Source organism: Telopea speciosissima, chromosome 1 (assembly GCF_018873765.1).
Source record: "Telopea speciosissima isolate NSW1024214 ecotype Mountain lineage chromosome 1, Tspe_v1, whole genome shotgun sequence".
Lineage (NCBI taxonomy): Eukaryota > Viridiplantae > Streptophyta > Magnoliopsida > Proteales > Proteaceae > Telopea > Telopea speciosissima.
Window position 1 is genome coordinate 41,128,223 of NC_057916.1, and position 72,089 is coordinate 41,200,311.

The following is a 72,089-nucleotide window of genomic DNA, read 5'->3' on the forward strand; positions in this document are numbered from 1 at the left end:
CGTGTCCACGTGCACTCTTGCGCGTAAGGGATTCCTGATCATCTAGTGGTACACTCCCACTAGTTGGTATACTCCCACTAGGTTGACGATCAGTCTCACTATCTCTGGCGATTACAGGATGAGTTAATTCCCCACCCTCGCCGAGAGTAGGTGAGATGCTAACGTCGTGCTCTAACTCAAAGAGGTTGAGATCCCTACTCGCGTCACTAATGCTAAGAAAATCTGTCTCAATGAAGTTAACATCGCGAGACTCTAACTCGGTCATTCCTCCATCAGGGTGCTCACCGTACATCACGTAGCCCTTTGAGCTATCGGAATATCTTGTAAAGATGTGTTTCCTAGCTCTGGGGCCTAGCTTCCCAAACTTGTGGGAGGCGTTGTGAATATAACTAGCACTTCCCCATGGTCGCATATGCCCGAAAGTGGGCTTTGCACCTGTCCACAATTCATAGGGGGGTGGAAGGAACTGACTATGAAGGCACTCTGTTAAGGATGTAGGCTGCAGTCAAGAGAGCGTCCCCCCAGAAGGATATTGGGAGGTTGGCCTGCGCCATCATCAACCTAACCATGTCTAAAAGGGTCCTATTTCTCCTTTCCGCTACACCATTTTGCTGCGGAGTGTGAGGAATAGTCAATTTCCTGTATGTCCCCTTTTCCTCACATAATTCCTTAAACTGATCAGAGAGATACACGCATCCCCGGTCAGTGCACAGAGTCTTTAAACTACTGCTTAACTGATTCTCAACCTCTGCTCCAAAGCGCTTGAAGCAATCTAATGCTTCGTAGCGATGAGCGATCAAATACACATAACCGTATCACGAATAATCATCAATGAATGTGAGAAAATATGAGGGCCCATGGCATGCCTTTACATTCATAGGTCCGCATATGTCTGAGTGGACTAGCTCTAAGGGACAAGTCGCACGAACTGCCTTACCAAAAGGCTTCCGATGAGCTTTATCTGCTAGACAGGGCTCACAAGTTGGTAAGGTGACTTTAGCGAGTGGTCCTAATAGGCCTTCTCGAGTTAGCCTAGTCATCCTATCCCTCCCTATGTGTCCTAGTCTAGCATGCCAAGTAGTGGATTCAGAACACGTATTCACATCAATCAGAAAGACAGAATTAGAAGGTGAAGAATCAATAAGATATAATTTAATAAAACCATCATAAATCAAACCATGTCCAACAACGTCATTATCCAGAATAAAAGTAAAAACCTATGAGTTAATGGTAAATGAATATCCTAAAGTTAACATAGCTGTAACTGAAAGTAGATTATGATGGATGCTAGGTGCATAAAGCACATCATGGAGTAGGATGGTGCACCTAGTGCACAGTTGGAGTTGATAGACTCCAACACCTTGACGTCCTCACTTGTTCCATTCCCCATAAAGATGCTCTGCGAACCAGACGAAATCCTTCTATAATCTACAAATGCTGCTCGATCTCTGGCTATGTGTCTTGTCGCTCCTGTATCCACAATCCAATCAGTCTGTGTGTTAGCAACAAAGACATGTATACACACAAAGATACGTAGAGAGCTAGGATGATATGGTACCTTCTTCGGCTCAGTGCAGTCACGAGCGAAGTGTCCCTTTTTTTGGTAGTTATAGCAAGTCATCTTATTGATATCCCTTTTACCACCACGTTTACCCCTTTTACGCTTGGCGACCCTTCCTTCCTGTGGTGCATCATTCTTAGCCCCACCCTGACCTCCTGGTTTTCCTTGTCTAGCGCGCTTCTTGTTATTGCGCTAGCCACCTTGGGCGACTAGGGCAGTAGCATGGTTCGCCTCTTGGCACTCCGCTTCAAGTTCCACATGTTGAGCAATATCAGAAAAGGTCTTGATATTGTCATTATGTGTAAGAACAATTTTCATCTGGTTCCAGGAGTCTGGGAGTGTTTGAATAACGTTTTGAATTTGCTGCTCATCTGTTAGGGTATTCCCAGCTTCTTTTAGTTTCCTAATCATTTCTTTGACCACCCTAAGGTGTTCAGTAATGATGTGCTTGGGATCCTTCCTATACATTTCAAATTTCAAGTTGAGGCCCCTCAACCTGGTGGTGGATGTACCACCAAAAGCTGTTTTCAACGCATCCCACATGGATTTCGCTGTGGTGTATGTCTCAAATTCACCAAGTAAATCTTCATGCATGCTGCTCAACAAAATGTAACCGCACTACGATCCTTTTTAAACCAGGTATCATAAGCCTCAAGGTCCCTACGAGCCTGGGCCGTATTGCCCTCAGGGGGCTTTTGCATCTCAGTGGTGATAAAGTCCAGATATTCTTGCTCATTGAGCAGGAAACAAATCTTCTTAGCCCATAGGTCATAGTTGGGGCCTTCTAATTTTCCACCTTTGTTCAAGTCAGCAATCACACTTTTGGAGGCCATTGTTCTGCAAACAACAATAGCGCGACATTAATTACACATCCATTAACAAATTCACTCCCAAAAAATCCTATCGAAATTATGGGTTCCAAGTACCATAGAGTGAGACCAAAAATTCTTCCATGGCTCATAATCAAATCTCACATTAGTGGTGGTGGGACCTATAATTTTGATTGATTTTGAGTGAATCAAACATAAAAGGAGGAATGGACATCTCCAATCCACAAATTGTACCATACATACGTGTGCACATGGGTCCTACAATGGAACCCGATTAGCATTTAAAGTGGCATGTCGAGGTAGTGTAAGCATGTGATATGCAGTGCAGGGCGCTAACCCTTTACAAGGCTTCTCAAAATTATAATTACATTGTCCTAAAAATGACAACTTGCAAATCCTACTACATCAATCTACTGAATAGGGAGCGCCGCACTTTACATCACACACGAATACTACCTCTAACGCACATACATAGAAACATGTCCACTTATATAAAATACCAATTATGATCTCCAACCCAAAACATGCATAATCATACATAGGCCGGTGGGTGGAGATCAACCACGCATCCCAACAAGTGGAGCGAGTCATAGTCAATAACCGCCACGGGAGGGTAAAATTGTCAATTCATAAATTGCTTAACTAATTTAAAGCAAAATAAAATCACATGGGCAATAAACATTCATACATGCTAAAAACACATTAAAGCAATGATAAAAAATAAAAAATAAAAAAACAAATCAAATGAAGGCAAAACAGTAATTTCAGAGGCTGCAACTTAAATGACTCAAATGGCATATGAAAAAAAAATAGCATAAGCATTGGGCCCATCACATATAACCCCAAACAAAGGTCTAATCTTAATATAAAAGGGAATATGGTGAATATGGGTGAAGAGGAGCATCCTTTCACCCATCTTCATCCTCAAGAACCCTAATAATAAAAATTAACTTCATTAACCAAAGATTGCAGCGGCAGCATTAAAGGTAGCAGCAATGAAGCCACACACATACCCCAGCGATAGTAACAACAGCCATCTAAGCATGTAAAGGGAACTGTTGCAGGCATGCTGCCCACACCTAGGAGCGTAGTAAAGGCAAAGAAATGATGGCAGCATGGGCTCGTGGGCTATGCACATAAGAGGCAGCAAGGACCCATGGCCCTGTGTGCCAGAAATAGAAGCAGCCACAAGGCCGCGAGCAAAACCGCAACCATCATGGACTCAGCCAAGCCAAAAAGAAAAAAAATAATAAAACAATCAACCACTAGTTGCTAAAACAATAAAGTAAACTTAGTGGATGCAGCAAAAAGAAACTAAACTCATCCTAATCATGCGCACACACCTATTTCAACGTATAGTGCCAAGCACTATAATTCTTTGGCTGCACACGATGCAACAGTCACGGATAGAGGCCACGGCAAATGCAAAAATCGTGGCCAGAAGGAAGAGTGGGTGCGATCAAGCGCGGCAAAGCCATGAGCAAGCACAGCGAGGCACAGACAGGTCTATCTGGTTCAAGCGGCAGCAGTCATGACAATAATCATGCGCACCAAGCATAGATGAAAAAAAAATGCAGTGCAACAGATGCAGGGATGCCGACCAGAATCGACACGAAGCACGGCGCAACCAAGAACAAAGGGGCTCTGATACCAATATTAAATTAATAGGGAGGGGATATCGATCATTATCTTCGTAGTGTGATATCCACAATGCAGCGGAAGAGGATCGAAACATTCTTGATGACAGCCGAACGAACAGTGGAAGAGAGCGACTTCCTCACGGCGGTGCACTCGATAGGTGATTGACACAAATCAATCGCCCACACTCCAAAATCCTAGGCAATGATGGGAGCCTCTTGGGAACACAATCACACTTTAGTGGAAGAAAGAGAGTGAGAGCCGAGAGAGGGGAGAGATGTGTGAATTAAGAAGGGGAAGGGGCTGCGACAAAATACATCTCACGCAGCCTCTTACCCATATATATAAAATATTGGGGGGACCACCATGTGGCCCCCTTCCTTAACCCTAACCCTAATGGATCATCTTGACCCACAACTGCCCCAAGTGGGCGCAGGTATGGGGTCGGGTCCAAACCGAATTTGGTTACAAGAGCAAACAAAGATGACACAGAGATTTAACGTGGTTCACACACCAATAGGATGTACTACGTCCACGGGTGAAGCTGAAGATGATTCACTATGCAAATGAAAGAAGATTGCATTGGAGATCTCTCAAGAACAACAAATCAGCAGTAAGAACTCTCTCCCAGAAACCCTTACTTGAAAATCGTCAAATCTCAGTTGTTTCACTTACTTACACAATAAAAGTACAAAAACATATAAATACTCTTTTCGAGTCAACCAAAAATGTAATACCCATGCCCAAAATATAAGAGTAATTTGGATTTTTCACTTTGTGTGCAAAATCTGTACCAATGGACCAATGAAGGGTGGAATTTTGGTTGTTAGCATGCACACTAGAGGTAAAACCTTGCTAGTATTTTATTAGTGTTACTGCAGGGTATGTTTGTTTATTTATTTATTTTCCCTTCTTGGTGCATGATTATATGTTTCTAGTATCCAAATATATTTATTTACAAGTTTATTAACATCTAAGAGAGGTTAGCCTAATGGTTAGGACCCTATATGGAATTAAGAAGGTTTAAGGATCAATTCTTGAGGGAAGCAATTGCAAGGAATTTTATTTGTTTTTCTTTGGATAGCTTGGTGGACACAATATTGACTTTTGACTTAGATACTATGGATCGATATTGAAAGGAAAAGAGAGATTCCCTTGTGAAGGTGTACTTGAGAAGTTGAGATAGATTAATGGAAGGGAGAGAATTAAGAAACTTAAAGTTTAATGAATTAATAAACTGTAAAATAAATTAAGAGATTAAAACTTAAAATTTAATTAAAAGGAAGCTGAAACTTATTTCAAAAAAATAAATAAAAAGAAGTAAAGAAGAAATAAAGAAGGATTGAAGAAGAAGAAATAAAGAAGAAATGAAGAAGAAGAAATAAGGAGAAAAAGAAAGGAGAGAAAGTTTTACGTAAGAGCAAGAGAGAAGGCTTCATTGGACTTATCTTTTTTCAAAAGGTATACATTTTAATGTTCTCATACTCTATTTCATGATCATTTGAATATAGGAGATTGATTCTTGAGATTGTATTGTTACAGTGTACAGTTTTGGACAGATTCTGTCCGCTGTTAGAAAAAAAATTGTATTTCTTAATCGGTGAGGATTTTGGATCCCAATTTCTATGGGATTATGGATGACATACAAATGAAATATTTTTTCAAATTTGAGGCCGATCCAATTTCGTTTGGTATCCCATCTAAATGAGAACTTGAGACTAGTCTGCTGTCTTGGCAGAATTTGAACCTGAACTTGGGAATAATGAAAGCCCAACTAATATTTGGAATTTACACTTGAAATTTGATGTGAATCATTATTATTTAGTCTAGTCTAATAAAAAAAATTAGGATTAAAATAAGTTTGGGATATGATATTTATGTATCTTTTAAATATGTTGCGCAGATTCTGGCTGAATCTGTGCACTAAGATTGAAACAAATGATTTAAATATGAAATATGAGACTTTGGAGATGGTTTTTGGTGGAGATCTTGGTATTATGGTAAATTGTTCCCCTATAAATTTTGAGAATCTCTAGATGTGTACAAGTGGGGTAAATATTTTATTTTGAGGGTTGTCCGTGTTTACAAGTTGGGTACAGCTTTGTAAAGGTACATAAACCTATTGATTTTACTATTTATGATCTATGTAGGGGATATTAGATCATTATTTTTGTGATTTGAAGTGCAGTGAGAATTGACTTAAAACTTGCAAAGGTGAGTGAGACCCCGCAGAACCTATATATTATTTTCATATATAAATCTCTTTTCTTTGATTTGCCATTTTATGAAATTTCATGATTTGAAACAATTTGACTATTTGTGCATAATTGTCTTGAAGTCTATTTTGAAGTATTATGCATGTTTTGAAATATAATTTGATTTCTATGAAAAGAATGCATGATTTTTACTCTATTAAAAGCATGATGAGACTTGTCATTTTATAAGATATGATTTAAATATAATATTATTGAACTGCAACCCTTCCAACAGGGAGTTATGTGTTGGGGTGGATTGTTGAGAACAAGAGTGAGGCAAGAGCGTGACGTTTAAGGACATGGTCCGGTTCTGTGAGCCAAGAGCTCGAAGCTCACAATTTCATTATGTTTAGGTATGTGGACCGGGGGGTGAGGCAAGAACGTGATGTTTAAGGAACGTGGTTTTCCCTCCATAGGAGCCCATTACCGGTTCTGTGAGCCAAGAGCCTGAGTCCCATCCTATTGATTATATTGGTGATATGTTGATTTTTAGCAGTGCCATTTTATGAACCTACTGAGTCTATTAATTGGAACTGGATTTATGAACTTTTGAACTCATGGCATGTTTTACTGAAATTTGTGATATTTTTAGATTTATATAACATATGTTTTGAGATTCTATTATATTTCTAGATATGTATTTGTTTATTGATATTTATGTTCTGTTTTTCCTTACTCATTAAGCTTTCCCCAAGCTTACCCCTTTATTTAACCACATAGAGAACTAGAGTCAGGAGTCATGCTCATGTGATGAGTGCACTGGAGTTGTTGAAGGAAATGATACTCAGATTGGGGATGATTAGAACTTTTATTGATTCATTTACTTTCTTTTATTTGGAACGGTTGTAATGATTTTGGATTTGGATTTAACCTTGATACATGGTTTATTTTAATATTTGGATGGATGGATGTAATAGGGATTTATTCTTACTTTTAGTTGTGGTGCCACCAACACCTTAGTTTTAAATATTCGAATTCATATTAATCGAATGTTGAATTTAATTATTTAAGTCTTCCGCTGTGTTATATGATGGTATTATTGAGGATTTATTTGGAGATTATGACTAATGGTTCACTTTTGGTTCATCTATCTAAAACCATTTCGATCTTGTGGATTTGTGTGACGACCCTTACCCCTAGGCCGGTTTGGGGGGCATTACAAAAAATGTTGGAGTAGGTCAACCTTCAGAATAGGTACAAGAGTAGGTGGTAGTTTCTTTCGTTCTTCAATTTTGTGAATGGCCTAGAGCAAAAATAATTCTCAGTGGTGTTTTAACTGAAGGTCATTTTTATGCCTCTGATTTTTAGGTTGTGCTCAATAGACTTTTGAAGAATTTTTCGTGGCTGCCCCAAATCGGCATTGATTGATTTACAAAAAAAAAGTGTACCCAATGCATGAGGCTCCACCACTGTGGGGTCTAGGGAGGGCCATAGTGTACGCAGCCTTGCCCCCGCTTTGCGGAGAGGTTGTTTCCAAAGACTCAAACCCGTGACTACTTGGTCACAATGAAGTATACTCTTACCCAAATATATATATATATACCACGTATAAAAGAAACAAATTACTTATGTTTGAAAAGTAGGTTCCAATATAATCGATACTCCTCTTATATAAAAGAATATTTTCTAGAAACCAATTGGTTGAAACACTAATATTTGATACTACTAATTAATATTTGTTTTAATTGAATTTTATATATAATTGATTATAAGAATGTATTTTTATTCTTTACATCCATCCATACACACAACCTCACTAAAAGTGTTTATCATTCTTACCATACGCAAATAGCCAAATCTTTGAATTTTTTAAGGCTTAAAATAATGTCAAAAGAAGTTCTTAAATTGATCATGTATACCCTTGCATAATATGTTGGTTTATTTTTTTTGGTGAAATGCTTAATATGTTGCTTGTTTTGTAGGGATGTAAATGGATATTCGTAAATCCGTATTCGATCCGCGTTCGTATCCATTTAGGAGAATCCAAATCCGTCCGAAACTAATCGGATACAAATATGATAATCCCCCTATCCGACCGCTAATTATCCGATTCGTTTAGCAGTCCGACGGTAATAAAATATCTGAAATATAACTCTGTGTTTGTCTATCCTTTTAAGTTACCTTATTGGATTTTGTTATCTTATTTTTATAAATTTATAAGTTAAGATAATGTGATTCTTTTTTTAGATTTGCTATTGGTTTATATATATTGTTTTATGCAATGTGATACATGGAATTACATATCTATTAAAAATTCAAAAGTAAAAAATGTAAGAGAATAAAAGACTAAGAAGAGTAGAAGAAAAGATAGTTACTGAACTCTCAAGTTTCAACCCTAACACTCATCATAAAAACGGTAAATATGTCAACGGATAGTCGAAAAATCATATTCGATCCGTATTCATATCCATTTAGGAGAACCTGTATTAAAAAAATCACTATCCGGAAATTATCCGAATCCATCCGAAAACCGATAGGATATTATCCGAATCCATCCAAATATAATCGGATACGAATATGATAATGCCACTATCCGACTGAATTCGATCCGTTTACATCCCTATTGTTTTGTAACTTACAATCTAATTGAATTTTATAAAAATATACACCTAAATTTATTTATCAAAAACCTCCCACACCAAATGATCGCATCTAATACATTAATAAATTGATATTTTTTTTCATGGGAGAGGGTTGGCATGCTGCCCGCTTTCTACAAGTTAGCGGTTGCGCCCAATGGGGAGGGTGGGATAGAGAGGGCATGGGGGTCATATTTCCAAAGGGGGGAGAGAGAGAGACAAACACACCAGCCTTGACCCTTTTTCATTGAAAGGTCAAAAGAATATAGTTTTATCCCTTTCATACACACATATCACTGAACAATTTATAATTCGTGCAAATAGTCAAGTTCTTCAATTTTTGCAAAGCATAAAATAATTTCAAATGAAGTTCTTAAATTAGTCTTATAAACCTTTGTTAGATTTTTTTTTTTTGAAGAAATGTTTTCTGTGGGAGAATGTCCTGCCCACACCCAAACACAGAGACGGCAAAATGACTACATTGCACCCCATGAAAAGCAAATATGCCCACCCAATTGATGCTCTCGCTCGCACGGGCCACACTCCCCCACTAAGGACTCTTGCCTTTTTTATTTTTTTGTGAAATGCTTAACATGTTGATTGTTTTGAAACAAACCCATCTCATTGAATTTTATAGAAGGGAAAAGAAACGCCACCAGTTGTGTGTTGTGACGGGTACTTGCATCCAGACACAGTCGGGTGCAAAATGACAACCTTGCCCCATTGAAAGGCAGGGGTGTGTTGGTCATTTTGCATCCGACTATATCTAGATGCAGGTGCACGCCACAATACACAATCAGGTAGCATTCTTTCCCCCTTTATAAAAAGGGTAAATTATGAAACACCCCCTGAAATCGAAACGAATCTCAAGTCATCCTCTTATATATTGGAAAATACTCATCTGTCCCCCTCTACAGTGACGGTGTTATCTTAAGTCAAACCAAAAGGTGAAAATGTCACATTTACACTTTTAGATTTAAACCAATAAACCCTTTTAGATTTAAACCAATAAAACAAAAATAATTGAAAGTGTTAGACTAATACTAGAAATTACAGATGGAAACCTTACCTAAAATGAGATGAGATCTAAAGCAAAAGAAACCTGAAGTGAAGGAAGCGTTGGAGACGGAGGTGGAATGGAGCTAAGCTCAATTAACCACTGGGTCAGACCGATCATCATACTATAAATCGTAGCTGCCAAATGAGAGAAGATCAAATAAGAATTGGAGAGAAGAATCACCCATTGCAGAAATTATTAGGAGATACGATGACCACTCACATTTGCTCAACAACTCAGGAATAGCGTGATTACGAATGCGAAAAGGGGCGAAACCCTAGCTCTTTTAGGGTTTTGATGGGTTAGAAGTGAAGGGGTTCTCGATGCACGAAAGAAAGAGAGAGGGGATCAGTTTGTGTCTTTTTATTTTAACTTTTTCTTTATCCGTGAAGAGAAGGTTTTAAAATCCTGCGTAATCTATATGGTATTTGCAGTCCGCAATCCTAGCGAACCTTCTACTCGGTATGTTGGAAGTTGTAAAACAGAATTCATTGCATTGAATTGATATCTCTCAAGGTGAGAGTATAAATATGAGTACATCAAGCAAATATCGACTATGTATTTACATGGAATGTAATCACATAAAATATAGAAAGTTGACAGAGATCCTCTGAGCTGCCTTCCAAGAGATGATTCCATATCACATGGGAAAGATACGATTTGGCTTGCCATGTTTAGTGTGATTGCATATCTCAAGATTTTATGCACAAGCAATCTTGAGAGAGAAAGACTCATATACCCTTGATACACCCCCTCAAGGTGGAGAATCCGGTACCCGGATCTTCAACTTATCTCGAATGAATTGAAACCGCACAATACCGAGCCGTTTAGTAAATATGTCTGCAAGCTGGTCCTTGGTTGAAATAAATTGCAGCTGGAGTTGACATTCGGCTACACGGTCCCGCACGAAGTGAAAATCAATCTCCACATGCTTCGTGCGAGCGTGGAAGACCGGGTTAGCCGAGAGATACGTGGCACCTATGTTGTCGCATCATAATATAGGTGGACCGGATAGAGGAAAACCCAGCTCGCAAAAGAGAGATTCCACCCAAATCAACTCCACAGAAGCATCTGCAAGAGATTTATACTCGGCCTCAGTGGACGAGCGGGCCACAGTGCGCTGCTTGTGTGATGTCCAAGAAATTAAATTAGGCCCAAGAAAAATAGCATATCCGCTCGTGGACTTACGATCAACACTGTCCCCAGCCCAATCTACATCTGAAAAATGCTTGTAGCGATCTAGCTGCGGATCGATCAAACAGTAGGTCATGGGAATTTGTGCTTTTCAAATATCTCAAAATGCGTTTCACAAGCTGTCAGTGCCCAATCGTTGGAGAATGCATGAATTAGCACGCCCGATTGACAGCAAAAGAGACATCGGGCCGTGTCAGAGTGACATATTGTAAGGCCCCCACAATCGATCTATAATCTGTAGGATTGGGCATTACATCACCCCCTGAATCAGAATACTTTGTAGTGGCCATTGGAGTCGACACAGGTTTACAGTCACTCATTCCAGCCCTATGCAACAGATCTGAAATGTATCTTGATTGACATAATAGTAAACCATTCGAATGGGGCAGCACTTCAATGCCCAAGAAAAAATGCAAAGGTCCTAAATCCTTGATCGAAAATTCCTGAGAAAGCCTTTGGAGAAGGGTGGTTACCTCTACAGTGTCGTTGTTGGTAACCAAAATATCATCCACATATATAAGAATGTAACAAATGTGACGTCCACTGCGGCGAATAAAAAGAGAGGTGTCCATTTTGGATCCCACAAATCCAAGTTGCAGCAAAAATTCAGACAACCTTTGGAACCACGCCCTTGGCGCCTGCTTGAGTCCATAACGCGACCACTCAAGTTTACAAACATAGTTGGGACGGTTGGAGTCCACAAAGCCTGGAGGTTGTGACATATAGACCTCCTTTTCAAGCCGATCATGGAGGAAGGCATTGTGGACATCCAACTGCCTAATGGACCAGCCTTGAGACACTGCAATAGAAATCACACTGCGAATAGTAGTGAGCTTAACAACAGGGCTGAATGTCTCTCCATAGTCAAGACCCTGTTGTTGATAAAATCCCTCAGCAACCAGACGAGCTTTGTAGCGCTCAAGGCTTCCATCTGCTTTCCTTTTTATTCTGAACACCCCCTTGCACCCTATTAAGTTTTGATTAGGCGCAGGGGGAACCAATCTCCATGTTCCATTCCTGATTAGGGCATTAAATTCTTCAGACATTGCAGCACGCCACTCCGCAACCTTAGATGCATGTGTAAAAGAAGTAGGCTCAATAGAAACATTAGATGCATGAGTAACCGTCAAAGCACTAGATCGAGATGTAATCGGCTGGGTGGTAGCATAGATGTCCTGTAAAGGATGGTACCTAGCAGGTGGTGAAGGTGGTGAGGGAGAGGGGGATAGGTTCGGTTGGGGTAAGGGAGAGGGGGAGGCGTGAGGTGGCTGTGGAGTGTGGGGTGGGGATTGTGGGGGCTGCGGTGAGGGTTGTGTTGTTGGATGTGGTGAGGATGATGGTGAGGGCATGCCATTAGTCGCATTTGGAATCACTCGAACAGGGGCAACACCCCACAGTGGAGAGGAGGATGAAGCCGTGGGTAGTGGGGCACCAAGAACAGACCTAGAGAAAGGGAAAACACTTTCATCAAAATGAACATGACGAGCTATAAAGAATCGACCTGTCGCTGGATCAAAGCAACAATACGCATGATGAGATGGACTGTATCCAAGAAAGACACAAGGAGAGGAACATAAATCCATTTTATGACGATTGTAAGGACGGAGATATGGGAAGCACAGACACCCAAACACCCGTAAGAAATTATAATCCAGAATTTTATGAAAAACAAGCTGAAAAGGAGACACACCATTGGAAACCGGGGAAGGCATGCGATTAATTAAAAAAACTATTGTTTCAAACACATAATGCCAATAAATACGAGGAACACTACTTTGGGCAAGGAGTGTGATCCCGGTCTCAACTATGTGACGATGCCTACACTCCACACTCCCTTGTTGTTCATGGGTGTGAGGAGCAGACAGGCGATGGGAAATTCCCAACTGGAGAAAGAAGGATGGGAGAGTGCGAAACTCCCCACCCCAGTCAATTTGGATCGATTTTATTTTTCTAACAAACAACCTTTCAACAAGTGCTTTAAATTGCAGAAAAGTGGAGAAGACATCAGATTTATGCAAGAGAGGATAAAACCAAAAATACTCTGTATTATCATCCAGAAAAATAATGTAATAACGATGACCATTACAAGAAGCAGTAGGGGATGGTCCCCAAACATCACTAAATATAAGATCAAGAGGGAATAAACTACGGCTGCCAGTCAGAGGGAGAGACAGGCGACTGGCTTTACCCATCTAACAAGCACTACAAATAGTACTAGAACTAGAAGAAGAACAATGTAAATTATTTAAACTGATCATAGAGTGAAGCAAATGGTCATGAGGATGTCCAAGACGTCAATGTCAAAGATCAATGGAGCTAGAGACAACAGTGTGTGCAGACGGAGTAGAAGAAGGCAAACCCAACTCATATAGACCGCCTTTATTCAGACCCGACAATAGTATTGACTTGGTGACCTGGTCCTTCACAAGAAAATGAAACGGGTGAAATTCGAAATAAACATGATTGTCTCTAGCAAATTGATGAACAGAAAGCAAACGTTTGGAAATACTAGGAACATGTAAGATATTATTCAAAAACAAATGATGATTGGAAGAAGTAGAAATAGAAGGATGTCCAAGATGCTTAATTGGCAAACCCTTACCATTGCCGACATGTAGTTGGTCGGACCCATTGTAATCTTCATATTGGGAAAGGGAATGAAGGTCTGGTGTAACATGGTGAGTGGCACCCGAATCTGGATACCAAGGTAAGGAATGAGATGGCGGTGGTGTGGGTAGCAATGGCAGATTGGGATGATATGTGGGATATGTATAATGGGCTGTAGGATAGGGGCCATTCGGTGGATAGGGTTGTGAAGGGTTAGGTGGGTATCCTTGGGGCCGATAAAAACACCGATCTGTACTGTGATTGGTACGACGATAAATTGTGCACCAGAAAAGGCCATAATTCTGTCCTCCACAACCTCTACCACCACGGCCTCGGTCAAAACGACCACCTCCACCACCGCGGGTAGGAGAGACAGCACTAGAATCACCAGTGGAAGGAGTACGCTGAGCAGTATTTGCAGATGGAGACGGTGGAGCAGCATTAGGTGTCTCTGTGATTGTAAGTTTGCTAAAAAATGACCCATTCAAAAACTCATGGCTGAGAAGCATCGGATGGAGATCATCATATTCAATTGGATCCGTGTGAGTGAGAAGAGAGGACACCATGGGTCGAAACTCCTGTTTGAGTCCACAAAAAATATGCAAATTAAATTGTGTAGGCCGAAGAGGCTGCCCAGAAGCAGCGAGTTCAGCCGAAATTGCCTTCGCACATTGAAGAAATTGGGAAATTGTCTCATCGGGCTTTTGCTCCAAATCTTGAAGTGCCATGGACAAAGACATAAGGCGACTTTCGGATGGTGCCGAGAAAGCAGTGCACAGCGTGGTCCAGATCTCACGACTGGTGCGCTTGCCCAGTACAAGAGAGAAGACCTCTTCAGAGAGAGAGGCAAGCAACAAACTACGAACCATTGAATCTTGTCGACGCCATCGAGCAACAGCTACAGGTTCAGTTGGGCAAGGTGCGGTGCCATCAACATGGCCAAAATGTCCAAGACCATCGAGAAAGGGCTCAACTTGGGTTTGCCAATACCAAAAATTCTTTGATGTCAATTTGAGAGATATGTAATGGTGTGCATTGGGAAAGGACGGTAAACTAGGCAACTCAGTGGTGGAAGTGAGAACACCAGTAACCGTGGAGGATAGGGACCCTTCGGGCATGGTGAAGAAGAAGGAGAATAAGAAAAAAAAAAAAAAAAAAAAAGGTTAAAGTCTCGCTGGAGATATGGTTCTGATTACCATGTTGGAAGTTGTAAAACGGAATTCATTGCATTGAATTGATATCTCTCAAGGTGAGAGTATAAATATGAGTACATCAAGCAAATATTCACTATGAATTACATAAAATATAGAAAGTTGACAGAGATCCACTGAGCTACCTTCCAAGAGATGATTCCATATCACATGTGAAAGATATGATTTGGCTTGCCATGTTTAGTGTGATTGCATATCTCAAGATTTTAGGCACAAGCAATCTTGAGAGAGAAAGACTCATATACCCTTGATAGGTACCAGCAACACAACCGCAGTCCTCAGCTGGATGGCTACCAAGAAATTGAATACCACCGACGCCGTCGCACTCTTCGTTGGTCACACGATCGGCATCGGCCACTGCTCTTCCTTCACCAACCGCCTCTACCCTACCCAAGACCCCACCATGGACGAGACATTCACCACCGACCTCAAGAGCACCTGCCCAGAATCCGCCACTAACGACGCCACCACCGTCTTGGACGAGATGTTCTTCTCTCCGGCGAATATCTGCTTCAGATTGGAGATGCAGGTTTGTTAGAATGAGAGTGGTATGAAGAAGGAAGAGGATCAAGGTCGATTTGGTAGTTTTAGATTTTAAGGGTAAAATAGTAACTACACAATGGTCAAGGGTAGTTTAGGATTTTAAAACAATTTAACCAACTGACTGCATAAGTTAACAGCCTAAAACTAACTGTAGGGACTAATCTATAATATAGGGCTCTAAACAGGGGTTGTTTTGAGTATTTTCCAATAAGAGGGGGTGAGTTGAGATTCGTTCCAGTTTCAGAGGGTGTTTCATAATTTACCCATAGCTACGTAACCATATCAAAAACCTCCCACACCAAATGAGTTCATGAAATACTTTAAATCCTTAATTGATATTTTTTTTATTGAAAGTAGCTAGACAGTAACATCAAACAAGAAAATAAGTACGAGCCATCCTCAAAGCAACTATAGAACGTGTACCCAGACCAAATTTCTTGTATTCCCTCTTAACTAGAGTTAATTATATATCCAAGGTTGATCTTTCTCTATCCTTGGAAAATAATCTTCTTCAATTCCTTAAAATTGTATAGTGCGACAGTTTAGGATGGAGATGTCGACACTTGGTAACTCGGACATCCAACGGTACCCTACTCAAACATCATCTTCAACCCCTTTCCCTCAATCCCTTGGCCTTCATCCCATCAAACTCTGACCTTGCCACTTATAATGAACACTGTTAACTAAAATCTGTATTCCACCGTGACCATTAAATAGCTTCTAGGGGACCTAATGTATTGAAATTTGTGAAGTTTCAGGGCAAATGCCTCCAAATTTGGGGTGCATATTTTGTTATTGGGTAGATTAGGATGGGCAAAGAGGTAAAAAGAATTAAAGATGGAATGGGATATCTTTGTATTGACCATGTAGTTCATGTCTGAACCTGAGATCAATAATTCACATGATGGCAGATTATGTATTTGGTAAGCCCATCACAACACAGATGTTTACACCCTAAATTACCGAATGACTGATGAAATAAGACCGATCATATTCAAACCCTTAAGGGTCGATCAGCAAAGCAGGTCTTTCACGAAAGACAGAATGTGGGAAGGGTCAAAACAGTTATAACCGCGACGCACCTACAACTTCACTACTTCCAAAGGAGTGGTAACCACTCCAAGAGAACGTGGGCCACAAGTGACTCAGAAACCGCTTAAGCAACTGCAGCTTGAGGGCACGTAATGGAGACTCCGTCTTAACAAATATAAAAAAACGAAAAACTGCAGAAGAGGAAGGGATCTCTCAATCAAATAGCAAAACGTGTAACTTATCTTTTAATTTTCGTTCTGTATTTACATTTTCCTAGTGTAACTCTCTTCTTCCCCCTGATCCTTGTGATCGTTCTCTCTCTTCCTCTCTCAATCAAGATCTTCTGTAATTTCTTGTGAAGTGATACTTCCTTTGTATGTATCTACATCAGGGATCAATAGAAGTTCTCGATTTCTGTCTATTCTGTGATTCTCTTTTATTTCATGCTCAACATTGCAATTTGGTCTTTGCTTTAAAGTCCTTGGAGCAATCGAGGCAAGAGGGTAACTTGCATAGTTTGATAAAAGTCAGATGTGCAAACTTCTCTGATATTGAGTCTTGAAGACTGGCATGCCCGCACTCACCGTCAATACCATTTGATTACGGTAGACGGACCCCACGGTTGACTGATTGTTTGAGTAATCCAGAAAAAGGCCAAACAACAGCATATGCCATTACTCTCATATGGCAATGTTTGCTGTAGAGTGTTTCTCAGGTAGAGCATATGTACTAATCCACTACATTCCCTTCTGATGCACAAATTGATGAAACAGTCACTTTAAAATTGATGTCAAGCATCTGGATATCGTAATTTCAAGTATCTGGAAGGGAGAGAGATGGAAACTGGGATAGCAGCATGGTAATACCTCTAAACTACTGAGAAAGCCAGTAGATGTTCAGGAGAATAGCATAACAGAGTAATTATCAGTGCAAGGGTGTCCTGGGTTTTCAAAACCCAAAACAGATTTGTTGAATGTGTAAAGAAAAATTACAGATACATTTCAATTAAGATTCATGTGGCAGACCAAGAGACATGGAGAGGGAGATAGAGCAAGAGAGTTCCTGGAAAACATTAAAGTTGCAAGGGATGAGAACTGTTTGACTTTTGATGGATCTTTTTAACAGGCTTGCATTATATTTCACATTCAACCATCGCTCTTTAATGTTAAGGGAAAATTATAATTTTTACAGGAGAGCTGCTCCTCATTGTGTAAAAATAAAATCAACACAGATTTACTTTCAGGTGAAAATCATTTACAATCCAGCTGGCATGCGCCGTATTTGTATATGTACATTTTCTTCATTCAATTTACATGGTTTTAGCATACAACCTGATCAATAAAACTGTCCATTTTTAAGAAATCATTACACAACAGCTTCCATGTCTCAATAAATCTAAGCCTGCTCATATGCACAAGCTAACAACTGAGATCCTCAGCATTCAGACCTGTTCAATCAGTAGATATGTCATTTTCTGCAACCTTCGCACCACGTCTTGTTCGTCTGAGAACACTTACCCGGAGAAGATGTAAGTTTCGGAAACCAACTTTTGCTGTCCTTTTCCTGAAAGCTTTAGCCTCAATGTGCTTCTCAAATCCAAGTTTAGGCTTGTTATGGGTAGCTTTGATGCTTCCATCTACCTCCCCTCTTCTGGATTTCTTGAATGACTGCTCATTTAGTTTACTGGTAACACAAAGGTGGCCAAAATGGTACATAGGGTCAGTTTGGCAAAACAATGAAGAAACTATGCCCCTCATGTTGGAAGGCTGAACAAGCTGAATAAACTCTTGTATTTCATGGTAGCATGAGTGATCAGAGTATGGTAATGAGTAGATGTACTGATGAAACCTTCGGGCATAGCATGGCTTTTCATTCAGCTGACTTCCATTTGCATGAGCACCAACATCTTCAATCACCTTTTTTCCAACATTATAGCAAAATGGAAGAGAAGCAAGAGTATCTTCATTCTCTTCAATGGGTCTCACCACCCACGGAAGACCAGAGGGCATGATTCCAATTGTCGGGCGAATTGTATTTAAGCCCTCGAGAGTGTCAATGCTAAAACTGTAACGAGGAACAGCTCTTACTCTAGTAAGAGAAGTATTGGTAGTGAAGATATCATGGAATCCGAGAAGATGCATTGTTCGCAAGCGTTCTGGCCACACCCAAATCTTAAAAGAATGCCAAAAAGAATTGAAGATAAATAATTGAGTTGAAAGCCAACAAAACAAAAGCTTTTCATTTAATTAATAAATATTTTTCCAGTCATCAAGATTATTTGTAGTAAGCCATGATTGATATTAAATTGTGATCTTATAGTAAATAACCAAAAAGGAGTACAATATTCCCATTAAGTGTGACAATAAAAAATGATCATGTAATATTTAGTTCAAGTTCTTAAACTGCGGTTGTTTACTTACCAATAAAAAACTAAATGAAAAATTAATGATTACAAGCTTGAGCAACTCATCAGAAACTCGGAAGGAAAAATATCCAATGAAATGAAAGAATTAGAAATAAATTAAAAGTGCTTATAGTCTTTTCTTTTTTTGTAATTAAAGACACCATTAGAAGTTGCTACAAAGGCTTTTAGCTTTAAAGGATGTTTCATTAATCAAGTATGACATGTCATAAAGGGGCAATGCTATAAGTTCTAGGAATAGCTATTATTTAGAGGAATATGGAAACGTATAACTAACGCAGTGCTAACCTCGAACCAGTGAAATCCAATGGCAGATCAGCTTGCGACAGGATCTTAGGTGTAGGGAACACAGATATGAATGAAATATTGGTTGAATGGTCTATCTGTCAAGGAGAACAAGTCAACAAGTCTCTAAACTCTATGTTGACTAATGGCCAGATTAGAATATACGGGATAGTATCAAAATAGCAAGTCACCAAAAGAGAGACCAGAATTAGTAACTAGCCGAAAATAACAAGTAGGAACCAGATATGAAGAAATCAAAGGGTTACCAAAACAGTAAGTTGCCGAAAATAGAAAGTCAGATATAGTAACTATAGAAAAAAACAACTAGTATGAAAAATCGCAAGTGAAACCAAAATAGAAAGTGGGGAAAGAATTAATAACAAAAGAAACAAAGAAGAGAGTGTAGAAAATAGAAACTAGGACAGGTATGTTGCTGCTGCATGACACCAATGAGAGCTATGATTTGCCTCTACTAGGAGAATCGATGGATTGTTGTGGTGGCTTTTCCTGTACTAAAGTATGAGCTCAAACTTTAATGGAAGGAGAAGAAGATAGAAGATAGATGATATATGATAGAAGAAGGATACAAACTAGACCTCCCAACTAAAACTTGACTAATATCTCACCAGTCCAACTTGGCATCCCAACAAGGACTTCACTGCATCTCACAGCAAAGGAATTCTGAATCTCACAGAAATCAGCAAGCATAAGCTTAACAAATTATTCAAATCATTGATAGTGGGTATGATTCCCTACTCTTTATTTATAACTTCATAGAAATAAGAAAAATAAAAAATCCTATGCATGGTAGGGAGAATCCCTTACAACTAAAGTCTTCTTCAAAATATAAACTATTCTTGAACTATAACAAGATAGAAACTAACTACTTAATTAGGTATAAAACCTAAATCCGTAATATTTGGGCTTAAAGGTCATTACAATGGTAAACCCAAAAATATTAAGCCCATGGCCCTTATAGCCCATTAGACACTCAAAATTAAATATATTGGTCCATCTTGGTCCAGTCCAATGGCTTGATTTGCTAATGACCCTGTTCTTCTGAAATACATCAACTCCTCGTCTTGAAAAAACTTGTCCATGAGTTTTATAGTGACGCTGAATCAGACCCCCACGATCATCCTTCAATCTGAGGTAGAATTCAACAAACCTCGATATCATCTCGTCAACGTAGCAGCTCTACTGTCCCTCCATAGCTCTAATACCAAATAATGCAGTGCTAACCTCGAACCAGTGAAGTTCAGTGGAGATCAGCTTGCCACAAGATCGCAAGTGTATGGACAACTCAAATATGTATGAAATTATGGTTATTGGTCTATTTTTCAAGGAAAACAAATTTGTTAACTCTTATTTTGATCTAATGGTCAGGTTTGAAGATATGGGGTAGTCTCAAAAATTGCAAATCACTAAAAGAGAGACCAGATTTAGTAACTAACAGAAAATAACAAGAACAAACCAGATTTTAAGAAATCAAAGGATGACCAAAACAGTAAGTTGCTGGAAATAGAAACTCAGATTTAATAACTACAGAAAAACCAACTAGTATAAGAAATAGAAAGCGGGGAATGAAATTAGTAACTAAGGAAACAAAGTAAGAAGAGGGTGTAGAAAATAGAAGGTAATAGAACATAGAAACTAAGACAGTTATGTTGCTGCCACATGACAAAAAATGAAAGAAATGATTTGCCACTAATAGGAGAATCGATGAACTAATGTGATGGCTTTTCCTGTACTAAGGTATGATCTGAAATTTTAATGGAACAAGTAGAAGAAGATAGAAGATAGACAAAAAAGGATATGAACTAGGATTCCCACCTAGAACTTGACTAGCATTTTCACCAGTCCAACTTGGCAACACACCAAGCTACCTTGGCATCCCACCAAGGGCTTCACTGTATTTCACAGCAAAGGAATTCTGTGTCTCACAGAAATTAGCAAACATAAGCTTAACAAATTGTCCAAATCGTTGGTAGTGGGAATGATCCTCTACTTTATATTTATAACTTCATGGAAATAAGAAAAATAGGAAACCCTTATGTATGGTAGAGAGAATCCCTTACAATATAAGTCTTCTTCAAAATAGAAACTATTCTAGAATAGTAACCAAATAGAAACCCGACTACTTAATCCGGTATAGGACTTAAATCCTTAATATTTGAGCTAATAGAATTGGCCCATTACAATAGTAAACCCAAAAATATTAAGCCCATGGCCTATTAACCCATTGGACACTCAAAATTAAATATATTGGTCCAGTCCAATGGCTTGCTGCTGACCTTGTTCTTTTAAACTACATCAGTAATGGTAATAGTGTAGGCCCAGACCACCACTATAAGGCCTATCAACAAAGCCACAAACATGGAGTACAGGGGGAAGGAGGATGATCCACCATTGGGGCAACAAAATAATCCTTGTTCATGAATTGTCTTATCAAATAATCTTATTGCAATCCTTCTATGGACTTCTTGTATTTCTCTCTTCTAAAGGTTTTACAGCAATTTCTCAAATGCAAGACTAAGACTGTAAGACTTTTTGTATGTATGCATAGTATCCAATCATGGTTTACTACTTTCTTGGACGTGCATTGTGTTCAGGTGTGTGATCTATAAACCATATTCCTGATCAACCATAACTCCTATCTAGTAAAGGCATGAAAAAAACACCTTTATTTTTAGTGCTCTCGAAATGTGAACAAGAAGTTCTTCTTTCCCTAACGTGTCAATGCCAATGATGATATCATGTTCAGGATGGGAAGCGATAACATCAATAACCTGTTTTTCGGACACAAAGAAGATAATCAATTAGCAAGACTCAAATATACATTACCACTACACTCTTTAATTCAATCTAGAATATTGAAAGGAACACACCAATATGCATACTAAATAACATGAACAGTACAATTTCCAAGCACATAAATGGCAGCTGAATGGGGAATAAGGTTTTTGCAACACATAATTATTATTAATATGGCATAAGCACGGTCGTGCAAGTGCATGACCATGCTCATGGGTGTCGGATGGGGACAAACAGGGGGTCGCATTTATCAAAAGCCCCCGTTTTATACACGTTGTCCGTTCCAAAAAAAACAGCCGTACACAAATCCCTTCTCCTATTAATATTTAAGAACCAGACTACAAGAAGAAAATGGATAGATCAACATCTTTAAGGCTCTAAATTCTATAACCTCCTGTTATGTTCATTTATTCGAAAGCATTATTCTCTACACTAAAGAAACAGCTGCATTACAGATTGCTGGACAGACCTAAGTACAAAATTTGATTGTTGCAAACTTTAGTTTTCTTTTCTCAATTTTTTCATTGTTCACAGATTTTAACTGCAGATAAATGTTCTCAAACTGCCAACGTAAGACCAAGCAATTGATCTGACCAGTCAGCCACTCAATAAGTATTAATTGAGTGACATGCAATTCTAACTTCAACATTTGGTTCCCTCCAGCTCCATAATGTAATTTCAGCTGAAACTTAAATATCCTGATAATTTAAAACGAATGCAGTACTAAATATCCTTTACCAACTTAAACAGGTTAGAAAAACAACGCAGCAGAATGGTGATTTTGCAGAAGAAAACAAAAAAAGGAAGAGAAATCACACACGCACAAGACAAGATTTACGTGGTTCACCCCCAAGAAGGAAGGCTACATCCACGGCCGAGCGATAGAACAAATCCACTATTTCTGTGAAGCAAATACAAACCCTCACTCTCCCATCTCTCAAAGAGATATATAGGAAAACCCTAACCCAGAAAGTACAAAACTGCCCCTAGAGACCCACCCGGTCTGGTTCAGACCTGAACCAACATAGGGCGAAATATATATCAAATAGAAGATCTCGACGAGCTCTACAGGTATCAGTGCTTAAAGCGCTGATGTATGCACTTTTTTGGCCATTCTGAGTTTCGAAGGCGAAACGGCCTACCGGAGAATCACCACAGAACTTTCTAGACTGAGATCAGGCTTCACCAATAACAAGAAGTAGTTATGAATTATAACCTTATATAAAGAATCAGATATAACACTTCTATAAATGAATATCCTATTACCCTAGCTTCCCAGTTGTTTCTGCAATCACTTGAAACATCAGGCATGCCTAGAAAGACCATCTGGAAAACCACCTCATCACCAATCAACACACTATTGAGAACACTGTCATGTGACTCATGTTGACACAAACGAAAATAAAGAAGATACATAAATAAATTCAAAAGGTGTAAAGTCAGTGAAACTTAAAAATATGTTTCAGTTTAAAGAAACAATAAACTCAACTAAACAAGCCTTATCCCAGGTATTTGGGGTCAGCTGCACTCATCTTATGAAACAAAACACTATTAAAAAAATCTTATGATCGTAAAGAAATCAAATTAGCAAACCAGTTTAGCTGAAGATCAATAGCCAACAAGAGTTTAAGAATAAATGTAGAAAGCAGGGACAGACAATACCTATTGATTCATGATGGATCAACTGATTCAGGGGGGGGGAGCGGGAGCCAAACTGTTATTGGTTAAATAAGTTCCTAAAAATCTGCAAAAATTAAACAAAAAAATGAGCTATTGCTTGTTGGCAGCATATCAAGGAATGGCAGCCTACACAGCCAAATATCTGCCACATGGCAACTCAAATGGCACCTAGATCGTGTGGACAAGCAGACCTCAAGATACCCTGCTCACATGTCAACTTTCTGCCGAAAGAGTTGGCCACGTAGCAAAATAAAGCTTTAAAAATCAAGGACTATCAATATGGTGCGTACTAATGCATGGACTACTAGAGGATGCATGATAATACAAGAATGGTGGGCAAATGGGAGGGTATTTGACTGAATTATGCTCTAAAATTTGATATGTAGCTCATCTAAACCATGCCCTCTCCATCCAAAGGTCAGAATTGCTGTGTCATCTTTTCATATGGCATAATGAGATGGGTTGTGTGAGAAGCCCTTCCTGCTTGGGCTGCAGGAAAGCCTTTTTTCCAAGAAAAAATTGTAGATGTTATTCTAGCATTGTTTTTATTGATGTATGACACTATTCTAGCATTATACATATGCAAAATTGCAGAAGAAATTCAGAAACCTTCAGAACTTCAACAAATGAATAAATTTAGAGTCAAGCAAATTATAGAAATAGCATGTATTAATGCTAGTTCAATACTTACTGGCAAAAAAGAATCAAAGACCAAGATACCAGGACCAGATGGGACCCAACTGACCCCGATTTGATGTGGATTAATAAAGAAAAGGGGCCTTCTGTTCTTTTGTACAAACAATTGGCTCTGTTGAGATGTCATCTCAACAGGCTTAATCCACATGGATCAGCTGAGTGAAATGCAGGAAAGGATTGGACCAGCCTCAAGCAATAGCAAAACAGATCAGCCACTCTGGAACAGTGGTTGCCAATCACTGGATTGATAACCATGAAAGCAGAACACACATTTCCACAAATTCATTGGAAAAAAAATATCCTTTAAACTACAGCCGCTTATAGTTTTGAATATTTAACAAGGTATAATTCAATTGGTTATTTACCATAATGCTACTACAACCATTCTGGACTCATTGACATAAACTGCTTAATGTTTGACACTATAGCACTTGTTCAAGTGAATGAATTTAAGAATCTAGCAACCCATATGGTTTGACAGAATAGTCAAGAAATTCATTCAGCCACAATATCATATTTACCCGGAAATGGACAAAGATGGAAGTGAACCTGCTGAGCAACAGCTTCTCGAGAAGGGAAGGAATACAGTGGATTACAGTAAGTATTGTCTAAATAAAGGAAATCCACTTTATCACCCCCAAGAGCGTTGAGGAGCATGCTCTTCCCTAAAAGTGTCCTCTCACTGGTTGCTTCCCAACGAAAATCACCAGTGTAGAGGGTGCAGCCAAATTCACCATGAAACAAGAACATGACAGCACCTGCCCAATAAAACAGCCATGAATAAATGAACTTTGTGTAGCATGATAATTAACGATCATTCATTTACAGCTAGGTTCCCAAGCTCATTTTGACAGTGGAGAATAAAGGGGAGGGAGGCAAAAAGCAAAACATCAGATCTAAGTAACGAATAAAACGTTTCAGGATTCCAGAATTCCCTTCAATACAAGATAAAATGGGTCTCATGGCTGATAACAAAGTCTAATATCCAACCTCCCAAAATTCTTCCAAGCAAAATAAAATGAATAAAAGCATGCAAACATGAAAGATCACCAACTGCGAACCATTCGATTCAGAAGCGAATGCGACTTACCAGGGCAATGGTGAGCATCGATGAGCGTAACATGAACCGAAGTCTCCAATCCGGTGGAGGGAGAGACGAATGAAATTGAAAGTGGAATTCCGATCTCCAAAACATTAAGAAGGGAAAGGTGGAAACCAGGGAATTTAAGCGGGAAGAGCTTCGCGGTGATGGGGGAGCAGAAGATTGGGCCCTTGCTCCACTTGGAAGACAAGCCCTTGGTGTGATCCGAATGGAGATGGGTCAGGAAGTAAGCCTGGCTCTGCTCGCTCCATCGATCAACACTTATCATCCCTTTCTCCATTGTTTCAGAGAATCCACATGTTTTGCCCTAAACTACTACGAAGTAGCTCTTCAATTTCAGTTTCTTCGTCTAATGGGTTTTCAGTTTTTCACTCCTCAGTTTGAATTACGCTTTACCTTTTGGCGGGTGATTTCTTTGTTTCGAAAATTTTGAGAAAAAGCAGGAAGTGGGGAGGAAAGAAATTAGGGTTTTAATACAGTCACGGGTCTTGGACTCATGTGTCCCATGAGTCATGGTGGGCGGTCTCGTTCCTTTATTAGCCCTGCTAAGGGTGTAAATCGATTCGTAACTGGGTATTCAGTTCGGATTCGGTTCCAAGTAGTGGCAATGGGATCAAGATTTGGATCAAGATCTGGACCAAGTCTCAGATCAGTTCTAGAATTAGATACTCTAACTGGACTTGGTCGGTTCGGTTTGGATATGGTTATAATTCGGTTCCTATATTCGGTTCTTATCTGGTTATTTTATCCGGTTCTTATTTGGATAAATTCAAGTCTCATGAATCATTATCTTCTACACATTAGTGATACTACAATAAGAATAGCAATAGTACATCATACAAGGGCTAATCACACATGCACAATAGCTCCTATGGATCCTGTTGAGAATCAACAAATCAAGAATTTAAAGACTTTACGCACCGATCAAGGACGCATATATCTATTTGTTCAGTTTAAGGAACTATGCAAGGTGAAGGGGATATCCAGGACATTGACGTCCATTCCTTATACTTTGCAGCAAAATGGCTTAGCGGAGAGAGGGAATAGACATTTTTAGATATGGTTAGGGCGATGATGGCATAGGCCAACCTCCTAATATCCTTCTGAGGGGTGCCCTCTTAACTGCGGCCTACATCCTTAATTGGGTACCCTCACAATCAGTTTCTTCCACCCCTTATGAGCTGTGAAAAGACGCAAAGTCCAACTTAGAGCATATGCTCCCAGCATCTCCCATAAGTATAAGAAGCTTGGCCCTAGAGCTAGGAAACACATATTTATTAGATATTTCGACAGCTCAAAGGGCTACGTTATATACAGTAAACGCCATGATGGAGGAATGACTGAAATAGAGTCACGCAATGTCGATTTTATTGAGATCAATTTTCCTACTATAAATGACGCCAATATGGATCTTGACCTCTTTGAGATGGAGGATAATGAGAGCATCTCACCTTCTCTTGGCGAGGGTGCGGAATTAACTCATCATGTAATCGCCAGAGACAGTAAGGGTGATCAACATGGTAGGAGTATACCACTAGGTAATCAAGATTTCCTCAAGCGTAGGAGTATGCGTGGGCACGTTCCCCATCGTCATTTTGAGATTGAGGGGGATGTTCTCATTTGTGTTCCAGTGGATGAGGATGAGCATGCCTCTGTAAGAGAGGTGATCTCCTCATTTGTTAAGAATAAGTAGCAAGCTGTTATGAATGATGAGTTGAGTTCTATGAGAAAGAACCAAATATAGGAATTAGTTGACCTCCTGCCCAGGCGTACAGCCATTGGGAATAAGTGGGTCCTAAAGGTCAAATGCAAGGTGGTTGATTCAATTGGCAAATAAGGCACATCTTATGGCAAAAGTTTGGGAGTTAATATTGGAGTTAGTTACATCTGTGATGAGACTTTCTCCCCTGTGGTAAGATTTACCTCAATTCGCCTTATCCTAGCCATTGTCGCAAAGCTGGATTTGGAACTATACCTAATGGACTTTAAAATTACATTTCTCAATGGAGAACTAGATGAGGAGATATTTATGGCTCAATCAGTGAGTTTTGAGGTCAAAGGACAAGAGTGCAAAGTTTACCATCTCAAACGTTTTATATATGTCCTTCAGCAATAGTCTAGGTAGTGGTATTTTAGATTTCATCATGTCATTACCTTTGTTGGTTTTGAAATGATTGCAGAAGACCACTGTGTATATGAAATAGTCCAAGGAAGGTTTACTTATCCTTTCTTTATATGTTGATAACATCCTGCTAGCTAGGATAGCATTGAAATGATTGTTGCCACCAAAGAGTGGTTGTCATCTACTTTCGAGATGAAGGAATGGATGAAGCCAACTTTGTGTTGGGAGTTAAGATTGTGAGAGATCACTCAAAAAAAATTCTTGGTTTTGTCTCAAGAGACTTACATTAAGAAGATCCTTGAACGATTCCACATGCATAACTTGAAACCCATTAACACTCCAATGGAGAAGGTGTGTGCTTTGACCCTTGACTAGTGCCACAAGATTGATGAAGAGAAGAGTCAAATGTCCAAAGTACCATATGTAGTAGCAATAGGCAATCTAATATACGTAATGATGTGTAAGCGTCCAGACATATATTTTATAATTGGCATGGTTAGTCGTTATCAAAGTAACCCAGGACTAAGCCATTGGCAAGTGGTAAAGAGGATCTTGTGATATCTACATGGGACCACTGATCTCATCCTCGCTTACAGTGGTTTGGATTTGAAGTTTAGAGGCTATAGTGATGCAGATTGGGCTAGTGACAGAGACGAGCACAAAATCCACTTCGAGGTATGCATTTGTCCTAGGTGATGGGGCTATTTCTTGGAGCAGCAAGAAGTAGACCTACATTGCCTTATCCACGATGGAATTGAAGTATATCACATGCTCGAGAGAAGTTAAGGAGACCGTTTGACTTAATATATTCTTGCAGTGCCTTAGCATTTTTGCCCATTCAGGAAATGTTGTGCTTGTACACTGAGATAGTACAATAACCTCGGCATTTGTGAAGGACTCCAAGTTTCATAGGAAAGCTAAGCATATCAACATTCGTTATCACTACATTCAGGACATGGTTGCATAAGGAGAAGTGGTCTTGAAGCATATCTCCACTAGAAATATGGTGGCTGAACCCCTAACTAAGTCCATTGCTAGAGATGTTTTCCTTATTCATGTTAGAAATTTGGAAATGCAACATATGTATTGTCACACCTGCAAACCACCCCCTAGGAGGATTCGGCTAATAACCCGAATACCCGAAGTATTCGAAGACCTCCAGGATCCAGATGCAGTATTTACACATCACAAGCACAACACCATACCAAGATAAAAAGTATTTCATTGATTAGAGTGCGCAGAAAGTATAATTCACAAAGTTTATATATATATATATATATTATTTACATTCAGATCCCCTTTTTCCCAAATAGCCTGGATTTACATATTTTCATCCATCGGGCCAGAAATAAACTATAATAAAATATTTACACTAGAAATACATTTGCCAAAAAGAGTAGAGTTTCAACAAAAAAAAAAAACAAATGAAAAGACTACGTCATTAGTCCCTGTTCTCCAAGTAATCTCCTCCGCCACCATCGTATCCACCTGCAAGATCATCTAAAAGAAAATATTCCACAGGGGTGAGCTCCACCTAGCCCAACAAGTAAAGGATAGACCACACACAAATAATCACACATACAAAGCAAAAATCCTAATGCATGAATTCAATTTTAAACCTAATTTCCACCTAACAATCAATGCCTAAGTCTCTAAGTCGTACTACGCCAACGACTCGGGAAAATAGACTTGGATCCGTCATCTCAACCCAAGCCGAAACCTCAATTGTTGCATGGAGCCCACACCAGTAGTAATCCCCATATCCTCCCATGGGTAGACTCCGATAATCATAACCTGGACCCCACCCCGGTGTTCCACACACTCTTCAGCGACAGGGAGCTATGATCACCCAGCACCTGAACCCCTACTGGTAAGGGTTGTAGTACCAAGGAATGACATCCCTAGCCATATGCAAACAAAATGGCATAATACGAGGTGTACAGTGCTCCCGCATCTCATACTACGCCATACCATACCTCTCATTTCCAAGCCGTCTACGGCATCTATTCTAACATACAAAGTTCACATTCCAACATATTCCACATCACATCGTAATTCCACAATTTCATAATCATAAATTTAAACGAAATAATTAATAAGACAAATTCTAACAAGAATAAATTCATACATATGCACGGTTCCTGATGATCAATCTAATATGATAAACACTCCAAACTAAAATCAAGGCCTATCCTCACTCACCTTGTTATGGTTGATTTTATGCTACCGGGTTAGTTCACGAGTCGACTGTCGGTAGGTTCAATGACCCAAGAGTTAGGTCCTAATATTTATCAACCAAACATTAGGCGGTATTCTAATGTAACTGAAGTCCCAAGATAGGTTAGGGTTAATTTAGAATAGGTTTGGAGTTAAGAAAACACCTGATAGCAACACTGATCTGTATCTCTGGTTGACTAGTGACTTCCACTAGAGACAAGTAGTAAACGAAAATTAAAAAGGAAAACAGAGTTTTGAAGGGGGTTTTGGGTTGGTTTTCTCCAATTGACATCAGGGATGGTTCTCACATATGGCATTGAGTTCGTGTGACTCAATATGGGCTAGGGAGGTGGGCAATTTGGGGAATTGGGGTTAGGTTAGTAACCATGGTTTAATTATGTAAGAACAATTCTGAGTTTTTTTTACATGAATCAAACCAACTAAATATGGCTGGAAATTAGTTTGTAAAGCATGGATTAAGCTTAAAAGGGTGCTAATTGACAGTAGCACCATCAAACTATGACCCAAATGAAACCTCCTAATAGAACTAAACATATATGGAGAAAACTTGACCAATTTAAACAACCCTCCAAGTAAATCCACACCCATGAAACTGGGTGTTTAGATTCCCAAATCAGGGATGACTTTGGCACAAGGATCATGGTAAGGGAAGAGAATCAAAGAAAGATTCATGGAAAGGGGAAGAGGTTACCTTATGGTAGTTGCTGCTTAGAGATATTTAGATGAATTCCCTTCTTCAAACATGTGTATGAAAGCTGAACAGAGTTCATAACTAGATTACAAAGAGAAACAATTGAAGGAGTAACTAGGTTTAGATGGAGGGAAGAGTGGGTGATAAACCTCTTACCAAAACTAGAATTTAGTCTTCAAGCTTTCCTCTTCTTAGTTTCTCTTTATTTCACTCAGCTTCTATCGTTTAGGTTTGAAGAGGAGTGAATAGTGAGGGGTGTTTGTTTATATAGATAGTGGTTTAGTCGGTTAGTTTAGTCTTATCCTAATTAATTATAAAATAATTAATTGGCTGAATTTGTGTACGAGGGTTAGTTAAGCGAGTCCCACATACCAACGTTGTTGGGGAAACATTCCAACAAGCTAAATGGAATGCGGCAGCAAGATCCCCTACTCGAGGCACCGGGTCCCGCACTGCAGAGATAAAATCTGTAGTAACTGTAACTCTTGTTGATATAAGTGGTTGACTAGAGGGATCCACCAGAGTGTGTTTTATGTGCTGTCCAAGTGTCGGAACGCCTCGAGCTTTGGCGGTTTTGCGTATTAACACATTTCCAATGATGTTTTCATGCTCCAAATACCCAAAACATAGTTAGGGTCGTTTTCCATGATTTATACATTAGATTGTAAATTTTGAAATTATATGGGGGAGGTACGCATCGTTTTGCCGGTAGACGACGGGTTACCACCAAGATTCCTTTTTCATCTTCTACTCGTTCGAACATCAAAGCAATACTCCAAAATGTATGCAAGGCTGCAACTTTGGATTCTGGACCTACCATCGGATTCGGGTTAAGGTTCGGTTCGAAAAAGCCAAGCTGTAACATGTATTATGTATCTTCGTTGAGCACTTTTTTAATGGACATTTCTTTGTATCTCTTTTTTTTATATGATATATAGTCCTTTGAGTGATTATTTGTGTACACATGCTTTTATAAATATGTCACCAGGCTAGAATCAACCTACTCGCATGGTGATTCACCTTGGCGCTTGGAGATAGCAAGCAAGATGAGCCTACTAACTTCTATGCTAATTGGTGCCTTAGTTGTGTTAAGATGAGACCTTTTATGGCCGAACATAGAAATTTTCACATCTCTATATAGCCTGCATGTAGCCAAAGATGAGACTTCAGACAAGCGTCGTGAGGGTGATTGGGTTGAATGAATCAAGTTAGGTGCTTAACCGAGCGACTGAACCAAGATTCATATGGAGCTCTTATTTTATGAGCAACATGCCCATTTCAGTGGGAATTGCGCCATAACATACATATCATACTATATGTTGTTGTGTCGACCATGAGTGGGAGTGACCGAATGGATCCTTGCTTCATCATTGTGTGAGTTATATGGACCATATCAGTTGGCCCTATGGATATCCTTTGTTACCTAAGACCATGTCATGAAGAGGATGTTCAATGTCTCTATTTTAGCATACTCCCTTGGGTCAAGGATGATACAGTCTGGTGGGACATGACCAAAAAGTAGTTGAGAACAATTGGATTGACATGAGGGGTCAGGGAAAATCATTTGACAGTACACCATTGTTTTATGACTCATTGCCCAGGTGACATGTCACATTCATTCTTCAATACTGTCATGAGTACAATATAGTCTTTGGTTTAGCACTACTCATCATGAGGGACCGAGAGTGTTGAATTTGGTGTTCATGCATTGTTTAGGGTATTTAAAGATTGTTTGTGAGTGATGTGCTATGTTGGTTGGATGGAAACTTGATATAACACTCCTACCCTTCATTCTATCTTGTTAGGTCGCATGCTTCCTTTCTTGTATGAGAAGATACATATAAAAGAGTGGCCTGGATGAATGATTGACGAGATTCACTTTGTATGGACGAGTGAGAGATGTTATAATATTGGGATTAACCCAATATGTGCGCCCTAACAAGGGAGCTGCAGTGGGGCACACCGATTAGGGTTGAGAACCCTAGGTGGTTTTCCCTTATATATATACATGTGTAACTGGACCAGGGAGAGACATGTGGCTGGTTCTTTCTATGTGAATCTCTCTTTTAGTTTACTCTTGATTTCCCTCTTGAGTGCACATGTATCTCCGAGGACATGCATCGTAGTCCTTGGATTTGGAGTGTGGAGTTCTTGTTGAAGGAAACCTGACGAGATTCCCACGGAGTCGTTCGAGAAGGTGTTTTGATCGAAAGCTTTTACATTGGGCTTGTAATCTCAAGTAATTGGGATTTTCACGCTGTATAATTGTCTTCCAACAAGGTGAAACCCTAACCCTAATTTTTTAACAGATATAATCCTCTAATAAGGCATTTAAATTCTGCTTCAAAGTTTGATTTATGATTGAGAAAATGATAGGAAGTAGAGAGCACCTTTGCTTCGTGTTCTCGCAAGATACCACATGTATCATATCTTCATGGATTTCCTAAAGAGCATCCATCCACATTGAGCTGTTGGATTTATGTGTCCATCAAACCCGGTTTGGTCTGGTTTAATCCAGTTTTACTTTGTATTGAACCGTTATACATTTTGGTTTAATATTATCTCACATGCGATATAAACTTTTTGAGCATTATGTGTCTGTAAGTGTTACTTAAAATGGTAGTCACGACTAAGGTTTGGGCTGGGCACCCTTATCATATGGTCGTCGCATTGGGTATGCCTAGACATGTGATGTCAAGATACGAATGCAAGTACTCACATGATCGATGCGTGTATTGGCAAAGAATCTATTTTTTTGATTCCCTCATGTATTACTACTAAATGCAGGAAAGGATAGACATGTGTCACTGAGACCCTGTACCTGAGGGAACCCTGTCACTGCGAAGTGTGACCGCATTCTTTGGTTCATCAATGACTGAGACTCAAGTGAGTTAAAGCCGGTGTTCTGGGAATGCACGAACACTTTGTGAGTGAAAGAGTTACTCAACATTGTCACCACTACCCGATTGGGGAACACCGAGATTGAAGTTGTCTATGTATGGTCGGATCGGAATCTAGATCCAATGCCTTTTTGAAAATGGTTTTTGTAAAACTTATTTTACATAAAATGATAGATTATGTATAGTTATTTGATTAAAGTGTTTTATCAAGTTTGCGGGACCTGATCAAATACATAGACACTCTTATATGGACATGTACTATGGAATGGGGTTTGGCAGTACAAGCGTACATGCCCTAGATTCCATAATGATGGTGTTGATTAGTGGGGGGTTGTACATGATAATTTATTATCATGTAGGGGGTTATTTAGAATTTGCTAAAATAATTGGTTCTTTATTTAATTAATGGATATGGTGCTAATTATAATTAGCTATAAATTAAAATAATTAATTAATTATATCATTCCCTATTAGATTCTGCTTCTTCACCAATTAGAAGCACTTTGAGTTTAAACAAGAAAGCCAACAAGGAGAGAGAGAGAGTCAGATTCTCACTGGGATTTTTTCCATCTAGGGTTTTGAAAACCCTAGCATTATAAAATAACCAAAAACGCAGGAGGGGGGTAGTGCTCCACGTTTTTGGCTGCCCCCCCCCCTCTTGGATGATTTTTGGTTCCCTCTCCCTCGCTCTCTTGTGATCTCTTCTTCTCCCTCTTCTTGCTCTCTACTTTGTTTGAGAGTTAAGGTTTTTGGAAACCCAGATTTATGCTTGAAGAACTTAAGAGCATCGAGGATTGGCTTGAAGAACCTTGGCTGCACCATTGGAGGTTTAGATCTGTTTGCTTGGAGTGCTCATCGGAGGAAGAACCATTGTCTATTGGAGGAGCAACACTTGAGGCTCATCAGGTTAGCAATTCTATGTTAATTTTTGTTAATTTAATTGTATTGATTATTCATGGGATGTGAAAGTGACCTGAATCGATTATTTTTCGCTGCGCATTTGGGTGTGGGATGGATCCCTTTATCCATGAGATGGAATAGGGATGATTTTTCTCTGACATGGATCTCAATAATTTTATGGGACGTCAAAGAGACGGACTGGGCATTGGTTTGTCATACCAAACCCTAAAAGGGTTCCAGTAGGGCACCATGCGACCATGGAAAATCCTAAAACAGAAAATAGGATGCCCATGCCAGATTAGGTTGCTCTAAGGCAATCCTAGGGCTCCCTAGGGACAACCCTGAAGTTTCCTAAAATAGGAAACTCATAACTTATATTATTATTGGTTTCCTAAGGTGAACCACCATGATCCCATGGATCATAGCATGGACCTACAGTGTGGTATCAGAGCCACCTTTCTCACCCATGGATATCATATAATTAATGTTTTAATGTAATTATCATGTATGGGATGCAAGTTGTCAGATTCTTTATTGAGTTTGTTGAAGAGGCATATGGGTGGTTATATGGTTGTTGTAACAACCTTCTCATGTGTACATGGGTAGTTATAAGGCTGTTAGAATTTAGCAACTTGCCCATGTGGTTGGTTATATTGACCATGGATTTGATTGATTTTGTTATTCCAATTGTTAAAATATTGTATCCATGAAAAAGGGCAAATTTTTTTTTTTGATGATGGATGTGGGGATGGAGCGCACGCTACCAACCATCCTCGCATCTAATGCCCTTGACCATGCCACCTACCCGAGGCCAGCAAGGCGCACGGATAGCAGCTAGTGCACAAGCTACGCGTGCGTGGCCTGTGCGCAAGCTGCTGCCTACTGCCTGTACGCCAGGAGCGCACGCGGCCTACCCAGTGCGGGCTGTGCGCAACTCGTGGGTGCTGCCCGCGGCTTGTGCCCTCGTGCGCGTGTGATTTGAGCAGAATTTTTTCTACAATTTTTTCCCTCCTAGTTTTAATTTAAAAAGAAGGGGTTTTATAAAACAGAATTTTTATTTGTTTTGTTTTTGGAGGATAAAGATGGATGAAGAAATTTCTCTCTCCACCCACTTAGAATTAAAATGAGATTTTAATTGGCAATGGGCTTGGATACATGTTATCACATGCGATGTGGTGGTTCAACAATTGAAGAAATCCAGTGTTATGCTTGCTTACTTTAATGATGCCCATGCATGATGTTATATTATGATGTGATTCTGGAATTGGCTATCTAATTAAACGGATGGTAATTTGATGTATGTGATGCATTGGGATTATGGGTGGATGTGATGCTTCTCTCTCTTTCTCTCTCTCCCCCTTTCTTTTTTATAAACAAATGTACTCCACCCCATGGGTAGCCTAAAATGGTGGATTGGTTTCTCCATGCGGGGTTTCTTTATTATGGAAAGAAAAGTGTATAGAATATTTTTCCTAGGTTTCCATTGTAATTTTAGAAGAGTTAGGACTCCCAAGGGCATATTGATGATGATCCACATGTCGCGCTCAAAGCTTATGGATATGCAAGTCACCAACTTTGAAGACATGATCGGGTAGAGGAGATGATCGAGTCGTGGCATCCATGGCATGATTGGTGCACCCATAATTAAAAGAAAGTTATTAGTTTTATTTTTATTGGGAGGGTTCTTTAATTGCTTCTGATAAAAATGTCGTCATCCCATAATCACTATTAATTAATGTTGATTAATTATGTTATTTGATTCCATCCATGATATGTATGTGAGAGTAGCTTTATCCCTGTTTGATTAAAATACATGTATGATATGGACTAGTCTAAGTTAGTAGAGATGTCCATGACCTCCTATTGAAGGTAAATGTAGAGATTGTGTGATATGACCCCGCATACGCCGATAGGACATTGTCAGGCTTGTTATCACATGGTTATCTATTTTTACCTCTATCTAGATACGTTAGGATATGGATAGTGAGAGGGCACTACGACAGTGGGCCATCTTTCATGATTTTATGATTCTAACTAATGCAATAGATAAATCATGACTTGGGTGTATGTCAGCCGATAGGATCTGGGCATGACACCCAGATGGCCAAAAATATTGGAAGCCCATGAGGGGGACAGATTAGTCCACACTACCACGGTGTGTATAATAACTTCCGACAAAGTAAGTTATGCATGCAAGGGTTGTAGGTATCCAACTCATTTTTTTGGGTCATGAGGGAGACCTAAATCATGAAAGGCCATTGATGTGTATGCTCAATTTTTATCAATTATTATTAATATGCATGTGGTTTTTACTTGTACATGTGCAGATTATTATTCAATGGCTGCCGTTAATTCCAACCTGTTAACACTCATTAGTGAATACAAACTAAATAGTATAAACTATGTCGATTGGTACCGGAGCATTAAATTGCTCCTGACTGCAGGAGGACTTTACACAGTTCTTAATGAACACGTTACTCCTCAACCCGACCCGAATGATTTTGAGGCATATGAGAAGATGCAGGATTTCTTTAAGTGGAACGCAAGGCATCGCTTTATATCCTAGGATCATTGGAGAAGTCAGTACTGGACTCAGTCAAGGATATACGTACCTCAGGCGGTAAAATAGATAAGCTTATTGAATTATTTAACAGGCAGCTGACACATGCACACTCTGATATAGTGAGTCAGATCCATAACTACAAGATGTCCAGGGGACTCCAGTGATGGACCATGTCATGAAAATTATTAATCTATTCAAGAAATTGGAATCCATGGCGACCAGGTTTGAACTGCGGTACAAAACTGATCTGATCTTAACATCACTCACCTCCGCCTATGCATCCTTTAAGATATCCTACAAGATGTCAGATAAGGAACTGGAGCTCATCGAGCTTACTAATGCACTGGTTGAAGCGGAGGCCACCTTAAAAAAGGATAAGACTGAGGTCCATGCTACTGATGTGAAGCCTTCTTCAAATGGAAAGAAGAAGAAAAAGGAAAATAAGGCTAAGTCCCTGAAACCTAAGGGTGGAAAGTCTGACAATAAGAAAGCTAAAGGCAAGTGCTTCTTTTGCAAGAAGGAGGGTCACTAGAAACAGAACTATCATGCATTCCTGGCTACTGTGCAAGATCAAAAGCCAAATGATACTGAGGTTGTTAAAGAAGGTACATGTGATGTTTACATTTGAGTCTAATTTATCCTTTGAACCGACCAATTCTTGGTTGGTGGATAGTAGTTTCATTGTTCACATTTGTAATGATTTGCAAGGGTTCAAGGAGACAAGGATTCTAGAAAGAAATGAGGTGCGTCTTCGGATGGGCGATAGCTGTGGAAACTTTTATTTTGAATTTTAGTTCTGCTAATTTAGTTTTAAAGGATTGTTACTATGTACCCTCTTTTAAGAGGAAGATTATTTTAGTTTCAAAACTCGTTTTGGACGGGTATAGTTTTACCTTTAATTCTAAATTGATTATTAGTTTTAATAATTCTTTTGTGGCATCTAGATACATACAAAGTGGATTGTATTTCCTAGATTGTCCTATTAGAATGAATATTGTTTCGAATGTTGATTTAAAACGGAAAGCAGCTCTAGTGAACTCAACATATCTATGGCATCTAAGATTAGGTCACATTAATTTAGACCGAATCAATAGATTGGTAAGGGATGGGCCCTTAGAGTGTGTGAGAGTGGAACCATTCCCTAACTTTGAGTCATGCCTTCAAGGTAAAATGATCAAGAAACCCTTTAGCAATAAAGGTACTAGAGCAACAGATCTGTTAGAGTTAATACATACTGACTTGTGTGGGCCCATAAATATACAAGTAAGGTATGGATTTGAATATTTCATAACTTTCACTGATGATTACTCTAGATATGGTTACATATACTTGATGCATAGAAAATCGAAAGCCTTTGATAAATTCAAAGAGTTCCAAGCTGAGGTCGAAAGATAGCTCGATAAACACGTCAACTCCTGACAATAAGATCGTGGAGGGGAGTATCTATCGGATGAATTTAATGAACATCTTATATCACAAGGGATAGTTAGTCAATTAACTAATCCTGGAACACCTCAACAAAATGGTATATCTGAATGACATAATTGGACTCTATTGGATATGGTTCTGACGATGCTCACTTATAGTGAGCTACCTATCTCTTTTTGGGGGTTCGCTTTAGAAATGGCTATTTATATCTTGAATAGGGTTCCATCTAAGTCTGTAGCTAAGACATCCTTTGAGTTGTAGAAAGGGTGTAAACCCAGCATTCAACACCTTAGGGTATGGGGTTGCATAACACATGTGCGAAAATAACAGACAGACAAGTTGGAATCCAGGAGTTTAAGATGTTTTTTCTTAGGTTATCCTAAAGGCACAATAGGTTACTACTTCTATGACCTGGTTGATCAAAAGGTCATTGTAAGTAAACACATCACATTTCTGGAGGAAGAAATGTTGACCAGGAGGTCTGAACCTATAGTCATTAAAGAGTTATCAGATAACTCAGAAACTTCACTTCTAGAAGTGAGACCAATTGACATACCCACTGAAATACCAACACCTCAAGAACCTCAACGTAGTGGGAGGACTGTAAGACCACCCACCAGGTTTACTTTTCTCACCGAAGAAGAAAAAATAGTGGAAGAGTTCCACATGGTGTCGGTTGAATCGGATGATGATCTGATAACATACTCTGAGGCTCTTAAGGATGTTGAGGCTCTAAAATTGATTCGATGCATTCCAACAAGATCTAGACTCTGGTCAATCAACCACTTGGGGTTAAGCCGATTGGGTGTAAATGGATCTTCAAGAGGAAGAAGGGCAAGGATGAAAGGGTCGAAAGATTCAAAGCGAGAATGGTGGCGAAGGGCTATACCCAGAAAGAGGGTATAGACTATGAGGAAACCTTTTCACCGTGGCGATGATGAAGTCCATCAGGATTTTACTGGCAATTGCCGCATACTTTGATTATGAGATCTGGCAGATGGATGTGCAAACTGTATTTCTGAATGTATTTCTTTAAGAAAAAATCTAAATGCAACAGCCAGAGGGGTTCTCTTCCTTGGAGGAAGAAAGAAAGGTATGCAAATTGCAGAGGTCCATCTATGGACTAAAGCAGGCTTCTAGAAGCTAGAACATTAGGTTTGATCAATCAATCAAATCCTTTGGTTTTGATCAAAACATGGATGAACCATGCGTTTATAAGAAGATCAGTGGGAGTGCAGTATGTTTTCTTGTTTCATACGTAGATGACATATTGCTGATGGATAATGATGTAGGGTTTCTTTCATCAGTGAAACAGTGGTTGTCCACAACGTTCTCGATGAAAGACCTTGGTGAAGCTAGCTATATCCTTAGGATCAAACTCGTGAGAGATCACCATAAAAGGATGCTAGGCTTATCACAGGCTTCCTTTATAGACAAAGTCCTAGCCAGATTTAGCATGGAGAACACCAAATGAGGAAGTGTCCCTTTTTGACATGGAGTCAGTCTTTCCAGATCTCAATGTCCCCAGTCTCAGACGGACATTGAAGAGATGAAGAGGATTCCCTATGCCTCTGCAGTAGGGAGTCTTATGTACGTTATGTTGTGTACGAGGCCGGACATTTGTTATGCAGTAGGTATTATGTCAAGCCTGCCCCTAACTGACTGAAATTTTGAATGAAGGACAAGGACCTCTAACCAGTCACCTAAACACATTGTGGAGCATCACTCCAGTAGTTGAATTCAATAGAGAAACCCCAAGGATGTCCTCTTATATACCTGTCAGAAGATGGATTGCAGACCCATATAGCTGCACTGCCCATAGTATGATGCATTACATCAACCCCAGGTACTCTCTCTCCTATCCATATTTATGGGGCCCACACCTGTTCAGATGTGTGTCAGACCCTGGATGAGGTGTTGGTACAATACCCAAGCCATGGGTCAAGCACCTGTGCAAGCCCAAGGCCTATATAGCAATGCTGTATTCTCTGGGTGATGCACTGGGCGATTGGCCCAAAGGCCCAGAGAATCGCCTAGAGTGGCTGAAATAAGTTTTTTGGACTGCAGACATGTGGGGACCACCCATACAGACCATGAACACCCTCTAGGGGTAGATGGGAATTTTAGGAACCACATTATTGGAACCATGTGGACCCCACCTGTGTAGCCAGAATGGCCCAAAATTTAGTTAAAAATGCATTCTGGGAGAGGGGAGCCTAAGGCCAAACAGACCCTAGTGGGGCCAATCCTATAAATAGGAGGGGTAGCCCCTCATTTCATTTTTGGTTGCTGTAGCTGAAAGAGAGAAAGAGAGAAAGAGAGAACGAGAGAAAGAGAAGGAAAAGGAAGAAGAAGAGAAGGAAAGGGGAGACTGGTGCTGCTTCAGAGCACTGATCTAGCCTCACATAGCCTCCAGGTAATCATCCTTACCTCTACATGCTGCTGGTCAGTGTGTTAGTGTCTTGATCTCTGCTTTATTGGTGGTGTATCTGGCTAGTAATGCTCAGAACACTTTGGGGTTGCCTTGGGATGCATCAAATCTGACATGCAAAGCCATTGTAGGTAAGATTTGATCATAATATATCAGTTTTTATTGCTGTTTTACTGCTAAGACTGAAGCCCGTCTCTGTGCCTGACAGCACAGCCCAGTTGTACCCAGAATAGGTAGTCTGGGCATGGATCTTTGCATGCAAGCTGATCCTTGCTTAGTTTGGTGTAGGATCAGTGTCCTACCATGATATTATACGTAAAAGAGGCCTTGCATGCAACCCAAACCGAATCCTTGAGCTTGAGTTCAGCCTGGACAGCTGTCCTCTATGCTGTCCGAACAACTCTTGGCTTCCAAATGGGAAAACCAAACCCAAAACCATTGTGACCATTGGATTATACTCCAAATATGGTCCATGACCATCCCTTATGCCTCCATGATCGATGCCATGGTAGCCCCTGCTGCAAAATCCAAGAAAACTGCCCAAAACTCGTCTCAAACAGGCTCTGGGCGATGCATTGGGCGATGCACCCAATCACCCAATGAAACGCCCAGAGATATATTTTGGACTGGTTTGATGTCCTATCTTTTTGGGCCTTTACTAGTGACCTATGGACTATGTGATGAGGTGGTAAATGACCAAAATACCCCTCTCCATATATGCTTGCTATCCTCCATACCTTGGGTACTCAAGTGGACCCCATAGGGCCAGGTAACTATGCCTAGGAATGGATTCAGCTGAACTGTTAACCTGGGTGCTGGTTTGTGTGACTATTTGGGCCATGAATTGGCTGACTATGCTGTCAAGGTACCAAGTCAGATAAATTCCACATCTCTGGATGATGCACCGGGAGATAGACTCGAAAGGCCAGTGCAAGACCCAGAGAATTCCAAGTAACATCAGTATAAACACAAAGTCAGACCAGTAAGCCTAGACCAACACTAGGATATTAATGTAATTTTAAATATTAATTGACACACAATTATGATCCGATAAATTAGGTGTTGATCCCGTGCTTGATGTGCACAACCAGACACCAACCGGAACAGAACTGACAGCTGAACCAGTAGGACCAGAACAAGGTGAGTGAAATTACACCGTGTATGTAAATGCGACACGACTAATATGTCAACACAATTTATATTAATACTATTATATTGTTCACTTAATTCAATTACTGAAAATTCTATTGAACAAGGAACATTTGACTGGTGAATGCTATATGTGAATTGTTAGACTAGATGCCGTAGCCGGCTTGAAAATGAGTCCAATGGTAGGCCGTAGAATGGGATGCGGTTGACACCACCTGACTCATACGATGCCATATTGATGCATTAGACTAGAGTTTCATCACTCGTGGTATGTACCCTTGCCAACAGGGGTTAAGGTGTTGGATGCCTGTGAGAGTGACCATATGAAAGAGAAAAGAAAAGAAAAGAAAAGAAAAGAAAAGAAAAGAAAAAGAAAAGAAAAGAAAAGAGAAATGAATGATACGGGCTATAAGCTAGAGAAAAGAAATGTAACATATGAAAGAAAGGATGGATGCCTCACAGGTTAATCCCAGAGGGCTGGTCGGGCTGACCTTGGTGACTGATGCGGGAGCTGATCGGTCCTCTCCGACAACTCAATGGGTGTATCGCGGGAAGGGATTAAAAGCCCCCACCAGGGATACATGTATTGGGGATTGTAATAGCACTAACCTGCCTTAGTTGTGATGTTAGGTGACTAATAAATAAAATGAACTACACCTCATGTAGGACTGATATGGTTGTAATTGTATGTGCATGAATGGTGATGTTTCATTCACGGGCTCGGTGGAGCTCACACTCTGTTATATATGTTTTGTTGGATGATCCTACAGGTGGATGTTACTGTGGCGGGGAGGCTTATCTCTTGGAGGCAAGCTATGGTGGTTATGACGATAGTGGTATGGACCCGGACGGAGGTCATACCACTGGTACGAGTATTTTTTGGTGGTAGCTCAGGATGACTCGTGAAGGGTGCTACTGACTCTATTTTGATCTTGGGACTCCTTTTGTTTTGTTGGAGTTTTCCCTTTTTGTTTTACATCTTTGTTTTTGGGGCTCGGGTTACCTTGCCCTGTTTATATTCTTTTGTATAAAATTGTATTTGATAGAGTTAAGAGCTACTTGTGTTCTGGGAGTGAGAGAGTGAATGGATAAACACTGTGTTGTATATATTTTCTTTCCTTGTTTTACTTCTTTTTTTAAATGTTTAATGTAAATATAGCTTTTCCATAGCACTTTGAGTTTTACATTATGTAATATGGTGGATGTGTGTGTCTGTGAATGGACTAACTGCTTCTAGATCCTTGGGATTTGGCGGATTGCTACAGTGCAATTCGGGTCACCTACCTAATCCTCCCAGGGGGTGGTTTGGGGTGTGACAGAGCTTGGTATCAGAGTGAGAAGCTCTTTTTACATTCACTGACAGTGGAATAGGATTAATAACTTGCAAGAAAGTAAAACATGTAATAATTAAAATTTACAGGGGGGCAACCATGAATAAAAGACAGTAAAGAAAGGCAGAACAATAACCTTAAGCTTTAATAAAGACTAAGCTATGGCAAAAGCCACTACATAGAAGTTCAAATAGAAGTGCTACTTCCAGATACAACTGTAGGGAAATAAACAAACAAAAAAAAATTGCAAGCAAAGAACTACATAATCCAAGATAAAAAAAAAAAAAAAAAAAAACTACATAAAGATAGGCTGAAATAAAAAGACTAAATCCTAGGTATGAAACTGAAGCTGGAGGACTACTTCTGTGGAGGATCGTCACTCTGCGGAGGCCGGCCCTGTCGAGAGCCAACTCGGTAGTAGGAATCCCAGAAGTCAAGGCGCTGCTCAATGGAGCCTACTCTCCCCTCCAGGGAAGTGAAGCCCTGATCCATCGTGTCGACACCTGAGCAAGTTGAGTGTGGAGACCTCGAAACTGTGCCATCATGTCAGACCAACCATAGGACTTAAGCACCTGAGGTGTCACCTGAGAACTAGAAGCTCAATTCGGCCCATAGGAAGGTAGATCTCCAAACTGTGCACTAGGATCCACCGGATCACCCTCCTACTCACCCAACTCAGTCCCCTCTGCTGCCTCATGTTCCTCCTCCATCTCCTCCTCAAACTCACAATCTCTCTCTGGTTCCCCCTACATCTTCATCTTCTAGATGGAGGTCTTGCTGATAGGTTTTGACCTATCACCTCCCTCATACTCGCCAGCAAGTGTAACCCCAAAATATTGGAACACATGAGTTAGGAACTTCCCTTAGGACAGGTTCCCATCTGATGGGTTCTGTGCATGGTAGAGCATCACCTGCATCAGTAAGTAAGGGAGGTTGATCATTGGACCCCCCTTGCCGGCCCTCAGCAAATAGTAGGTAATGTAAGCCCTGAGCATGGAAATGCTACCCCGGTCCCACCCTTGGGATAGATGTTATAGGAGATACACCTGCTAATGATCCTGGCAGTAGGCTTGTAATCCGCCTCAGACTTCGGAATCCCCTCAACTCCAGTCAAAGCTTTGAAGACCGTCCTCCTGGTCTCCAAAGAAAACATATCAGAAATGTCTACCCTAGGCTTATAATAACACCTATCGCCTGTATCGGGCAGCCCCAAAATCTCTACTAGTATGGCAGTAGTGAACGTTATGTCTACCCCTTTCACCCTGCTCTAGAGTCCAAACCCTTGCACCCCGAAAGCCGGTACAAGGTTGCAGTAGAAGTACCGAACCAAGTTCAGGTAGCATGGCAGCGTAGGAGACAGCATCGGTGCCCAGCCTAGGGCATTGAAGTTGGCATAGGGCCCATATTGGTGGAAGTCATCTACTTGCACCACCCTACCATTCACGATGTTTTTAGAATGGAACTTCGCCCAATCTTGCGAATGCTCGAACCTGGAGAACCAAAATCGGTCAAACTCCGGTTCCTCGGACGAGGAATCATCTTTGAGCGATGGAAAAGGTACTGCCAAAGGTGAAGAAAGCACTGGATCGGACCATTGGCGTTTGCGGGTCACTGCCTTCCTCGCTGTGCTGTGTTTACCGGTTTTAGACATGGTTGCTGCAAAACAAGAAAGAGAAGATGAAATTAGGGTATAAAAAAAAACTGTAGATCAAACCAAAAAAAAAAAAAAAAAAAAGGGGAAAACGTGGACAGTAGTCCAATAACAGTGAAAATGCGAAGAAAACTTACTGTAGACTCACGTAGATGCGCGAGAGACTTGCAAAAATGCTTGGATTTGGTGAGGAATTAGCCAAAAAGTCCTATTGAGCACTGCCCTAGGGGTTTGGAGCTCTCAAAATAGAATATGGATTGAAAGAATGAGCTCTCGGACTGTTTTAAACTGAGCCTGATTCTCTAGGCGATGCACTGGGCGATTGAGCCAAACGCCCCGTGAAACGCCTAGAGAATGGAATTTCAGTAGGAAATGCAATTTTGGCATGTGGGCTTATGATTCCTACAATGTAATGATATAAATAACACCATTAAGGTATTTGTATGATAATGTGAATAAAAAAAATATAAATAATCATACTATTATATAAGTGCACGAATACATGCTTCGTGGCTACTTTTTCACTTGACTATTTTACCCTTCTTTCTTCATTAAATACCTTTTCTTTTGTCATTCTTTTTTATTTTTCACAAATTAATAGTACCCATACCCTCAAATTTTTATAATAATTTTTTTTGGCAACTCTAAATTGAATCCTCCCATTCCACGAGATATATCTCCACTTTCCATATCTCTCTCTTTTATATCTCATAATTCTTCTCCTACAGTTATTAGTTATTATCAAAAACAATAAATTCTTTTCCTACAGTTTCTTTTTTTATTTTTTTTTATTATTCTCCCTCTCCACGATCACCTCTCTCCCAATCTCAGCTCTCATGTTTCAAAGCCTCTTATTCACTGCTTTTTTCTAAATCTTGGCTCTCACTGTCTCACTCACCCACTTCCCTTCTTTTCTCCTCCACTCATTTACCTTTTACATGAGCAGCACAACTTTGAGGCATTTTCCTCCTCCTTCGACTTTGATTCTGCAACGGAGGTAACGACACCACCGAGAAAAAAAAAAGGTAAGAAATCTGAACTCAGATTTCTCTACAATCCTTCCCGACCCTCTTTGTGCAACCCCCACCCACTCAACCCTTCCTGACATTGGGTTCAAATGCTATAAGGGTTTTAAAAAAATGGATGATGTCAGGCCTGTCCTTGCACGGGGAAATCTGATTCAGTAGTTGATGGGAAGTCTTTAATTTAATCTTCAGTTTTCTCTCTCTCTCTCTCTCTCTCTTTGGCTAAGTCAATTAACATCCGTGTTTCTACTGTAAGTAATTATCAGGAGCTGAGTTCTCTGGACGCAAGTATTCTTCAGTTATTCATAGAGAAGAGAAGAAAGGGTAATATAGATGGAGATGATTAGAAATACAAGGACGACAACTACGTTGACAAAGCAAGTGCGGAACCATTGTATTATGCGACGCATGGAGCAGGTATAGATGATGCATTGATTATGAATCTCCCTCGATCAGGTTATTATTTTTGACTTATTGTCTAGACTTCCCATAGAATCTCTCCTACGATGCATGAACGTATGCAAGCTCTGGAGTCTGGTCTACCTTTCGATAAGATATGATTCTTATTTCATCAATCTGCACATGAGTAAATCAATGTGTCGACCGCCCAATCTTGTTCTTCACCCTTTAATATCACCCGATTGAAGAAGATGACTTGAAGAAAGCCAGACATATACCAATGGGTTTTGAAATGGAAGGGAGAAACCTTGATATATATATATATATATATATATATATATTGTGGGTTCTTGCAATGGGTTTCTTTGTATAGTGGCACGGAAGGGGTTGGGTTCCATCTGCCTCTGTAATCCCATTACAGAAGAGAGGATTATGTTGTTGCCCAAATCTCATCTTGATTTGCCCCCTTGGATCTTAATTTTATCCAATAAATATAATATAAATAGCGAAAAAACAAATAACAGTTTTGGTTTTGGTTTCGACAGCTTAAGCATTAAATAAAAATAAATTGGTCTAAATTTGTGAAGATGAGAATTGCAACAGGGCTGTTAAATATTGTGAGATAATTATTACAGTGGGTGAAAGTTCATGGAGAAAATTAGACTTCCCAAGATCAGTAGGATACCTATATGATTCACGTTCGGTGTTTTTGAATGGAACACTCTATTGGCTCATTATAAATTATTCTTTTTGCTACTACAGCTAGCCGTGAATACATTCTTGCATTAGACATTACCAGTGAGAAGTTTTGGACTATTGAGCAATGTCCTCATCCATCCTAGAGAGTTTAGAGGAAGAGAATCTTTAATTCAGGTTGGAAGGATCTCTTGCCATAGTTGATTATGCCTACATAGATCCATAGTCTGCGGACATATGGTTACTTGAGTTGAGGGTAGCAAGACCAAGGGGTTTTCATTTACTTTAACTACTTACGATATATCAGGAGTTCCTTCTTTCGAAAGAATATTTCTCATCAGTTATTGCTAAATTTGACCATGATACATTGCTGCTAAACATATGGAAGTACGTGAAGTTTGTGAAAGGAATTCTTGATGTTGGGTCCTCCCTCGTTCTCTACTCTCCGGTGAAGAAGCAGTATTTATCTGTTCAAGGACCTTGGAGAATTTCTAGGTTGTTGAGACATTGGATGATGCCCGTGCCGACCCTCAAATCTCTCAAGGACTGATAGATTGATATATATAGCTAACTTGACTTGAATATATATAATTTGTTTTTTATATTTACATATTGTATTTGCATAAATTAATTTGCCCCTCCCAGACCCTACAGTAGTAGGAGCCTCATGCATTGGGTAGCCCTTTTTATTTTTTATTTTTTTAATATATATATATATATTGTATTTGAGTACTTCTATTGTGTTTCTTGTCATATGCTTGCACTAGAGTGCTTGAAATTCTTATATGTTATCGTCAGAGTTTTTGATTATGTGGGATCTAAATTCTTCTTCATTTATCAGAATAATGTATTTATTCTTATATATTCTTATTAGTGATTTTGATTACGTGGGATCTAAATTCTTCTTCCTTTTTATCAGATTAATTTGTTTAATTCTCTAGAGATCATGCTTCGAGATCTCACATTCTATCTGATCTTGATTAGGCTTGCTAAGTCATCAAGCATTCACCATCTTCACACATGGATCAAATGAGGCCATCTAATGGAGAGTTGGATCTTGGTTACCAAGTGAGTGGGTGATTGATGGTAAGAAACGAGTAAATGAAAATCCACTAAACGAGTGACTTTCTTGTTGTAAGCAAAGTCCAATTGTATTGTTTAGTCCAATTGTACTGTTTGCATAAGACAGAACAGAATAGGCAACATAGAAAAACTTTATCCTATTTAGATTTCGATTTTCTTTTAATGGATTTTTTTTTTCTCCTTAAGGCAACCAATAGGAATGCATTTTGATTATTATATAAGTGCACGAACTCATATTTTGTGGCAAATCTTTCATCATCTTTATCATTATTCTTTTTATTTAAATTCTCTCATTCCCTTATCATTCTTCGTGTCTTTTCTTATAAGGTTCTCATATTCTTAATATCCTTGGTCGTAATTCGTTTTAGATTTTTCTTAAGATATAAAAAATAATAATTCCCTTTCATTTTTAGGAAAGTCTAGATTCCCCCTCCATTCCACGTCTCTCTTCTCTTCTCTTCTCAACATTAATTAGTGAGAAATGTAAAATGAATCCCCTTCCATAGGAAACTATATTCTTTTTCCCTTTTTTATAAGTGAGAGGAGGGTATTTTATAAGAGAAAGAACAAAACTTTCAAGGTTTGGGCTGTAGGAGAGGAATTGTATCCTATTGTTTGTGGGTTCTTTGTCTTTGAGGCTTAGGATTGAAGTTGGTGGATGTTCCGTTGGATTTTATTCTAATATATGTGTTTGTATCAGTCAATTGGATCATTGCCTATCGGTTTGACATGATCTAAATGACTTAGATCTCAGTAAGGCTTTTCATTAGTTTTCATTTGCTCGCATTGTCATCAGAATCCACTAGGTAAGGCTTTTGGATTTTTTTCCTTTTCTTTTCTCTATGTGACTGTGTCTGTGATTAGAGGGTTAATTAATGTACGAACATTATCTATGAGTACCTTCTATGATTAGGGGATTAATGTGTGATTGTCTTTGTGAAAGGGCTTTGGAATCTCTCTCTCTCTCTGTGTGTGTCTCTCTCAGTTTGGTTCCTACACCTGTTTTTTTTCCCCTTTTTCAAATGCAAGATGAAAGGGGAATCCAATTCGCATGAGAAGCATGACATAGAGGTGTTTTTTTCCACCTCCACCAAATCACAAGGTATTTTCTGATCTGCCCGAGTCTTAATCTTATATGTTTTTTTTTTTTTCTTTCTCTTTAACTATTTCTCAGTTTTCTTCCACTATAACCAGGATCCACCAGGTAAGGTTTTTTGGATTTTTTTTTTCTCCTCTTCTTTTCTCAATGTGACTGTCTCTATCATTAGAGTTTAATTGGCATCTAACATTTTCATTGCTTGATGGCTACAAGCTCCCATCGTTACAAGAATCTACCAGGTAAGGCTTTTGGGTTTTTCCCTCTTCTTTTCTCTATGTGATTGTGTTTTGATTAGAGGGTTATTGAACACATTATCTATGAATTGAATGTTTGTGTGCTGATTGAGGGATTCTACCTTTTATATGATTAGAGGATTAATGTTCACTCTCTCTCAATTTGGTTTCTACAACCATTTTTTTTGGCCTTTTTCAAGTGTGAGATGAAAGGAGAATCCAATTCTAATTTGCATAAGAAGCATGAGGTGGGATCATACAATAAAATAATTTTTTTCCACCTCCAAATCATATTGTATTTTCTGATCTGCTCGATTCTTCATCTTTCGTGATTTTTTTTTTCTCTTCAACTATTTTTAAGTTTTCTTCCATTGTTACCGGGATCCACCAAGTAAGGTTTTGGGAATTTTTTTAGCTTGCACGTGCACGTGCACGTTTACTGATCAAGGGGAAAAGGAGGGGGGGGGGGGGGGGCCTGCATGTACAGAATTCCTTCACTGGTATTTTATTCAAGACTACCAATTGCAGAGGCGGATACATAAAAGACATTATGCCATATTTAGAAGGGTAAAGTACACGTACCCTTTTAGAATGCACCCAATATTCCTTGTACCCCCCTAAGCGGTTCAATATTCCACATACCACCCCTACTTTACACCCCAAATGTCATTTAAGTCCACATCAGGTATTAAATGCTATAAAATGACCAAACTACACTTTCTTGTATTTTTTCTAAAATTTGAAAAAACCTAATTGCCCGTACCTATTTGCTAAAATTTGAAAAGACCAAAATACCCTCATCTTTCCCAAATCATTATCTTCTTTTACATACTCACCACCGCCACCACCACCACCATTAACACCATCACCATCTCACAGTGAAGCCCCACCTCACTGTCTCTCCTCCCCTCCTCTACTTCCTCCACCTCTCTCAGCCGCTCATCACTCCAAGTTGCAGCATCTCTGTCCTCTCCTTGCTTTGAGCTTTGAGCTTTGAGCTTTGAGCAAAGCGAGAATATACTTCAGCTTTGAGCTTATCTTTCTCCTTAAGCATGGATTCGTAATCGGAGAGAAGGGATTCGTAAGATGACTTGAGAACATTATAATCTCTGTCGAGCTGCTTCGTCTTCCAACGAGCCTGCGGTTCTGAAACCACACATCATACCCGTAATGGCTCACACTTCGTCCAATCCCTATTAATCCTTTTAGGTCCATGCATCTGAGATGCCATACGACTAAAAATCCGAATATCATTATCCGTTATCCTAACGGTTCTCAATTTCTGAGTTTCGATTTCTGGGGTTACTAGAATGAAAAACAAATCCTTCTCAGCAGGAAATTCAAGAGGAATTATTTCAAGACGCACGTAGTTGTCGATCAGAACAAATCCTCCCATGAATGCTGCTGTTAAATTTTCGATGTGACAATCGTCATACTATGTCAATACAGAGAGACTTGCTTGGATTAAATCTACGACCGACAATTTCCTTCCAAAAATCTCATTAACAGCAACAGAAGCATTAGCAGCACTTGATCCAATTTTCCCTAACGGTGATAATACCTTCTCGATAGTCACCGTTAGGGAAAGACCGACGGATTTGATTCCCAGTCTTTCCATGACGGACCTTGCTGCTATTCCAGCGGAATTAAAACAAAGGTTGAGCGTATCGTAATTCCATAGAGGGTCGAGCTCGCTCAACGGAATCGATTGATACACAAGAAGTGATTGGAATTTCTCCAAGAAGGGCACTTAGGATAATGAGCTCTCCCTCTACAAGGTCATCTGATGAAGATATTGATAAGAAAGCAGATTTGTCTATTGAGAATTTCTATAATCGACTTCGGATGGAAAGGCAGGTTTCATTGAATCTAGGATATTGCAGAACAGATAGCTTGGAAAAGCAATGGATCGGATTCGTAATGAAAGATGGGTTTTTGTTGAAAGGTAGAGGAAGGCCTGTGTTTTAGAACGGAATCTCCTTGGTAATAAAGATCATTCTTTAATTCTTTTCCTTTTTTGATTTATTTCACTTTTCACTCTATATACCCCACCCCACTCTCTTTTCTTCCGCTTTTCCTGTTTTATTTTTTCTTCATTTGTTCTTCGCCTTCGATCAGTTGCACAGAGAGAGAGAGAGAGAGAGAGAGAGAGAGAGAGAGAGAGAGAGAGAGAGAGAGAGAGAGAGAGAGAGAGAGAGAGAGAGAGAGCTAGCTGGTGGTACCTGCATATCCATTCTACAGCGCTGGTGGTGGTGCGGTGGTGGTAGTGGGTATTTACATTGTAAAAGAAGATGAGGGTATTTTGGTCTTTTTAAATTTGAGCAAATAGGTCAGGACAATTAGGTCTTTTTAAATTTTAGAAAAGATAGAAGAAAGGGTAGTTTGATCATTTTTAGCATTTAATACCTGTTGTGGATTTAAATGGCATTAGGGGGGAAAAGCAGTGGTGGTACGTGGAATATTGAACCGCTTAGGGGGTACGAGGAATATTAGATGCATTCTAGGGGTGCGTGTACTTTACCCTATTTAGAATGGTAATTGTGAACAAGGCACTCAAAGCCAGATGGCAAGTTTGATCCAAATGCTCTACCAGGTATTGATCAAATCACCTTGAAAAAACATTGTTGGCAAAAGCATCACGGGTGCTGGAGATCTAGCAAGAATTCAAGTCTCCCTAGCAAGGTTTTAAAACCAGGAATCAGTGATGGAATTGGCCCCTCCCGATACCGATGTAGATTGGATCGGAATCGGCTGGAATTGGTCCCAATAACACTAGAATACGCCATAATTCACTGATTCAGGGGGAATCTTGGCAAGAATATTCTGATTTGTAACGACAGAAATTGGAATCGGTCCCGGCCAATTCCGATCCGATTCACTGCTTTTTGAAACCTTGCTCCCTACACCTCAATATGTCTTTCCAATATCTCTTTATTATTCACTTCTGGCACTTCAATTCCTAATAAATTTCAGTTCAATTTTTTCTAATAAAATTCAGAATCTGAGCCTTCGGTTCAATTTTCTTTACTCTTTATCATACACCCCTGTCATGCCTAATCTGCAACTCAATTGTACAATTTCATTTCTTCATTCTTGTGTACAGTTCAACCTGATACTTACATGTGCTAAAATTATACTTATAAAATAACAGAAAAAAGTAAATTCTATTTGAAGAACATAAAAGGTTGAGAAAACAAAGAGGAAAACTTGGACTGGCGGTCAATTTTCTGAGGATATGGAACTAAAATGACGTGTGACCTACCTATGGAATTGTGAATACAACTTGAGACATCCTACAAGGAAATCAGAACTACAATGGGTCGGTCTTATTCCTAGCCTTATTCAAAAATCATCATTAGCCCCCAACTTGAGTGGGAACCTCTACATGAACTTCCCAACATATCCAAAACTTAGAAATACTAAGTACCATTTGTAAACTCAGTGTTTGGAGGAGATGTTCGAGAAATGGATTAGATTATAAGGTGAGAGATAATTGGGTTTTTCCAGAGGAATTGGACCCTCAATTATTGCAATCCTTTCAGAAAAGGTCCCAAATGTCTCAAATTTGAATTTGGATACAAATCAAGATCACTAAGGTTTCTTTTTTGTATACACTGTGTATCAGAAATTGCACATTTGAGTCCAAAATATAAATAATTAAAAATAACGTGTGCCCTAACATATTAAACTGAAGTGGACCCAAGTCTCTCTCTCTCTCTTTTGACCCACGTGCACGTTTGCTAGTAGTAAATAAATACATCAATACTAAGCAAAATACATAGATGTATACAAGATAGGATGAGGAATTAAGAAACTTCAAGAAGACAAAATTTTTATATAGCCTAAATCGGGCATAAATATTTTGCATAAAGTAATATATATATACACTTGTATGTATGAACCTCTGTGTGGGTAATGTGTGTGCTAAATTCAAACATAGATATGTAGGAATATGGTGATGTGTGGCTGCGAAGTCTTGGGAATTTAGACATTACTTATAACACTGTGCCTGTAAGTAAGCTGTACCTTACCCATAGCCTAGTCCAACCAAAGTTAAACCCAATAGGCTACAAAGCAAAATACGAAATTTATGCACTGCACCTATTCCTACCTGGAGTGGTGTGTTGGACCCAATAGAACACTGTAGCATTGTGTGCAACCTCGAGCTGATCCATTTAACTTCCTGTCTATGTTGCTTTAATTACCTATAGTGCTGAACATGATTTTAAGATAAGTAACCATAGAAACCTGATACTTAGAAATTCTCCATGGCAGGACCTGACTATGTTGTTCGGGCTTGGAGACCCCAGCAACATGCTCTACATTAGGCGACTGAGGAAGAGACTAGCTTGGATTCGAGAGATTTAATCCTGGGCAGAAAAGCGATTGATTGTTTTCTTGGCACTTGCAAATACTAGTGGACCAGAGGATTGTGCCATCTACCTTTCCCTAGCAGATGAGGTTAAGAGTGATATAGGATACCTATACATACATGCTCTTATCACCAGGACGAGGTTGGAGAGACTTGCATGCTAGGTATGGGTATAAGACTAAGAAACCACTGCTTAATATAAATCCTTAATATGACATCTTGCATAACATATCATGGCATAAAACACCTCAGAGACATAAAACTCTTAGCAATGACTCTTGGTGAATAACACATCTTACTGGAATGATAACATCATTACACTGGAACTGTGGAATTGATAATGTACATGTGATAGTTAGAAATTATATATTGTTCCCGTTAAGGGTATGGGAATATTGAACATAAAGCTTCTTTTAGAGAATCAATCATGGTCAATACTAGATCCAACCGAGGTGGTCATCATGGAAGACGCATTCGATTTGTCCCAGAAGTTAAGTTACCGAATGGAGTTGAACCTCAGAATTTTGAAGTATCTGCTACTTCGCCGAGGGTACCAATGACTACCCAAGCTACTGCCACTGCACCTCAACCAGGTATGGCAGCTGGAGAGGTGAACACCATCATGACCACCATGATGCGGACCATGCAGTAACAACAGGAGCTGCTGGGCCAAATGTCTACACAATTCGCGGCCATGATGCAAGAGCGAGCAGTACCACCACCACCACCCAACTGGCCGATACAATTTCCACCACCTATGCCTCAACACACAATGGAAAACTCTACAGCTAAGGTGATGGAAAGATTCAAGAAGCTCCAGTCGCCTGCATTTTCCAAGATAAATCCTGAGGCAATGTAGCCAGAACGGTAGATTAGCGCCTTGGAAAAGGCATTTGACGTACTTAAATGTACGGATGTGCTGGATATCAGCTGCAGAACGAAGAAGCATGGTGGAAGGCAACCAAGCCTAATCTTGAAGCAGCTCATCCAAATCCCACCTAGGAGCAATTCAAAGAAGTCTTCTTTAGCAACTACTTCCCTGAGAGCTTTAGAGATAAGAAGGAAGCTGAGTTCTCTACTCTCGTGCAAGGAACCAAGATCGTGCTAGACTACCAGCAACAATTCGAAGACTTATTCCATTTTACCCCGAAACATCTGAAGGGAGAAGCTAGTAAGACAAAGAAATTCGAAAAAGGACTCAAACCAGAGATCGGGTCTATTCTGTCGGTCCTAGACATTCAGGACTACACTCAAACGGTCGACAAGGCGAAGACTATGGAAGACAGATTGAAGGAGAAAGAGAAAGCTACATCGTTGCCCTGTTTGGGCAAGAGGCCAAGCAATTATCAAAATTTTGGATGGCCGAATAAGGTTTTTCGAGGAACTAGTTTGAGCCCCAGCCCAACTCAGTATCGTCGGCCAGATGTGGGCCAGAACCCTTTCTACCACAATTATAATCGGCCTACCCAACCAACTGCAAGTCAAGCGACAACTGTAGCTTCTCCAGCCCAACCTGCAACGAGCCAAGCAAGCCAGGCCTCACCATCGATCGTGTTGTCCAACAAATGTTACGTGTGCCACAAGGCAGGACATATGGCCAGGGAATGCATGCACCGTGGATACAGCACTTACTCGCCAAACCAGTCCCACGCTCGACCTTTTCAGCCATGGGACAACCGGACTCGAGGAAAAGTGTTCGCGTTGACTAATGAAGAAGCGGAGGCTAATCCCGAAGTGATGACAGGTAAGTCCACTTAACCCTATTAAATTATAGGAAATAACCTGTGGCTGTAAGAAAAACTTAATTGCATCCTTATTTTATACAAACCCTAGGTACCCTGATTGTGTCATCCGCCCTCGCGCAAGTATTATTCGACTCGGGTGCATCTCACTCTTTTGTTTCCACCACTTTTGTGAGTAGGATGATCGTTCAACCAAGGGACATCAGGCATGATTTAGTAGTCAGTACACCGACCGGTAGTGTCATGAGCCTGAAGGAAGTCTACGACCCTTGTCTGGTGGAAATTTGCAGGAAGAACTTAACTGCCCGTCTGATTAAGTTCGATATGAAGGACTTTGACGTGATACTAAGCATGGATTGGCTATCCGCCTATGGAGCAAACATCATGTGTGCGGAGAAGAAGATCACATTCAAGTTGGATGATGGCTCGATTTTCACCTACCAAAGTGAACCGATGAGGAAGTCCAAAAGAATAACTATATCCGCCCTCCAGGCGTGAAAATTGTTGGATGATGGATGTCAGGGGTATTTGGCCATGGTAATGGAAACCGAGGCAAAGATAAAGCCATTGGAAGAGCTTGACGTCGTTAGAGAATTTTTTGACATTTTTCCAGAAGATCTGACCCAGCTACCGCCAGATCGTGAGACGGAGTTCACAATCAATCTGATTCCTGGTGCGGCACCAGTATCCAAGGCACCATATCGAATGACACCCATTGAATTAAAAGAATTGTAGGTCCAATTATAAGATCTGGTGAAGAAAGGATTCATATGACCTAGCGTGTCTCCATGGGGAGCACCCGTACTATTCGTGAAGAAGAAGGATGGTAGTATGCGACTGTGCATCGATTATCGTGAACTGAATAAACTTAAAATAAAAAATTGATACCCATTGCCACGCATCGATGACCTATTTGATCAACTATAGGGAGCAAGAGTTTTCTCTAAGATTGATCTTAGGTCTGGATACCACAAATTGAAGATCAAGAGCGGCGACATTCATAAGACGGCATTTAGAACTCGATACGGACATTATGAATTTTTAGTACTGTTGTTCGGGTTAACCACCGCCCCGACAGCATTCATGGACATGATGAATAGAGAGTTCCATGATGTGTTGGACAAGTTCGTCATTGTATTCATTGACGATATTCTAGTCTATTCTAAAAGTGAAGAGTAGCATGCTCAACACCTTAAGTTCGTGTTGCAGCGGTTGCGGGAACACCAACTGTTCGCCAAATTCAGCAAGTGCGAATTCTGGCTCCACCAGATAGGATTCTTGGGACATATCGTCACCAAAGATGGCATTAAGGTAGATCCAGACAAAGTAAAGGCGGTTCTCGAGTGGGAGACCCCAAAGAATGCTACTGAGATCCGTAGCTTCTTGGGCCTAGCTGGGTATTACCGCCGGTTTATTGAGAATCTCTCGTGCATCTCGACACCCATGACAAAGCTGATAAAGAAGGGTGCAAAGTTTGAGTGGAACGACACTTGCAAGAAAAGTTTCCAGGAGTTAAGGAATCGATTGGTGACGGCACTAGTATTAACTATTCAAGGTGGCACTGGAGGAATGGTGGTATACACCGACGCATCCCGAATAGGATTGGGCGGTGTATTGACGCATAAAGGTAAAGTGATCACCTATGCCTTAAGGCAGTTGCAGGAGCACGAAAAGAACTACCCCACTTATGACCTAGAGTTGGCTGTGGTAGTTTTCGCGTTGAAAATATGGCGACATTATCTCTATGGTGAAAAGAGTGAGATCTTCAGCGATCACAAGAGTCTAAAGTATTTCTTCACCCAGAAGGAGTTGAATATGAGGCAGAGATGGTGGTTAGAATTGGTAAAGGATTATGACTGTGAGATTCAATACCACCCTGGCAAGACCAACGTAGTGGCGGATGCATTAAGCAGGAAATCCCAAACAGCATCCCTCGCTTCCTTGGTTGTAAGCGAGCAACTGATAGAAGAAGCTCAGAAATTTGATCTGGAACTTATGATTGAAGGGACGGCTATGCCACTAGCAGCTATGGATATACAGCCGTCGATCCAGGAAGAGATAATTGAAAAGCAGCCCAAAGACCCCGATCTAGCCAATATAATCTGGGAAGTGAAGCATGGAGTCCATAGGGACCCAGACTTCTCGTTGGCCCACGACGGGGCATTAAAATTCAGAGATAGATTGTGCGTGCCTGGTGATTATGATGTATAGGACTGAATTCTTAGGGAAGCATATAATTCACCCTAATCAATCCACCCTGGAAGCACAAAGATGTACAAGGATCTGAAGAAGTACTATTGGTGGATTGGAATGAAGCAGACCATAGCTATATACATGTCTGAATGCCTCACTTGTCAGCAAATAAAGGTGAAAAGACACAAATCGTATGGGTTATTGTAGCCACTCCCTATTCCCGAATGAAAATGGGAAAGAATTATCATGGATTTTGTGACCAATTTACCCAACACCAGGAAAGGGATGAATGCAATCTGGGTGATTGTGGACGGACTGACGAAAGCGGCTCACTTTATTCCCATCAGGATAAACTATTTGATGGAAAAGCTTGCCCATTTATACATTAAAAATGTAGTCCGCCTGCATGCGTGCCTGTCAACATCGTATTCGATAGGGACCCCCGATTCACCTCAAGATTTTGGAAGAGTCTGCAACAGGCACTGGGATCTCAACTAAATGTCAGCACAACTTTCCATCCTCAGATAGACGGACAGTCTGAAAGAACTATTCAGACTCTGAAGGACATGCTCAGAGCCTGTATATTAGAAATGAAGGACAGTTGGGATGCCCACAAACCCTTGGTGAAATTTACATACAACAACCACTACCACTCCACCATTGGAATGGCACCGTATGAAGCTTTATATGGTCGAAAGTGCTATACACCATTGTATTGGGATGAAGTCGGAGAACGGAAGTATCTTGGGCCCGAAATGATAAAGGCAACTGGTGAGAAGATGGATATAATCAGAGAAAAGATCAAAGCGGCCCAATCCAAACAGAAAAGTTATGCCGACAATCGAAGGAAGAATATTGAATTTAGAGTTGGAGAGAGAGTATTTCTCCGAGTATCTCCAACAAAGGGGTTGCTACACTTCAACAAGAGGGGCAAACTAAGCCCAAGATATATTGGTCCTTACGAAGTCCTCAACCGAGTGGGACCCCTAGCATATCGACTAGCACTATCGCCATCTTTGCAAGGCGTTCATGATGTTTTCCATGTGTCAATGCTAAGGAAGTACATCAACAACCCGACGCATGTACTCTCAGCTGAACCTGAACAACTAGATGCGGATATGACCTACGAAGAGCAGCCAACGGAGATATTGGACAGAAAGGAACATAATCTCCGTAACCGCATGGTCGTGTTCATCAAGGTTCGGTGAAGAAACTGTCCCATAGAGGAAGCATCGTGGGAACACAAAGAGGAAATGCTAGAGAAGTATCCCCAACTCTTCGAACTACAAGGTAAGCCAATTTCGAGGATGAAATTTTTATAAGGTGGGGAGAAATATCAAGCCTACCCCTGATTGACTAGAATTTTGAATGAAGTACAAGGACCTTTGACCAGTCACCTAAACACACTATGGATCATCACTCTAATAGTTGAATTCAATAGAGAATACCTAAGGATGTCCTCCTATATACCTGTCAGAAGATGGATTGCACACCCATGCAGCTGCACTGCCCACAGCATGATGTACTGCATTAACCCCAGTACTCTCTCTCCTATCCATATTTGTGGGGCCCACACCTGTTCAGATGTGTGTCAGACCCTGGATGAAGTGTTGGTGTAATGCCCAAGCCATGGGTCAAGCACATGTGCAAACCCAAGGCCTATACAGCAATGTTGTATTCTCTAGGCGATGCATTGGGCAATTGGCCCAAATGCCCAGAGAATCACCCAGAGTAGCTGAAATGAGTTTTTTGGACTCCAGACATGTGGGGACCACCCATACAGACCACCCTCTAGGGGTAGATAGGAATTTTAAGAACCATTACCCACCCTTGGAACCATGTGGACCTCACCTGTGCAGCCAGAATGGCCCAAAATTTAGTTAAAAATGCATTCTGGGAGAGGGGAGCCTAAGGCCAAACAGACCCTAGTAGGGCCAATCCTATAAATAGGAGGGGCAGCCCCTCATTTCATTTTTGGTTGTTGTAGCTAAAAGAGAGAAAGAGAGAAAGAGAGGGAAAAGGAAGAAGAAGAGAAGGAAAGGAAGAGAGAAGGAGAAGGGAGACTGGTGCTGCTTCAGAGCACTGATCTAGCCTCACACAGCCTCCAGGTAATCATCCTTACCTCTACATACTGTTGTTCACTGTGTTAGTGTCTTGATCTCTGCTCTGTTGGTGGCGTATTAGGCTAGTAATGCTCAGAACACTTTGGGGTTGCCTTGGGATGCATCAAATCTGACATGCAAAGCCATTGCATGTAAGATCTGATCATAATATATCAATTTTTACTACTATTTTACTGCTGAAACTGAAGCCAGTCTCTGTGCCTAATAGCGCAACCCAGTTGCACCCAGAATAGGCAGTCTGGGCATGGATCTTTGCATGCAAGCTGATCCTTGCTTAGTTTGGTGTAGGATCAGTGTCCTACCATGATATTATACATAAAAGAGGCCTTGCATGCAACCCAAACCGAATCCTTGAGCTTGAGTTCAGCCTGGACAACTGTTCTCTTTGTTGTCAGAACAGCTCCTGGCTTCCAAATGGGAAATCCAAACCCAAAACCATTGTGACCATTGGATTATACTCTAAAAATGGTACATGACCATCCCTCATGCCTCCATGATCAATGCCATAGAAGCCCCTGCTGCAAAATCTAAGAAAACTGCCCAAAACTCATCTCAAATAAGCTCTAGGCGATGCACTGGGCGATTGGCCCAATCACCCAGTGAAATGCCCAGAGATATATTTTGGACTAATTTGATGTCCTATCTTTTTGGGCCTTAACCAGTGACCTATGGACTGTGTGATGAGGTGGTAAATGACCAAAATACCCCTCTCCACATATGCTTGTTGTCCTCTATACCTTGGGTACTTAAGTGGACCCCGCAGGGCCAAGTAATCATGCCCAGGAATGGATTCAGCTAAACTGCTGACCTGGGTGCTGGTTTATGTGACTATTTGGGCCATGAATTGGCTGACTATGCTGTCAAGGTACCAAGTCAGATAAATTCCACATCTCTGGATGATGCACCAGGAGATAGACCCGAAAGCCCAGTGCAAGACCCAAAGAATTCCAAGTAACATCAGTATAAACACAAAGTCAGACCAGTAAGCCTAGACCAACATTAGGATATTAATGTAATTTTAAATGTTAATTGACACACAATTATAATCTGACAAATTAGGTTTTGATCCCGTGCTCGTGGTGCACAGCCAAACACCAACCAGAACAGAACCGATAGCTGAACCAGTAGGACCAGAACAAGGTGAGTGAAATTACACCGTGTATGTAAATGCGACACGGATAATATGTCAACACAATTTATATTAATACTATTATATTGTTCACTTAATTCAATTACTGAAAATTCTATTGAACAAGGAACATTTAACTAGTGAATGCTGTGATTGGACATTGAATGTTGTATGTGAATTGCTAGACTAGATGCCGTAGCGGTCTTGGAAATGAGGCCTGTGGTAGCCCATAGAATGGGATATGGTTGACACCACCCAACTCATATATGCCATATAGATGCATTGGGCTAGAGTTTCATCACCCGTGCTACGCACCCTTGCCAACAGAGGTTAAGGTGTTGGATGCCTGTGAGAATAACCATATGAAAGAGAAAAGAAAAGAAAAGAAAAAGAAAAGAGAAATGATATGGCTATAAGCCAGAGAAAAGAAATGTGATATATGAAAGAAAGGATGGATGCCTCACAGGTTAATCCCAAAGGGCTGGTCAGGCTAACCTTGGTGACTGATGCGGGAGCTGATTGGTCCTCTCCGACAACTCAATGGGTGTATCGAGGGAAGGGGTTAAAAGCCCGCACCAGGGATACATGTATTGGGGATTGTAGTAGCACTAATCCGCCTTAGTTGTGATGTTACATGGCTAATAAATAAAATAAACTGCACCCCATGTAGGACTTATATGGTTGTGATTGCATGTGCATACATGGTGACGTTTCTTTCACGGGCTCGGTGGAGCTCACACTCTGTTATATATGTTTTGTTAGATGATCTTACAGGTGGATGTTACTATGGAGGGGAGGCTTATTTCCCAGGGGTGAGCTATGGTGGTTATGACGATAATGGTATTGACCTGGACGGAGGTCATACCGCTAGTACGAGTATTTTTGGTTGTAGCCGAGGATGACCCGTGAAGGGTGCTACTGACTCTATTTTGATCTTGGGACTCCTTTTGTTTTGTTGGAGTTTTCCCTTTTTGTTTTACATCTTTGTTTTTGGGGCTCGGGTTACCTTGCCCTAGTTATATTCTTTTGTATAAAGCTGTATTTGATAGAGTTAGGAGCTGCTTGTGTTTTGGGAGTGAGAGAGTGAATGGACAAACACTGTGTTGTATATATTTTCTTTCCTTGTTTTACTTCTCTTTTTAAATGTTTAATGTAAATATAGCTTTTTCATAGCACTTTGAGTTTTACATTATGTAATATGGTGGATGTGTGTGTCTGTGAATGGATTAACTGCTTCTAGATCCTTGGGATTTAGCGGATTGCTACAGTGCAATTTGGGTCACCTACCTAATCCTCCCAGGGGGTGGTTGGGGGTGTGACATATTGTGAGTCGTTACCAATCTTACCCTGGACGAGAGCATTGGAGTGCTGTAAAAAATATCCTCAAGTACCTGAGAAGGACTAAGGTTTATTTCTTAGTTTTTGGATCTGATCAGTTGTCAGTTCTAGGTTATACAGACTCAGATTTTCAAACTGACAAGGATGATAGAAAATCCACGTCTGGGATGGCGTATATAATTGGTGGAGGTGCCTTTGTGTGGCGGAGTGGAAAACAAAAATCTACAGCCGATCCCAATCTTTAAGAACACCTTACACATGTGATGCGGCTAATAAGGTGTTTGGGTTAGGAAGTTCCTAATATTTCTGGAGTAGTTCTGATCTTGTCAAAGGCCCTATTCCCCTGTTATGTGACAATAGAGGGACCATTGCACAAGCTAAGGAGCCTAGGGCTCATTAGAGGAACAAGCACGTGTAGCGGAAGTATCACCTCATCAGAGAGATTATTTAGCAGGGTGACTTGAGTGTCTCCAAAGTGGACACAATTGAAAATGTGTCAGATGTCATGACAAAGGGTTTGTCTCCTGGAGTGTTTGAAAAACACATGGAGGGCATGGGTTTAAAATGTATGGGAAATTAGCTTTAATGTACAAGTGGGAGATTGTTGGATTTATATGTCCATCAAACCCGGTTTGGTCCGGTTTAATCCGATTTTACTTTGTATTGAACCTTTATACATTTTGGTATAATATTATCACATGTGATATAAACTTTTTGAGCATTATGTGTCTGTAAGTATTACTTAAAATGATAGTTACAATTAGGGTTTGGGCTGGAAACCCTTATCATATGGTTATCGCATTGGGTATGCCTAGACATGTGATGTCAGGGTACGAATGTAAGTACTCACATGATCGATGTGTGTATTAGTGAAGAATCTATTTTGTTGATTCCCTCATGTATTACTGCCAGATGTAGGAAGGGATAGACATGTGTCACCGAGACCCTGTACCTGAGGGAACCCTGTCACTGCGAAGTGTAACCGCATTCTTTGGTTCATCAATGACTGAGACTTAAGTGAGTCAAAGCCGGTGTTCTGGGAATGCATGAACACTTTGTGAGTGAAGGAGTTACTCAACATGGTCACCACTGCCCGATTGGGAACACCGAGATTGAAGTTGTCTGTGTATGGTCAGATCGAAATCTGGATCCAATGTCGTTATAGAAATGGGTTTTGCAAAACCTATTTTATATAAAATGATAGATTATGTATAGTTATTTGATTGAAGTGTTTTATCAAGTTTTGTGGGACCCGATCAGATATACAAACACTCTATATGGACATGTACTGTGGAATGGGGTTTGGCAGTACAAGCGTACATGCCCTAGATTCCATAATGATGGTGTTGATTAGTGGGGGGGGTTGTACCTGATAATTTATTGTCATGTAGGGAATTATTTCGAATTTGCTAAAATAATTGGTTTTTTATTTAATTAATAGATATGGTGCTAATTGTAATTATCCATAAATTAAAATAATTAGTTAATTTTATCATTCTCTATTAGATTCTGCTTCTTCACCAATTAGAAGCACTTTGAGTTTAAACAGGAAAGCCAACAAGGAGAGAGAGAGTCAGACTCTCACTGGGATTTTTTCCATCTAGGATTTTGGAAACCCTAGCATTACAAAATAACCAAAAACGCAGGAGGGGGGCAGTGCTCCATGTTTTTGGCTGCCCCCCCCCTCTTGGATGATTTTTGGTTCCCTCTCCCTCTCTTGTGATCTCTTCTTCTCCTTCTTCTTGCTCTCTACTTTGTTTGAGAGTTAGGATTTTGGAAATCCAGATTTATGCTTGAAGAACTGAAGAGCATCTAGGATTGGCTTGAAGAACCTTGGCTGCACCATTAGAGGTTCAGATATGTTTGCTTGGAGTGCTCATCGGAGGAAGAACTTGTCTATTGGAGGAGCAACACTTGAGACTCATCAGGTTAGCAATTCTATGTTATATCCTATTGATTTAATTGTATTGATCATTCATGGGATGTGAAAGTGACCCGAACCGATTGTTTTTCGCTGCGCATTCGGGTGTGGGATGGATCCCTCTATCCATGAGATGGAATAGGGATGATTTTTCTCTATGACATGGATCCCAATAGTTTAATGGGACGTCAAAGAGACGGACTGGGCATTGGTTTGTCATACCAAACCCTAATAGGGTTCCAGTAGGGCACCATGGGCAACCATGAAAAACCCTAAAATAGAAAATAGGATGCCCATGCCAGATTAGGGTGCCCTAGGGCAACCCTAGGGTTCCCTAGGGACAACCTTGGAGTTCCCTAAAATAGGGAACTCGAAACTTATATTATTATTGGTTTCCCAAGGTGAACCACCATAATCCCATGGACCGTAGTGTCGACCTACATGAGCTTCACCCAGTCAGGTTGTGGTTTACACCAAAAAAATTCAGAGATGTTTGGAGGAGCCTGATGCAGCAAGGTTAAACCCAATCTTCGAAAGCTTAATAGGTCAAAGACCAAATTGATCATACCTTTTGATTATGGTTCACCTCTCTTCAATTTCGCAAAACCAACATGAGGATTAATCCAGATGACCACGCTGCCTTGAGAGTTGAACCTGTTGTTTTACATTTCCACCAAGAAAAAGAGATCATTAATAGATTGTTGAGACTGCCAAGAATTCCCAAAGGATTCTTGTGCTTTGAGCTTAACCAACTCGGGTATCTTCAATGTTAATTTAGCTTGGAATGAGATTAGGATTGTAATCCTAAAGTTCTCTGGGCCTCTAATGTTTGGGCCAAAACCTAATTGCCAAGGCATTCTACATTTGGATGGTGTTTGGCACAAAGGAAAATTCCAACGAACAAAATCATTTGCAGTAAAGGAGTCTAATTGGCTTCAAAACACGTTCTTTGTAATGCAAATTCAGAATTTCTACATCATTTTTTTTTTTTTTTTGGAATGCATATTTTCCAAAGAAATATTGATTTATTTCCTAAGAAATCATCGAGATGAAAACGAAGATTTTGATTGATCGTGTAGAGTTGTAAATATTATTCATGGAGGCCAAATGCACAGTAGGAAAGGTCTACTTGTGATCAGAGATGAAATCTAATATGAGGTCTTTGGCATCTTGAAACAGATAGGGATCCAAACTTGATGCCTATTCAATGTATGAAGAAACCAACCAGGAATCCTTCCAAAATTTGATCGACTTGTCGTTCCCCAAGATCCACCTCTCTTTGATGGCATCAAAAAATTCCACATCCTACAAACTACCATTAAAATCAAAGAGGGTTTGTATTTTTTTTTTAAAAGAACTACTTTGGTTTACAAATCTTGATTTGAAAAACCTACTCAAATCTGTATTTTCATGCTTGATCTACCATACCAATTTACATAAACGAGCCTTATTTACATCACCGTAATTTTTGAATCTCTAGGCCCTCTTCAACTTTTGGTTTACAGACCACATCCTATTTCATAGTTACTACTTTTAGAGAGTCAACGTCACTTGTCCATATAAAATTCCTCATCCGCCTCTTTATAAGTTTAACAAAGGAAGTCGGCCACCAGTAAACTGAAAATTTATGAATAGGAATTCTAGAAATTACAGTATGAACCAACTCAACTCTCCCAGCCAAAGATAATAGTTTACCCTTTCATCTTGCCAAGCAGCCTTTAAATCTGTCTACCATTGGTAACATGGGATCCCTTCAAACCCTCCCTTTAAAAATCACCACCCTCAAATATCGAGTGGGGAATTTACATAATGTAATTCCTAAGACATTAGATAAAATTAACCTTCTAAAGGGGGGGGGGGGATATTCCCCCAAAATAGCTACTCCCAAGATTTATTCTCTGACCAAAATAATGGCCTTTCTTTCAATGGAAAGGCTACTTCTATATGTTTGGAGGGTTGGGATTCCCTTGAGAAAAACAAGATAAAAACCCTCAATGGCGAAGTTCCTTCTGATAATTGACCTCTTGTGTGTTGGTTTCACAAGCAATGGCTGGAGAAGGAGGTCGTGACTGACGATTCTTAGAGGTTCGTGTGTGGCCAGCTGGCATGGAGTTTTGAGTTGTACATGCTGGGAAACTCTTTGTTCAACTCTTTGTTCAGCAACAACAGCAACACCATTAGCCTAGACCTTTTAGTCTATCTGGAGAGGATCGGAGGAGTGAAGAAATACGATTGGGGCACAGCTGGTTTCTCCTACTTACTCCAGAGTCTGACTTTCTTGCTATGGGCAAGACTCACTGCGTCCAATTTGACTCCTCTACTTCCGCCTGCCCCTACTGCCGTGTGCGCCCCACACACAAGCAAGGTGGAATGTACCGCCTTATCCCTGCCCGAGCCCCTTTCCCGAATGGGGGTAAGGAGGTACTTTTTGCAGCGCTTGTGTGTGGGGGGCGCACAACAGTACTGGGCAGGCGAAAGTAGAGGAGTCGGATCCCACTGCATCACTAGGGCATGGTACATCTCTGAAGTTAAATCCCTTAACTTTGATCCTCGCAAAAAGTTATTTTGGCATGCTTGGATCTAATTCTTGAATTTTTTTTCTTTGTGCTGGTGATAGAAATCCCAAACACTCACACGTGGGGATACGCACGTGGTGCGAATAGTGTGGGCATGCTAGAACCTTTGCGCAGGTTCAAACGAGGCTGAGAATAGCCTAATCTGACTCCTTACCAGGCTAGTAGGTTTCCCTCCTGCCTGAGTAGCTCTAAGGTCTTTTGGGTTAAGTCAACAACTACGGACTACAGCCCGAACTGCTATTGCTCAATGAAAAGCTAGAGAGATTTGAGACACAAACGATAATGAACTGAAATAATAAATGTATTAATCAATCATACCAGATACAAGTGCGAGCCCTGTGCTTACACTCCTGTTACCCTTAGTATGTGACCGTACATCCTTCCAGTCCCAAATGATGACAAGAACAGCAATAAAGAATGCAAAAACGAAACAAGGAAAGGTAAAATGCAGAACAAGTAAAATAAGTGCTGGTTGTCAGGTGTGTTGTGTGTCTTCCTCAAATCTGTCGTCCTCCTTATATAAGATAAGCACCAGCGGTTATCAGTCTGTGCAACTACTTCTACCAGGGCCATTCTTCTCGGTCCATGATTCCTTGCTTCGAATCAGGCGTTGCCACTCTCGCCACTAGCCTGTTCTGCCTCCAATTGCTAAGGCAGTGGTGGGGCCCACTAGCATCGTCCTCATTCATGTTCCTCATGAGACGCGGTTCTGTGTTTAGCATTGCCTGTGCCCCTGACACGTGGGCCATCCCCTAACTGTTAGGGTGCAGCCACATTCCAGTGTCTTCCATTGATCTCGGACCAACGACGAGTGCTCAACCTTGGCTCTTCCCTGGCCTAGTCTGACCAGACCGAGGTGGTTTGGGCCGCAAACAATGCCCCTCACAACCTCCCTGAGCGACGCCATGTGGCCCAAGCTCAGAGGGGGTTGTGGCAGAAATGGCAGTCACCTTCAGCTGATCCATCGCGCTAAAGCTCCTTCGCCGCTTCATCTTCTCGGGCCGCTAGGGTTTTGAATTTCAAACCCTGTTGCCATAATGATGGCACAAGTTCCAGCCCATCATTTAAGCCCATGCTCCTTACCGAGGGTCTTTCAATGGAAAAGCCTTTCGCCCTCTCACTTTCGCTCTCTCCGTCTCGTCTTCCCCCTCATTCTCTCCTCTTCACCTTCGCCTAGCTTCTGCTCTCGACGCCATGGCTAAGAAACCTGCAGAACCCATCGCGGCGGAGGAAGCGGAAGAATTACTGGCACAAAAATGCTCGCTCCTACCCTCCGCAGTCCTGACCGAGGTACAGATTCCTTGCTTTGAGCCCTCTGTCTACAGACTAGGTCCGGCCTTTCCATCCCCTCCCCATCGTTTGTCCAACTTCCTGAAATATGAGCGGGAATAGCTGCTCTTCCAATTGCCGACCCCCCTGCAAGTAAAGGGTAGGGCCTTTGGGCGTCTATGGCCCCATTACCTTCCTGATTGGAAAACCTGGGTTGACAGAGTGGTCTGTGACCATTCGGAGTTGTTGATCAAGCTCGGCATCCTTCACGCCATGCAACTCTCAACCACCTCCATTCCTCTCGACCGTCCCTTGCTCCAGGCTGCGCTCTAATTCTGGTCACGGTCCATAAACACCTTCCATTTCTACTTTAGGATGGCAACCCCAACCCTTTTGGACGTTAGAGCCCTCACCGGCCTGAAAGCCGAAGGAGAAGAGTTCAACGACTCCTCCCCTGGCCTGACCGATGACCTCGAGGTTGAGATACACCACGGTCTTGAATTTACCAAGTCTGCTAGTTACAGTTTCTATTTACAGGCCTACAGGGAGACCCATGGCTCCGTTTCCCCCCAAGAGCTTACGGCCTTCTTTCTATTTTGGATCTGCCACTATGTCGCCTGTGTTCGGTCCAACAAGATTTCAAAGACCTACGTATGCCTGGCCAATGCCCTGGGGCAAGGCCATGTAGTCGATCTAGCTTCTTTTGCTCTGGCCGCCCTCTTTCGGGGCTGCAACAACGTTGCTGAGTTCGACTTTGATTATGGCGGTGGCCCGTTCTAGCTCCTCCAGATGTGGCTTCGTGCTTACTTTACTGAGTTGTATGCTATACCCTCGCCACTCCCAGCCCGTTCTGTGGCTGATTATTTGTTTGCATCATCTCCCTACCATGATCTGAAAACCCTACAAGAGTACTACCAGTTTTTCTCCACCTTTGAGCCTGACTCAAGTGGCAATTTCTTTCTCCCCTTTCAGACGGAAGAGGCCATCCCTGAGTGGCTCTCGTTACCCATTGATTGTCCTTCCTCCGCTCTAGGTTTGAGGGGCAAGTTTTTAGTCTGTCGGGATCTTCACATAGGAGTCACCCTAGAGCCGTCAGGGAACAACACCTACGGCTTCGAGATGTACAATCCCCATTTCTGTGAGCGCCAATTCGGCCACCGCCAGGCGATCCCCTTAATGAGCACATTTATGTGTGAAATCTTAGGGCATAAAGCATACATTTTACCACATTGGACAGAGTTACTTCGGTGCTTTCTTGTGCTTTTCAGGTTTTAGTTGAATTCTTGTGAAAATGGAGCAAAAGATGCTAAAAATAGCCGGAAGCACCCAGGAGTTGAGAAAATCAAGTTTGGATTGAGCACCGAAAGAATCACGTCAATCAATCAAATTTGAATGTGATTACAGTGGACCCCTTAGCATAATTTTGAGGTGTTAATAGTATGGATGCGTAGCCCGTCGAGTCAGCTTCGCAACGGTTCAAACGACACTTGATTCCGAGTTGAAACGAAGAAGTTACGGCCGTTTCCGGGGATAGGGATTTATTTGTAATTATTGACAGTCGACCAGGGACAAAGTAAAACAAAAGTTCAGATTCTAGGGGCCTTAGCATAATTATTAGAAGTTATCTTTCTGCCAGCCGAAAGATTCCATTTGGAAGGCTCTGGAGCAGTCCAACTTCAACTTGAGATATCTTGGGCTCCCGAACTCCAAATTGGACAAAATTTGGGTCTATTTTGGGTGATTTTTCGTAAGAAATACAACAGTGAGACCCATATAAGCATCCCATGCTCTAAGTTTTTTGAAGGACAGATTTGACATTTCATTAATTGTGAGTGGAATCCTAGTCATCACCCTTGCTCTCTCTCTCTCCTCCAACTTTTCAAGGGCACTTTTAGAATTCTACTTGGGATAGATTTCTTTTGAAAGATATTCTCTCATCTATAGAAGGTTGAAAAGTCAAAGATGCCTTGATCTCATTGCTTGGAGAAGACACCTACAAAGAAAAGAAAGCACAAGAATAGAATAGGAAAGTTACTTTTAAAAAAATAGAAGGTTTATGTAGCTAGGATTTTTATCTCTCTTAGTTTCTATTTTTCTCTTTTTCTTGGGATTCAAGCATTGTAAAGGAGGAAGGAGAAGAGAATATTCTATTTTCTTAGGGAATATTTCTCCTACCACTTCCCTCTTCTCTCTTCTCCCTTCTCCCTATAAATACCCCTTGCCCTTTGGGTTGTAACATGTTGGTTTTTAGTTAGTTTCTAGTTCAATTTTAATTCAGTTTTTATTATAGTTTTTAGTTCATTCACTTAGTAAAATTTCTTCTCTTCTTTTCCTTCTAAATTGTGATTTTTGGCTTTCAAGTTTTTAGTTTTGATTCATAAGATTAGTTCTTTCAAGTTTTTTAGTTTTGATTTCATAAGATTAGTTCTTTCAAGTTCTTAGTTTTGATTTCATAAGTCTAGTTTAATGGTTGTAATAGCTTTAGTTTAAAGCTTCATAGTCTAAGTTCCTATGTTGATGACAAGACTTGGAGATTTAGAAGAGAAAGCCATGGTAAGTTTATTCAAGTATTCATGCAAGCAAGTTCAATCCAGTTCAAGCACATCAAGGTATCTCATTCTCTAAACCCTTAATCTCATTCTCCCTCTCCTCTATCTCTCTCTATCTTCTTCTTCTTCTCCCTCTATTTATTTTTTTTTATTATTTTATATAGTTGTGGTTTGTGGATGCACTTTTATTCCCTTATTCCTTTTTATGTGGTTATTATGTGTGGCTACATTTTTATTCCTTTCAATTTGCGTTAGTTTGATAGGTTAGATGCTAATGTGTTAGGACGCCAATTTAATCCCTTAATTTTGTTAGATGCTTATGAGTTAGGTTGCATTAATTTTCATTAGTTTAATTTAACACTTTAATTTGGTTCACTTTACATTATTTTTAAGTTAGTTAAATAGAGTGGCATATATCTCCTCGTGTTCGACCCGTAGCTACGATTGCCCCATATGCTTGCGGTTATTATTTCTTGCAAACACCCCTCCCCCCAACTACTATTCCATTATGGACTGTGAGCTGGATAGGATGGTCTACTCGAACGTGGCTGACATACTTCATGCCTCAGCCATGAATGCCTTGGTCCTTTCATAGTTCGAGTTGTAGTTCTTTGTCAGGGAGCTCACAACTACCGAAGACTTTTCGGCCTGGTGGGGTGCATACTTTACTTCTCTCCTCCCACTTCGGCCCTGCCCCAAAAGCAGCAAGCCCCCCCCTCATCCTCAGGTACTACCAATCATCAGACTGCTGCCCCATAGCGGAAGAAAGCATCAGTCTCCAAGCAGGTCGCCGGTAAGCCTCGTTCCCCCTTTCTCATTCTACTACCCTGCCTGTCTTTTGTTGACCGACCTTCTTGCGATCGCAGCCAAGTCCTTAGTGCGGCCCATGTCCTCAGTCCAGTCAGCCCGAAGTGATCATGGGTCAACCCCAGAAGATGATGAGGACTCTGAGGACGAGCCCCCTCCAGTGAGCAAGAGGCTGAAGAGCATCAGCCCATTAAAGATCGTCTGACGCCAGGCCCTCCTTCCCAGTATGTTCCAAGAAGGCTAGACCGTAATAACCAAGCCTTGTGCCCCCACGACAACATCTCCCTCAGTTGCCTCTCGCTCAGTGAAAGACCGCACTCGATCCAGCGCACGCCTGAAATAGGCCGTTACTATTAAGTCTCCTCAGGTTGTTCTCACCAGCTCCTCGGAATCTGAATCCCCCTCCCACTCAAACGGTGCCTCCGAAATTGGCACCAAAAAAGAAGTGTGGTCAAACCCAGTAGGTCCAAGACCCCAGTACATGAACCAGTGCCTCCTCCCCCTTCAAGCCATGTTGTTCCTGTAGTAACTCCCACGGTACGTGTGCCCTAGCCCTGACATTAGCTCCCATGTCTTACCAGTACTGACACGTCCTTTTTTAGGTTGTGAGTCTAGAAGCCCTTCT

The 72,089-nt window shown here is 40.6% G+C and overlaps 1 protein-coding gene across 2 annotated transcripts; it reads right to left on the reverse strand.

Moving 5' to 3' along the window:
- Positions 1-17,718: 17,718 nt before the first annotated feature.
- On the reverse strand, positions 17,719-25,960 carry LOC122657663 (5' exonuclease Apollo-like). 2 transcript variants are annotated; one of them, XM_043852446.1, is made up of 5 exons: positions 25,495-25,960; positions 24,954-25,162; positions 21,896-22,003; positions 17,955-18,678; positions 17,719-17,838 (listed from the first exon to the last, which is right to left on the reverse strand). In XM_043852446.1, exons 1-4 carry the CDS (start codon positions 25,784-25,786, stop codon positions 17,959-17,961), a joined length of 1,329 nt encoding a protein of 442 aa, XP_043708381.1. In that variant the 5' UTR covers positions 25,787-25,960; the 3' UTR covers positions 17,719-17,838; positions 17,955-17,958. The 2 variants fall into 2 exon arrangements, with proteins under 2 accessions (XP_043708381.1, XP_043708374.1); XM_043852439.1 differs by having other exon boundaries at positions 17,719-18,678; positions 25,495-25,959.
- Positions 25,961-72,089: the final 46,129 nt, after the last annotated feature.

Coding starts and splice junctions, on each gene's coding strand:
- LOC122657663 (XM_043852446.1), bottom strand. CDS start 25,786: ATGGAGAAAGGGATGATAAGTGTTGATCGATGGAGCGAGCAGAGCCAG. Junction 22,004..24,953: donor GAGAAGCTGTTGCTCAGCAG/GTTCACTTCCAT, acceptor TCCGAAAAACAG/GTTATTGATGTTATCGCTTC. Junction 18,679..21,895: donor CGAGAGCACTAAAAATAAAG/GTGTTTTTTTCA, acceptor CATTCTTTTAAG/ATTTGGGTGTGGCCAGAACG.